Source organism: Akebia trifoliata, chromosome 4, assembly GCF_017979445.1.
Source record: "Akebia trifoliata isolate Shusen 1 chromosome 4, ASM1797944v1, whole genome shotgun sequence".
Lineage (NCBI taxonomy): Eukaryota > Viridiplantae > Streptophyta > Magnoliopsida > Ranunculales > Lardizabalaceae > Akebia > Akebia trifoliata.
Genome location: NC_141378.1, coordinates 11,771,522 through 11,831,902, shown reverse-complemented (window position 1 = coordinate 11,831,902; position 60,381 = coordinate 11,771,522). Strand labels below are relative to the sequence as shown.

General features: G+C 36.7%; 5 protein-coding genes across 5 annotated transcripts; 1 reads left to right on the top strand and 4 right to left on the bottom strand.

Moving 5' to 3' along the window:
• Window positions 1–8,609: 8,609 nt before the first annotated feature.
• On the bottom strand, window positions 8,610–10,374 carry LOC147403804 (uncharacterized protein At4g06744-like). The gene has a single exon (XM_086439533.1). It carries the CDS (start codon window positions 10,210–10,212, stop codon window positions 8,827–8,829), a length of 1,386 nt encoding a protein of 461 aa, XP_086295659.1. The 5' UTR covers window positions 10,213–10,374; the 3' UTR covers window positions 8,610–8,826.
• Window positions 10,375–17,990: 7,616 nt separating this feature from the next.
• On the bottom strand, window positions 17,991–27,370 carry LOC147403803 (FMN-linked oxidoreductases superfamily protein). Its single transcript, XM_086439532.1, has 3 exons — window positions 26,745–27,370; window positions 21,950–22,056; window positions 17,991–18,785 (listed from the first exon to the last, which is right to left on the bottom strand). Exons 1-3 carry the CDS (start codon window positions 27,363–27,365, stop codon window positions 18,053–18,055), a joined length of 1,461 nt encoding a protein of 486 aa, XP_086295658.1. The 5' UTR covers window positions 27,366–27,370; the 3' UTR covers window positions 17,991–18,052.
• Window positions 27,371–32,718: 5,348 nt separating this feature from the next.
• Window positions 32,719–35,032, bottom strand: LOC147403802 (putative WRKY transcription factor 7). Its single transcript, XM_086439531.1, has 3 exons — window positions 34,311–35,032; window positions 34,073–34,198; window positions 32,719–33,118 (listed from the first exon to the last, which is right to left on the bottom strand). Exons 1-3 carry the CDS (start codon window positions 34,955–34,957, stop codon window positions 32,959–32,961), a joined length of 933 nt encoding a protein of 310 aa, XP_086295657.1. The 5' UTR covers window positions 34,958–35,032; the 3' UTR covers window positions 32,719–32,958.
• A 6,341-nt stretch (window positions 35,033–41,373) lies between these two features.
• Window positions 41,374–44,363, top strand: LOC147403801 (subtilisin-like protease SBT3). Its single transcript, XM_086437579.1, has 2 exons — window positions 41,374–42,061; window positions 42,796–44,363. Exons 1-2 carry the CDS (start codon window positions 41,374–41,376, stop codon window positions 44,361–44,363), a joined length of 2,256 nt encoding a protein of 751 aa, XP_086293705.1.
• Window positions 44,364–47,428: 3,065 nt separating this feature from the next.
• On the bottom strand, window positions 47,429–48,100 carry LOC147403800 (uncharacterized). The gene has a single exon (XM_086437578.1). The coding sequence runs from the start codon at window positions 48,098–48,100 to the stop codon at window positions 47,429–47,431; it is 672 nt and encodes a 223-aa protein (XP_086293704.1).
• Between the last annotated feature and the right edge of the window lie 12,281 nt (window positions 48,101–60,381).

The window sequence follows — 60,381 nt, the reverse complement described above, 5'->3', positions numbered from 1 at the left end:
AATACATCCCAACTTCTATAAAAACCCCTCCATTCTCTTCCTACACTACCTAATGAAAATTTGAGAAAAAATCCTAAAAACACTACAACACTCTACTTTACTTTCTTCACTATACTCAACCCTCTCTCATCTCATCTCAACACCTCACTCTCAACTCAACTCAATCTTCTACAACTTCAAGCAAGTCCAAGTCAACTCAAGAGAAGACATTTGAAGATCAACTCAAGGACAAGGTGGGTTTGGACCAAGAACACCCCCCTCAACTTCCCTCCTCTACTCTCCCTTTTCCCACACATTTGCACACACCACCATGGGTTAAATCACAAAAGGGCCCCTTCTATATAAGGGTGCCCTTAATGATTGAATCCAACATTGAAAGTCCCTCATGTTTGAGGGCACACATCGATTTCCTTTCATTTTCATTTTCATTTTCTTTTTATTTCCAAAAAACCGAATCCGAGGTTACCACATTACGTGGATGGAGTAGGGTGCCTAACACCTTCCCTACTCCATAAATGGACTCCCTTACCTTTGAATCAAAGGTTGGACCGAATGTGCTCTATCCATACGTGAGTCATCAAACGTCTAAATGACATGCTTTTCAAAGAAAAAATAATTTCGGGTGACCATTCACACCCCTTTCCGAATTTGAATGGTGGCGACTCCAAAACACCCCAAAGTGGAGGGATGTTTGAAAAATATCGAAAACCCCGTGTCCACAGTGCCCCCACCAAATAAATTATTAAATAGTGTGAAAATGTCTTTTATATTTGAAGCATAAAGTGTATGTTGAGAGGTCATGTTGTGCCCCCACCAAATAAATAAACTAATTAAATGCGTCAATATGTCTTCTAATATTAGTTAATTTGTCTATTTCAAATAGGATTTAAGAAAAAAGTGTATGCAAAGACGTTAAAAGGTCATGGAGAAAGTCCAAGACCTCATGAGATGTATGGAAAAAGACCGCTATACATAAATGGTCCTTCTCCACACATGAGTGCCATATGCATCACATTCTTGCATTTGAACAATATGAAACATTTTTGCCCACAGAAAAATCACTATGGGATTTCACATAATCTGGACTGACCAATCGCACGAAGTCTTACGAAGATAGTTTTGTAAATTGAGGATATCCTCAATGCATGCAAGTTCTTGTAAATGGTCAATACAGGATTCTATGAAATCTCAAATTGATTTTTCTCTAATAATATTGAGAATTTTTTATGCATAGAAATACCATGTGTACGTGGGTTGTTTTACGCCACATTTTTAGTGGTATCTTTTATAAAATCATGCTCTCACCCCTAATTTACACACAAGGGTCCCCATATAGAGGGAACAGATAAGTTAGGTCCAAAAAACTACTTTGTGAAAAAAAATTCTGAGTCAGCTGTGTGAGTATTAAACTAAAGCACTTCTAGAGTGTCGGCCATTATTTGCTTATGAACTTGACAATTATCCACACATTACACCGTCTTTGAAATGAGCACCAATTGTGGTGGTGGTACCAGATATCTTCTTGAAGATTAAAAAGGGGGGAAAGGAAATCTTTGTTTTCTAGTATCCACACAATTTTGGTTATATTTTTGGTGATGCACACATACACATCTCGAGGATCATTCTATGATGACGTACTCATGTAAAAGGCTTTTCTGTATTTGCATATAAAAAGAGTAATTTAGGTGGCGGGAATGCTAAGGTGTTAGCTCTAGGAGGAATTTTGTTTACATTGATAATAATAGTGACATGTGTTACCTCGAGATTTGTGTTGGATATTCTGTGATATACGTTAGAGAAAGAGTCTTAACTTTTTATTTATTTATTTTTATTTTTATTTTTAATTTTAAATAAGCCTATTTTTAATGAGTTTAGCAACTTGGTGCTATTAGGATTTGAAATCAGATCTCTGATATCACCACCTAAAAACTTTACCAACTAAGTTAGCTGACACCTGCTAAATTCGAATCAAATATATATGATCACAAATGTCGGAGACAAATTCAAAAGCATCATCCATTAATCTTGAAATCGAACTTGACATATACCAATACTTAGGTCTTAAAGGAAAAAAATAAAAAATGATTATATATTTTTTGAATTGATTATGAGTTGATTTTGTCATATGCGTAATGCTCATGGAATGTAACTAATTAATACATGAGTGAACATGCAGATACAAATATATATGTAAACTTTATTTAGGATTGACTTAGTAACCACTTTTATCTATATATAGAACAGCGTTCCTAAGACTCATATTGGGACTCACATTGCGACACACCGTTTTGTCTTATATGGGCAAAAATATTTGGAATGGGCTGATTTTTTGTGAGGATGATCTCTGTGGTGAGGAGATCATCCTTGCCAAAAATCAGCTCATTATGAAACTTCTAGACCGTCCAATTTTTGTTGAAAAATTATAGACCGTCCAATTTTTGTAAATCAATTTTGATGGGGTTAGAAGTTTTGGAATGGGATGATTTTTTGCCAGGATGATCCCCTCATCACAGAAATCATCCTCACAAAAAATCAGCCCATTCCAAATATTTTTGCCCATATAAGACAAAACGGTGTGTCGCAATGTGAGTTCCAATATGAGTTTTAGGAACGCTGTTCTATATATATATATATATATATATATAATATAGGTTTTGACAAACATTTTGGCAAAACATTTTTCAAAACATGAGTTAGAGGTTTTGGAATGGGCTGATTTTTGGTGAGGATGATATCTACGGTGAGGAGATCATCCTCACCAAAAATCAGCCCATTCCAAAACTTCTAGCCCCATGTTTACAAGTTGAAAAATCGTGGACCGTCCATTTTTTGTAAATCATTTTTGATGGGGTTAGAACTTTTGGAATGGGCTGATTTTTGGAGATGATGATCTCCTCACCGTAGAGATCATCCTCACCGAAAATCAGCCCATTCCAAAACTTCTAACCCATGTTTTGAAAAATGTTTTGCCAAAATGTTTGTCAAAATGTTTGTTGCTGAACATTTCCCATATATATATATATATATATATATATATGGAAATGTTCAGCACTCTAAGTTTTACCACACATTTTAACAAACGTTTTTCGTCCTACATGGGTTAGAAGTTTTGGAATGAGCTGATTTTTGGTGAGGATGATCTCTATGATTAGAAGATCATCCTCCCCAAAAATCAGCCCATTTCGAAATGTTTAGCCCCATGTTTACACGTTGAAAAATCGTGGACCGTCCATTTTTTGTAAATCAATTTTGATGGGGTTAGAAGTTTTGGAATGAGCTGATTTTTGGTGAGGATGATCTCCTCACCATAGAGATCATCCTCACCAAAAATCAGCTCATTCCGAAACTTCTAACCCATGTAAGACAAAACGCGTTTGTTAAAGTGTGTGGTAAAACTAAGGGTGGCGAACGGGACCCATATATATATGGGAAATGTTCAGCACCCTAAGTTTTACCACACACTTTAACAAACGTTTTTTGTCCTACATGGGTTAGAAGTTTTGGAATGGACTGATTTTTGGTGAGGATGATCTCTATGATTAGAAGATCATCTTCCCCAAAAATCAGCCCATTCCGAAATGTTTAGCCCCATGTTTACACGTTGAAAAATCATGGACCGTCCATTTTTTGTAAATCAATTTTGATGGGGTTAGAAGTTTTGGAATGAGCTGATTTTTGGTGAGGATGATCTCCTCACCATAGAGATCATCCACACCAAAAATCAGCCCATTCCGAAACTTCTAACCCATGTGGGACAAAACGCTTTTGTTAAAGTGTGTGGTAAAACTTAGGGTGCCGAACGGGACCCTATATATATATATATATATATAGGGTCCCGTTCGGCACCCTAAGTTTTACCACACACTTTAACAAAAGCGTTTTGTCCCACATGGGTTAGAAGTTTCGGAATGGGCTGATTTTTGGTGTGGATGATCTCTATGGTGAGGAGATCATCCTCACCAAAAATCAGCTCATTCCAAAACTTCTAACCCCATCAAAATTGATTTACAAAAAATGGACGGTCCACGATTTTTCAACGTGTAAACATGGGGCTAAACATTTCGGAATGGGCTGATTTTTGGGGAGGATGATCTTCTAATCATAGAAATCATCCTCACCAAAAATCAGCTCATTCCAAAACTTCTAACCCATGTAGGACAAAAAACGTTTGTTAAAGTGTGTGGTAAAACTTAGGGTGCTGAACATTTCCCTATATATATATATAGAACAGCGTTCCTAAGACTCATATTGGAACTCACATTGCGACACACCGTTTTGTCTTATATGGGCAAAAATATTTGGAATGGGCTGATTTTTTGTGAGGATGATCTCTGTGATGAGGGGATCATCCTGGCAAAAAATCATCCCATTCCAAAACTTTTAACCCCATCAAAATTGATTTACAAAAATTGGACGGTCTATAATTTTTCAACAAAAATTGGACGGTCTAGAAGTTTCATAATGAGCTGATTTTTGGCAAGGATGATCTCCTCACCACAGAGATCATCCTCACAAAAAATCAGCCCATTCCAAATATTTTTGCCCATATAAGACAAAACGGAGTGTCGCAATGTGAGTCCCAATATGAGTCTTAGGAACGCTGTTCATATATATAATGCAGAGAAGAGTTTGACAACTTTCTATTTAACGAGAGACATCCACGTTAGAGTGTTTTTGTATTCACACACCTAATGCTCGCAGATATTAGAACTAAAAAGAAATCAAGAATCGAGATACAACGATGGATCTCGAACAACATTATGATTTTTTTTACATCCATAATTGTAATCCTTTTAATAATTCAAAATATATTTAATTTTATTTTAAATGAAAAATAAGGATTTTATTACAAAATAAAATTTTTGTAAATGTTATAGACAGTTTCAAATTATTTATTTAAAAAAATGTCATTACACAATGATAAAAAATCCTTATATCACAAAATGAGACTTTTATAAATGTTAGATAGTTTCAAATTATTTTTTTAAAAATGTAACTCCACAATGATAAAAAATTCTTATATTTTTTATGATAATTAGAGCCCATCTGGATACATTTAAAAAATATCTTTTTTTTAATTTTTTTTAATTTTTTTAATTTTATATTTTATTTAGTTTTTAAAAATAAAAAAATTAAAAGGATTGTTTATTTGGATTAATATCAAAATATTATTTTAAAAAGTGAAAAAATCTAAAATTTAAAAATGTAAAAAAAGAAATTATTTTATACTTTCTAAAATGTATTTTATACTTTCTAAAATGTATTTTCTCTGGTATCAAAACAAGACTTTAAAAACATAAAATAATTTCCTTTCTAAAAGTGTTTATGGAAACATATATTTTGGAGGTTGTTAACTTCCTCCAATTGAAGTCTTCAACGATAACATCTCCCTTCAGTTATAATATTTCAGTCTAATGAGGTAATCCTCTTGAGCAAGGGGGCTACCCTTCACAGCCAGATTTATCAATAGCCTTGGATTTAGTTCTCAACTTCTGCTTTCAACTGCACTATTTTCTAAAATCTGTAATGTATTCTTAGCATGATACATGTTTAAATTGCGTGAGAAGGCTTATGATACACAAATATACTTACGCTAGACGTATGGATTCACTCATCCCATTGGTTGATATTCTTTTGATGCAAGGGTTTTCAAGAGAACTGTACCCCTAAAAACTCTCTAGTGATCTCTTGGAAATCTGTGTTTTTTTCTTCGATCTTTTGTGTGTGTGGCTTATTTGTGTATTGATGTATGTGATTCATATTGAGTGGAACACAAATATAAAAAACGCAGGCAGATGCTGGAGTGGAAAAAAGAGAGTTTTGCGTTCCTCGTTTTGCTCAGAATGCATAATGTATCGAACAACAACATATGCTAAAAACATTATGTTTGTCAATGATGAAATTGTAGGTTGGGGGTGCTGGGCAACGCTCCCATGGTATGGTACAGGGGTATTATTGAAATTTTCTAATATCTTATTGTATGACTAGAGTTTATTATAAATTCTTATGATATAACCCTAATTTGATATATAGTGAAAATTCAACTTCTCGCTCTTATGAATGTAGGCACACTGTCGAACCACGTTAAATCTGTGTGTTTTTATTTTCTTTCTTGTTTTTTCTCTTTTCATATTATTCATCATAATTGCCGCACATAGCATAACATTGTGGTATCCCCACCTTTTTGTGGGGTGAGACTAATCTCGCGGTCACACGCACCACTCCTTCGAAAAGTCTTACATACAACTAGTTGAGTTGAGGGTCAACCGAACCTTGGAGGGTGATCCCAAGAAATTCATTGCTTCTTGTAGTTTCGAACACTTGACATACACTTCCGGTTCTTCCATCTCAATATCATGGCTTAAACATTGTTCGAGGTTAGAAAATTCCCTTTATATTTTATTTCTACCCTAACTCACATATAGTTTGAGGTTTCTATCAAACATCCCACATGGATAAGAGGACAAATACAAATTTCCTAGTGATCTATACTAATTTTTGAGCACAAGTTAAGATATATTAAGCACACCTCCAAAATTTATTTAAAAAATTTTCTTTCAAAAATACCCTCAACTGTGTTTTAAATGCATGTTAACCCATTGAGTAACTCAACTCGACAGGTAACTCAAAAACTCAATGACATGATAGGTGCAAGAATTGTAGATTTTTTTCTCTCATGATCCACAACTGCACTCGTTTTATGGTGGAGGTGCAATTGTGTTTCTCATGGGAAAAAAATTTAGGATTCATGCAAAGTAAATGTCAATTGAGTTTTTGAGTCGTCCTGTTAGGTTGAGTTGCAAAATCATTACACTAACCCATTATAAAAGAGCATCTTAACATGTGCCCTTAGTTGTTGGATTTACACATATATTTCACTTATGGTTTTTAATCTAATAAATTTGAATATTGTCTCTTGGGGCACTAGAAACAATTTATGGTAATTATCAATCGATCTCATATTTAGTGGGTAGATCAACTAAATGGTGGGCCCAACATCTACAAATTCATTAATGCCTATTAAATATTTTTCTTCATTAAAAGTTAGCCAGGCATGATGATCTTGACTATTTGCCTCCCATGTAGGAAAACAATAGCCTCAATTTGAGGCCCTCCAAACAAATGATTGAGGTGGGAGAATGCTCCTCGCAAGCAAAAATATGACCTTAGAAAATTATTGATCCCTAGAAAGAAGAGTCGTGCTGGAGTGACACTAGATTTACTGTAATTCTCACAATTCCGACGTAGAGATGCATACATAATCATAGATGATTTTTACTCATATCGCGAGGAAACACATCTATGATTATGTGCACATCCCACGTCAGACTTGTGAGAATCACAATAAATACCCTTTGTCCTAGAAAGAAATATTGATCTCAAGGAAAGTTTGAGGCTTTCTATCAAATAAACAATTGATATGGAAGAATGTTCTTCAATGGGATTCCCACAATGCATAATCATGCAATAGGAATATTGATACCTAGAAAAGATATACTGATCTCTAGAAAATCTGTCCTTTAAAATAAAGATAACATGATTGAAACCCCAAGGATTGTTGAGACATCCAAGACCATGTCTCAGAAAGTGAAGACCTTGAGTTTAAATCCCCCTTAAGAGCCACCTTCAAGATTTATCCCTGCATGTGATCAGAGGATTAATTGAGTACTTTAAGAGGTCGAGATACCTTGATTGAACAAGAGTCAAGATCCCATAAGTTGTCTTGTTTCTATCACAATCTGATTAGGAAATAAATATATTGGACTGTGTGAACATTTTGATTAGGAGCCCGAGGTGATTTAAACACCAACTAGAGCGTATACATAGACACCTATCCTATGTTATAGTAATAAGACACCTTATTGGATCCTTAGTCTTAAAAAATGAAAAACACAAATAAAAGACGAAGATAACACCAACAACAAATAGAAAAGCATTTCATACTTTTACTGAACATTAATTAATAGTCCAAGATCATAGTGAAATCAAAGAGAGCCGACACTCTAATAATTGAGCAACGTTCTACAACCCCACATTTCCATTATGTAATGTGTCACTCTCTCATTGGCCTATTGATGGCACTCTCTTTAGTGCCCCGAAGTACAAAACTAGCTAAATTAGGAAGAAAAAACTTTGAAGCAGGGAGGCTGCTTCAAAATCTTGAAGTAACACCTTTCATCAGATGACACACACGGATATATATCCCAAATGTTAATGAAAATGTAGTGATTTGAAAAAAAAAATGCAAAACATTGCTTGTTATGTTAAAAGGAGGGTTCGTTAAAAAATTTAAAGTAGCGTGCCCACTTCAAAGTCCGACTCCAATTAACCACTTATTGAAGCTCTTATTTTCATCATGACATGAAATCCTTTGAACGTTCCATTTGCGAAACCCCTGGTTGATAAAGGCCAAAATCCTATGTGTAAAATTTGGGGAATCTTAATAATACCCTTGAGAAATGGACAATATTACGTTTATCCTGCAAACTATAATATTATAGTCACCCCTTTTTATTGATGATTTAAGGTTTATTCATATTTTGATGTAATAATTTTAAAATTTTGAAGGTTATTATTTGAAATAAAATCAGAATTTTACTCGTAAGTCATCAATAAAAATGTTCCATGTGGCATAATCTAATTGGTCTATTAATATTACACAATTTAACTCTCTTATAGTGACCCAAATACCAAATACCAAATACCAGCTGGAATATAATACTGTAACAACTTGTTCAAGCTTTTGTTTACACTTACCATAGTAGGACCTAAAAAAAGAAAAACGAAAAAGTATGAAACGTGGCAAAATAAGAAACATATAAGACATCAAGTTCGATGTTTGTCAAGAGCAGCATAACTAGGAGACGGAGCCTTTGCGTTTGAAGGCGGCAACGGCGGTCGAGCCTTAGCAACCTCCGTCTGCCCAACGTGAGGAAGCTTACAAGGAATGATACCATACGACGCGCTGTTCGGACAACACCTAGGATACGAATAGAACATCACACACTCATGATCTGATCTCTGATTGGGAAGATCTTTAATACAATTCTTCTTCACATCAAGAATACCTCTCTTGATCAAATTCCTACAAATGGGTCCCACCTGTGTAAAATAATTGTCGTACAGAGAGAAATTCTTGAGATTCTGATTACCTAAAGCACAAACGACCTCTGGTATCTGACCGTACAACAGGTTACCGGCAAAAACAAGTTGTTCAATCTTCTCTAAGCAACCAAAGGAACAAGGAATCGGACCAGTCAACCGGTTAATACTGGCATCAAACACAGTCGCGTTTTTCAAAAAGCCAATCTCGTACGGTAGACAACCGGATAACTGGTTGTTCAAGAAGAGAACCTCAATTAGAGTAGCTGAAGCTTTACCTATACTTGTTGGAATGGGACCCACAAACTTGTTATTAGCTAAAGTGAGGAAGAAAACAGGTGTGTTTCCAAGATTATCAGGTAGTTTTTGCATGAAATTGTTGTTGTTGATGAAGAGAACCTCTAGGCTTTGAAAGAAAATTTGAGGTGGAACTGATCCAGAGAAGAAATTATAACGTAAGTCCAGGAAAGATATGTTGTTCCGGCTGAGCAGGAAAGTGGGGAATGGTCCATTGAACTTGTTGTTACTTAAGTCAAGTTCATAGAAGAAAGGAAGGTCGATGATTTTGGGAGAAATTGAGCCAGTAAAGTTGTTGGTGTTTGCATGGAAGAGAGCTAGATCAGGGAATTTTTCTAGGAAGCCAATGAGAGATGGAGCTGAGAACTGGTAACCATTGAAATCTATGGAGGCAACTGTGATTGCTGATTTGTTATTTGGAGGGTTGTCACAGTAATAACCTGTGTAGGATTTTTTGTTGCAAATATCTGAGCCAACCCAATTACCTGTGATGTTGAAGGGATCAGCAGTGATGGTTTTTTTGAATCTTTGGATAACTGGGTAGACTTGAGCGAGTTTTTCGTCCGCGAAGATTAATGGTGGTGGTGATGGTGGTGGTAGTGGTGGTGGGCATGTGGGTTTGGGGGGAGGAGGAGCAGGAGGATTACAGTTGGGGGTGTAGCCACCTCCCTTGTGGCCACCACCGCCGATGCCTATTATGATTTCGAGTGATTGTCTAGTGTTTGGTTTAAGTGATGAAATGTTGTCGGCATGAACATGGAGGAAACATGAGATGATGACAAGAGTGAAGAAAGACAAAGAGAAGTAGCCCATCTCTCTCTCTCCTACTCTTAAAATTGCATTGTTTACTAGTTAATAGAAGCAGACAGAGAGAGGAAGTCACATGTACACAGGAGATATATAGAGAAGTAATATAATTGGGGGGTGTGGTGTGGTGTGGTGTGTTGTGGTTGTTATCCTTCCTTCATATGTTTTTCATCGTCTTCCTATTTGTTTTTGGATACCCCAATCTCTACCAGTCGTTTTTTTTTCTAAAATTTTCCCCTTTTTCTTTTTTGGCTGTTTATCTGGACTTGAGTTTGACTTGAGTATATTGATGGATCAAGGGGCTGGGAAAGATAAATCCACCTTCTATGGTTTTTGGTGTTAATGGGTATCCATTTAACTAAAATCAAACCTGAACCGGAAACCCGGTTCACTTTTTATTGGTACCAATTAGAGCCCGATCGAAAATGAAACTCAATAGATAGCAACTGGATCCGCTAGCTAGGTTCTATCCAATCGCTACCCACGAGTTTCATAACCAATTTATTTGGTCATTTCTTTGTATTGCATAGATGACTTAAGATATTATTTTATTTCAAAATTTATGTTTGCTATGTAAAATTCCTCAGTTCTTCATATAAATTATCTATTGGAGTTTTAAATGAGCGCTTTCTCCTACAAATTATTACTTTTAAATAATATAATTTTTTATTTTAAAAGAAATTATTAAAAATATTTGAAATACTTTTTTTCTCATTCCATTGTTGAGAATCGGAATCGATGGTACCTATGTTTTTTTATGATTCTGATTCCGATTCATTTTATCTAGAACCAACAAAAATTGAAATCAAAATAAATATAATGATTATAGTTCTAAATTCTTTAGAAATCGAATTGGAAGCGACCCATTGGCACCTCTAACTTCTTATCTATTTATTAAAATTTTATAATTTCTTTATAGAATAATAGTAATCTGACTATAAAAAAAAAAAAAACCTCAAATACACTCAATTGACATGAATTGTGCATAGAATCGTAGATTTTTTCCCTTATGTATTTCAAGGAAAAATCTATGATTTTGTGCAAATTCCACATCAAGTAAGTGTATCTGTGTGTGTGTGTATTTTTTTTTTTTTGAGTCAGTTTAACATAATTCTTTTTTAGAAATATTTTTCGAAATTGGTTTCTTTCAATATCGTGCTCAACACTTTGATGGCATGTAGTGTGAAGAGAATTATAGATTTTTCCTTGAGATATTAGACAAAAAATCTATGATTCTTTACACACCGCTACATTTGCACAATGTCAAAGGAAGTCCGTTCAACATTTTCCTTTTAGGGTATGTTTGATTGCACATGGAAAATAAGGTGGAAAATCAATTTCCATGGAAAATGACATTTTTCAAGTGTTTGATTGCACATGAAAATGGAATTCATTTTCCACCCCATTCAAAAAGTCCACTAAATCATGGATTTCACTTTCCCACCCATATGGGTGGGAAAATGAAATGCACCCATGTTTTCCATCATCAATTATTTCCTACCACCACCACCATTACACTAACCTTGTCGTCGTCGTCATCGCCGTCGTCACCATCGCCGTCGCCGTCGGCTCCGTCTCCGACCACCTTCTCTCTCTCTCTTCTTATTTTTCTTCTTCTCCATCCCTCACCTCCTCCGCCACCACCACCACCAAATTCTCCCCCCATTTTCCTCACTTACCGCCACCGTCGTCGTCGCCACCGTCGTCGTCGTCGCCGCCGCCACCATCGTCGTCGTAGCAGCCACCGCCACCGTCCTCGTCGTTGCCACATCCTCCTTCTCTTCTTCTTATTTTTTCTCATATTTTTTCCATGATTTTATCCAAGTGAAATCAAACAATGGAATTTGATTTTCCAACCCTACCTATTTTCCACAACTAATTTTCCATGGATTTCAAATTCCATGCAAAGTGACTTTCCATGCAATCAAACATACCCTTAGAAAATTTGTAAAAGTCGTTGTAAACTGACTCAAATGATATTCACAAAGACATTAACGTGGCAGAGTGCACGAAATCATAGATTTTTTCCCCTCGATTAAAGGAAAAAAAATCTATGATTTCATGTTCACTATCACGTTTGTGAGTGTCTTTTTGTGAGCCCTTTCTATGTCAGTTCAACATTTTTTCAATTTTTAACAATCTTATCTATAAAAGTCATTCTAAATGAGTGCGCAGGATACTGGATTAGACATTGAGTTGACGGGGAAGTGTGAACAGTACCTTATATGCTTTTCACTTTTAACTGGATAAAAAAAACATCAATGATTCTATGCACACCTCCACATCAGCTCAGTGCCTAACGCCGTGTCCAGCAAAATCACTTTAGCATCTTCTTTTTCTATAAAAAAAAATCAATGAAGTGTGGTAGAAAGGGAAGGTGCCAGCTTTGGCAACTCGAAGTAACTAGTAATTATTATTCGACTCGCATGATCATTTTCTTGTGGATTCATGTTAGAAATTCTAGGCTCAACCGTGGGTCCAAGCTCTCCATCAAACAGACAGTTAGGATAAATGGATAAACACAAATTTCTTAGAGATCAGATCAACCTGTTAGGGATTAGTGAAGTTTTTCTAAGATACATTTTTTTTGAGAATCCCAAGAATGTCAACCATGGTTGAGGCTATTTGTGTGGGTAGTTGATCATTTCATATTCTTCATCATTGATCTTAGTGGTTTATGTCGGTACTGAATCAAGGTTTTAAAATTCAGTTTCATGTCTCGTCTCGTTCATGCTTGATACCAAGTCGTATCAAACGAGTTTTTCAATACAGTTAAGATGTCTCGTCCAAAATTTTCAAAAATGAACGTGAGGTATTAAATCTTGTTCTAAAAATTGATTTGTGTGTCCGTCTCGTTCATGCCTGACACCAAGACGACTTGGACGAATCATGTGTTGAATAGGTGTCAGCTTGGTTGAGAAGTGCAGAAAAAAGTCTACAATCTCTAAATTCACGCACGGAGATTGAGTATTTGGTTTTGTTTCTTCCTACAATGAGATCATTTGGTTATTCTACTTCATGTAGATGATAGAAGTGCTTTTTAAGATTATCCCTAATCCATTTTTCTCATTTTTAATAATAGAATCAAACATATTCAAGTTGATTTTCACTTCCTTCCTTTGGGAGAAGATGTGATTTCTCTCCCCTATGTGGCATCCCAAAATTACATTGTCAAACTTCATAATGATTGCTTGCCACTTTCATGTAGGGACGAGGGTAATCTTTCAATGGGTTCTTTGATTCTAAGAAGAATATCGAACAATTGGACATCAAAAATCTGTTGACAATTCCTATAGAATATCAAGAAATTGAAAAACAAAAAGAAAATCACTAAGAGAAAAAATTTTATTAACCAAAAGTGCTTTCTAAACTTTTACCTTCGTTAGTTTATATACCCAAAAGTCCCAAATTGACCCTAAATGAAAAACTTTTCAAAAATAGTAAATATTCCTAATTTAAAGAACTTGCTAAAATCAATAGAATAGAAATTTCCTAAAAAGGAAAGTTCTACCGAAAAATACTCAATTTGACCATAAAAGATTGAATTTTGTGACTTCATGTTGGAGACAATGATCTTTAGTTAATTGGCTAACACAGTTCTCGATAATTACGTGTGGTTGTATAATAATAATGATTATGGGCTAATTTTGCAAAGTTGTGGCCTCCGAAAGTTATGGTACACATATAACCTTTCTTTTTGTCTTGTTTTGATCCATACGCTCCACGGCCTCTATGTACCGTTCTGCCATGATCCCTGCATCGATTACACTCCCTCCTTATTTGCAAATTATTGTTGGTTGACCATCCACATCAATTGGGAAGGGAGGGGAGAGGAGGGGAGCGGGTGGTGTTAGATATCGTTCAATTGATGGATGTTTGTAGTTTAGGTGTAGGTTATTTTAGCAAATATTATCCCTTGTAATCGTATACATTCACAAAGGAAAATGTGCCATTAGCTTTAAAAGAAAAATATGATGCAATAGCCTTGATGTAGTGCATCTCATTCACACTATCTGTGTCATTCATAATTTATCTCTATCACCCTCCCACATTTGTTGTTGCCTTTTGTGGGTATCCCCACCCTTTGGGTGTGACTAATCTCATGTTCATACACATCGCCCCCTCGAAATGTCCTCCGTGCAATTCGTTGAGTCAAGGGTCAATCATACCCTGGAGGTGGCCTCAAGGAATTCATTGCTTCGTGGGGGTTTCAAACCCCTGATCTACCTTTCTTGAGGAGGTTATCAAGACTCGACTTGCCACTAGGCCAGGCATAATTCTTTGATACAAATAATATTAACCCTTGATATCACGAAGAAGTTATTCATGGATAGTCACAAATATCTAATCATGTTTAATGATGATCACCGTTTGTTTTTGAAGTTCTTCATTGTTACATCCTGTATGTTCTAGAGTCTATTGGAATTAGTGGCTTTATTAAATCAAGTCCATCATGATCTCTCTTAGAATTATACAAATTAAGATTGTGGTGCAAATTAAATAGAAGAATTCTCGTTGAAGAGATTATAAGTGTGAAGTAGGGAGGTTTGTCAGAAATGTAAAAGATGCGATTTTTACCGAATTAAAAGTAAAATGATATTAAAAAAGTAGAAAGTATTTAGGTTCGACAATGGGAGAGTGATGCACCAAGATCGTTCTCAATAGACAAAGTTAAAAAAAAAAAAAGAACTAATATACCTCCATTGGGAATGAACTTGTGCTCCTTCTCCTTAACACCACCATTCCTTCATAGGAAATAGAAAACTAAATTGATGAATTTATATATAGTAAATTGGGACTCATGGGACCCAAGCTTCTGCCTTTGACAGGGCAGTGTTCTAACTGATTGAACTTCTAGAAATATTGCTTATCATACATGGCAGGAGAAACGTATCATTTGACTAAACAAAGACTATTAAAAGTTATAAAAAAATAAGGTGTTGGTTGAGGTTAGGTAAGATCCACACATTCTAACAATGGAGTTTGTGCGTGTGTAAATGCTACGTAATGTTGGTATCTTTGTGGGCGTATTATGTTTCCATATGACAATCATCGAGTACTAAATGGGCTTACAAGTGCGCCAACACGAAGTGCACAATTGTGATTCAAATTATTATGTATTTGTAGATTTTTAACCAAATGTTGTCTATTATTCTCCATTATTCAAAGTTTCAAACAATACTCTCATCACTTGCATCCCACTTTCATCAAATAACATTAAAAACTCCAAATCACAAATGGGTTTTTAAACTCCCCTTACTGGAGTCCATGGTCATCGTGACGATGAAAAATGCTCTAATCCAACGGCTAGAATTAATAAATCAGGTTACCTTTTCAGGTGTGAGACGATGTCATCATCATCATCATCATCATCAAAGCCTTGTCCCAAAGATTTAGAGTCAGATAAACAAATTATGTTCTTTCTTTCCAATTTTTCAATGGCGACATCTTTTGTTAGTGAAAATGTGCTAACATATTCTTTCGCTATCTCCTTTCACGTTCTTTCTTTCGGTTCTTCATCTCGTTTTTGTAGGACCTTCAACTTGAATATTTCTTTAGATGAGGTTGTAATCAGTCTTTGTTGAACATGTTTAAACAATCTCAGTTGACTTTTTTTTAATTTATCATCATTAGAACTATTCTTACATTTCACGACACCATTTATAAGAGCTACTGATTTTATTACTCTTACTTGTCCATGTACCATGGAACATGTTCCAGAAAATCAAGAATTGAACCACTTTTATGGCCAAAAGTTGTACAAATGAGTTACAAAAATCCCAAACAGGCAAGGCTGCCTCATATGAGAGATACGTGGTCTCATAATAAAAATAACATTTGGTGTCACCATGTAACCCTTGTTATAAGAAAATTTTGGTGTGATAATAGTTCTCAATGTAATGAAAATATTCTTTAAGAATCATACATTTTAATCTTATATTCCTATATAAACAAAAGAAGATAATTTAAGAAAATCACATTATGTTGCTAAATTCTTTATTAAATGCAAATCGTTCCAACCAAATTGAACCAGGGTTTGATTGTGGTCAACCAATTTGACCAATTTTCAGACCAATCACTGGTTTTGTTCTTAAAACAAAATTGTTTTAAACATTGTTTCAATAATTTTAGGCTTTAAACGGGCAAGTAATCCACCATGATAGAGTTATGGCCGCAAAGAGTAATGTAGAGACCATAATTAAATTCAACTAAGGGCGTGTTTGGAAATGGGAGTTGGAGTTACAACTCCCACCTTAGAATTCTAATTGGTTGTTTGGGTCACCAATTTCATGGAATTGCAACTCCAAGAAGGTCCTCCACTCCCACTTATGTGGGTGGGATTTACAACTCTAGGAAAAAAATCTTTAATTCCAAAAATCGAGTTGAGTCACCTGAGTCATCTAGTATATAAATTATGGTTGTCAATGGAACATGTTGGGTCGGGCTTTAAATGGGTCAGGCCTTTTAGACTAAAAAATAGGCCCAAACCCAACCCATCTAAATATCGGCCCGGGCTGGCCTAATAAATAAAACCTTAGTCCAAGCCCAATCTACTAGGGTTGTCAATGGATCGGGTCCGGATCAAATCAAGATTGATTTGGTACCAATCCAATAAGGATTGGTTCGGGCCAAATTCGATTTTATATACAAAATCTAAATTAACTTCATACATCTCAATAAATATATAATATAATTTATAAACTTTCTAACATGTTATCAGATTGGGTTCTTATCGAATCAAGACATCGTTGATCTAGATCCTATCCAATAAGATGTCGGATCGAAACCTTATCGGATCGGATCCTTATTGGAATCCAAAATATTGATTCAGACTTGAAGTTATCAAATTAGAATGGATCGGATTTCAGGTCTGATCCGATCCATTGATAGCCCCTATGGTCCACTTCCACTAACATTCAGGGCCGGGCCAATCCCATTTTCAAAGACACTACGAAGGTAAGGGGATCATTATAAATTTATAATAGGACTATTACATATTGTATTTAATATAATATAACGGAATGGGCCACCCATGGAGCCTACATTTAAAACCCAAATCCGGACCTATTATTAAATAAACTTGGGCTGGCTTGACCAATAACTAAATGGACTTAATAACTAAACCCAAACCTTGTCAATAGCAGCCCGGGCTGGATTGGGCAAAAACCCCACTCATTAATTACTCTAATATAAATCATTCAACTCACTTTACATTATTCATGATTAAGATTCTATTAAAATAATAATTATTTTTTTAATAAAATAAGGTGATTAGAATAGGTTGTAAAATGGTTTTTATCTTAAATTTAAATGATCTGGACCCTTGGAGTAGATCCAAAGGAAAATATGATTTGGATATGGGTTGATGTCTCTTAACCCGAGTTAGATCCGGATCAGATACATATCCATCCTTATATCCGCCTAAAATCCAAATGATATATCTCCTAAATTTAAAAGTAAAATTTAACGGTGGAAAAAAAAAATTTATAAGCTTTTTTTCTTCAAAATTTATAGAATTCCATGTGGCGTTAGATTCGATTACTTTGCAGTTGAAAGCAAAAAAAATCAAGTTACATTTAAAATAAAATAAAAAATGTTAAACCATCTCACAGAATGTCACCACTTACTGTGAGAAAGAATCGAAGCTTCTTCAGATATCCTGAGCCCAAGTAAAGCATATGGCATGAATACATAACAAGACTTACGAGGGACCAAATTTGTAGGTTAATCGTAAGAACTCATCCAGCATCTGAGATTGTCTACCTCCAATCTAACGAGAGATCTTTTCCTTGGTTGACAAAACGAGTTTTCCCCATTAAACAAAAAAAATCATAAATTTTATGATTTAGCTATCCCCATTTGCCAAAAGTGCTGTGCGAGTGCCCTTCACATAAAGTGGAACTCGTGTGCCCAGCTCCCGAAGCCTATTGACTATATCATAGAGAAACTCGAATGTAAGTATCGATTGTTTATTGAGGTCCTCTCTCACATGTGGATGAATCCTAAACCAATCTCCCAACATCTTGTGCACATGAGAACGGATCATCCTCCATGGCACAGGGTATATCTCACAGAGCTTTAAATACTCCACCACTAAATCTGCTTGGTCTAGTTTCTCATCTTCATTAATTTCTTCATCACCTGTCACCCATTCAGCAGACCGAAATCCAGCAAAGAGAGCTGGATTCTCAAGAAGGGTCTCAGCTGAAAGCACACCATCGGCGTTTGTTTCCTCCAAACAGCTGTAGACATCGTCCATGTGGCGTATGTTACCATTGGCCAAAACTGGAATCCGGACTGCTCCTTTTACAGCCTTGATGGCATTCCAATCAGCTCGGAATTTCTTTCCATCTTTTTCATCTTTAGTTCGACCATGAACAGCTAAGAGGGAGCAACCAGCATCCTCTAGCATTCTAGCATATGTGATTGTATCTTGTAGGTTTGGGAAGATTCTTATCTTGCATGAAACGGGGACGTGAAGGTTGAGAGCCAGTTTTTGTACTAGAGATTTGATAAGAGGGAGGTTGTCCATCAAGAATGCTCCATAGTTACCTCGCCTGGCTATACGCTGTGGGCACCTGCACAATAAAGTGATATAAGTAGCGAGCTAAGTTGACCAGATCGAAAATGCAAAACAGAAATGTCACAGCCTTAAAAAATTAAGTAAAGGGCAAGAAAAAATTATTGGTATTTGGTACAAGAAGTTTGGCTGGGGAAGGATACGATTCAGCTAAAATTGCATTGAAATTTCCTACCAAAAATAGTTCATGCTCAATTTCCTGTAGCTCTAATGAATATATGTATGTGCTTTTGCGAAAAAATTAATGGTAAGTTGGTAGGGCTGGCAATGATCTGATTTTTATCTGAAATCCAATCCGATCTGAATAGGATTTGGATAGATAATTTGGACTTCCGGATCAGATTCAAATTAAATTTTAACGATCCAATCAAATTTCGGATTAACCTCAATCCAATTCAATGAAACCCCGATCCAATTATTTCTCTAATAAAAACTCATTAAAAAAAAAAAAAATACTATCCTTAAAACCCATCGTATTCCACCTCAACAGAAACTCACCATCTTCCACCACTCCGCGTCACCCCTCTCTCTCTCTCTCTCTCTCTCTCTCAGAGTGAGCTAACCCAGTCTGCATCTATGTATCCCTTTATATGAGTATGACCATTTGCCTTATATAGTAGGTCACGACTAGGAGAAGCCTTGAAGTACCTAATAATGTGTTACACAACAACCAATGTGAATCTCTAGGACCATGAACTGATTAACACCACTTACAACGAAAGAAACGTCTGGTCTGGTCTGGTCATGGTAAGATAATTCAGCTCCTCAAAAAGCACCTTACAACTGCCTAGGTGATGCAAAAAGTTGCCCTTGATGAGCAACCAACTTATGCTTAGGATCCCTAGGTGTACCCACAGGCTTGGATCCAAGTAAATTAGTCTGGTCTAGAAGCTCCAAAGTGTATTTGCATAGTGAAAAATCAGTGTCCATCAACACAATATCATCAACATATACAACTAGTAAAATAGAAATGAAAGATCGAGTGATCGGTCTGATATCTTGACATGCCAAAGTGTAATTGTTCATAACAATTTGCTTTAAAAAGTTGTGTAGTGTTGAAATACTTCTTAAGTGAAGTCGAAAGACCAATTAGTTAATTTGTTCACTCAGTCATTGGGCCGTAATAGAATTAGATTATATTTGTAACAAATAGTAGTAGGTGTATCAATGTCTTGAAATTTTATTCATAAGCTCCATATCAGTATTGCCTTGGTTAGAATAGGTTGCAGAACAAATTTGTAACCTTCAAAACATTCAAATATTGCAAGTAAAACTCTCCACGTACAGAAATACCAAGAAGTACTCAAAACGACATCAAACCACTGGAATCCTTCTTTGATTCACTAATATGAGAGAACATACTCAACCACAACCACAAATGCACCTCCATATGGAGGATTTAAACAACAACAAACTCTCAAACCTCAATCAGATCAGTAAGGATCTTACTTCAACCTGAAATAAAAAAATAAAAATAAAAAGGTGGAAGAAAAGATGAAGAAAGTAGAATCGCAAGCCCTACACATCACACAATTTTGCTATGATACCATGAAAATTATTTGATTTTGTATTGGAGAATAGGAGAAGAAGAGACAAATGAATGGAGTAGAAGGGAGAAGTCAAAAATCCTCCAACCCAAGCCGTAGACTACTTTATATATGGAGAAATTAATAAAATGTCAAGAGACAGTAATACTCCTAATACCAATTTCTCCATATAACTACATCTAATAGAACTAAACCCACACATCGATTTTCTTAATATCAAATCATATGGCATATCATACTTGTTAGTCGCAAAGGTTATGTCAAACAAACATCACCAAAAAATCCATATTACATTTATTACTAAACATCTTCCAGAACAAGTTGCACATAATTGTTTTGATCTACTTGTGTTGAATAAAAAAATGTTAGATTCTCTCTCTACATATGCTGAAAGTTCAGAAATAATATCCATCCACTTCTTTATACATCTATCTTCACCTTCCTCAATAGTAATTTTTGCAACTCAGTCATATTTAAAATTTCGGTATTGTGAATCTATATGTTCTGCACTCTTAAGGCTTTGGTAAGTTTACATGCTCTAGAATGCATTGTACTCATATATCCAATCGTTGAAGTACCATATACGATCTCAAAAGTTGTGCTTCCTATGCTCTTGGATCTTTAATTTTTTTTTATAAATGTCTTGGAAGTTTATGATTGTGTTTTTCTATAGACTTCTGTACAACTCATATCTCATCACATACTGTGAATTTACTGATTTTATAAACCATACTATGGTTTTCTGGAGACCACATTACACTCTCCTAGCAAATTGATTATAACACTGTGTTGGAATAACATCCCACTACTGGCACAGGCTTTGGACCAGCGATTGAATTTTCAGAAGATAAATTTAGAGAGCTTCTATTGCCACACCAACATTTGCTAAAGCCACCCCAAGATGTGTGCTAATTCTTTGGTGATTTACATATGAATTGGGGTGGTGTTAGCAAAAGTTGGTATGGCAATATAATCTCTCCAAATTTATCCACAAGCAGGAACAAAGAGATTGAAAACTAACATGGGGTCAAGCAGGGCTGGCAATGATCCGAAATATACCCAATGTCTTAACCAGTCCGAATCGATTCGATCCAATCCGAAAAACATGAAAAATAGGATTTTCAGATTGGAATCTTAGATCCAAAATAATTTTGGATTGGATCTACCCCAATACGTTCCGAAAAAATTCTGATCTGAACATATTTTAATAATGTTTTTATTATTCTTAATTTCATATAAATACATACGGATAAAACATTTTAGTCTTTTTGGTTTCCCTCTATATTTGTAGTGGGAAAGTAGATTTTTTTAAAATTTATATGATTTATATTTTTTAAATTTTTTGAACATTGATCATTTGAAAATAAGGCATGTATTCGGATCGGTTTTGGATTAAGGATGAAATGAAACGGATTGGATTCGGTTCACATATTCATTAATCCGTTGGGATCATGTACATGTTTAAAAAAATTCAGATCAGTATCGGAGTGGTACTGATCTGGTACCGAACCAATCCGTTGGCAGCCCTAGGGTCTAGCACTCGCCTTACATGTATACAAATCCATAAAAGTTCATGCAGTTTCAACAGTACGTGGGGAAAACCATAAAAACTTACCCGAGATTGATGTCCACATAATCACAGTGAGGTGCTACCACCTGAGCTGCTTGCAGTAAAATATCAGGATCATTTGCACAAAATTGGACAAATAACGGGCGATCCTCCTGCAATTGTTATCAAATAAAATGTGATCCTAAAATATTAGTTAATTAAAGAGGCAGAGGTCTTATTTATGTTAATCTCCATGTTATCAGCCTAAAAGAAATTCATTCAACATGCTTTAAGGAAATAATATCAAACAATTTAATAGCAGAACTGAGAACAGTAAACCACAAACAGGTGTTGACTCTGGAAAAGATTATATAAAAGCAAAGGGTGAGGAGGGGAATACATAATAGTTCAGTTCATTAAGCTATGCCTAGAAAATAATGGAAAGCATGCCTAAGTGGAGGAGATGGTCCGATGCAAATGATCTACTGTTCCAGTAGAAATACATTCATATCATATTGATTTTTTTTTTATAAGTATAATATATTGAATCAGAATTAAAAAGATACAAGGAGTCCGAGAAAGCCTCGCAAAGAGCAACGAAAAGAAAACTACAACATCAATGATTACAAAAAGAGTTCCATCTAAACACAAAATCATCAAAAGTAATTCCCATGAATTCTATGTTCTGCTTGGACCAAAGATATAAAAGACCTAAGATCTCCAAGAAACTTGCATGAGAGCTAGTAGTCTTATTGTTGAACACCCTGTTATTTCTCTCGTTCCAAATCCCCCAAGCAATAGCCGTTGGAAGCATATCCCACAAGAACCGTTTTTTGGTGTGAAAAACATTACTAGTCCATTCTTCTAACAATAAAGAGAAGGAAGACCCAATTAATACGGAAAAGCCCAAGGAAGGTTGACCAAATATTGTAAGAAAAGGACAATGAATTAAAATATGATCCACCGACTCCCCTTCCCTCGTACAAAGGGGACAACAACATTCATATCATGTTGATGCCATCATAAATATAGCAGACTACAAAAAAAAGAATAGGAGCAGGCGTATAAGTAGTTTCACTGGCACTGAAGTCTTTTAGGAGATTGTTGTAAGTCAGTATTATGAGTTAGTAGAAAAACAAACTGGAAAAATGGTTAAAATCCACATGGTTAGCATTTATCTATTTGTTTTCTAATTTGGTTGGTTTTCATAAAAGGTTCCAGTTAGAGAGGCCAACTAAGTTGATCTCATTGTTGGCGAGGAAGTTTTTTTTTTTATTTTGAAAAGCATGAGATGAAATATATATTAATTGTAAAAAACATCGGTTGTTGAGAAACTATCTGAGTACAAAGAGAAGTAAGATTAGCCCATCAACGTACAAAGCGTCTCCCATCTAGAAAACAAGTCTTCAAAGGAGAAATAGAAGTATCACCACAATATCCTAGAAGAAAATCAAGATACAGGGAAACAAAAAAACAGTTAAATTATAATATGGAAATGCATGTTCCAAATTAAGCTGAACATGATGGTTATTTTGTCACAAGACAACAAAATTGTGCTGGACGTAACTAAAAGGTAAATGATAACTAGAAATGAATCATAAGAGAATTATTCTTCAAAATCTTATACAATAAAACAGATGCTTAATTTACAGGATGAATCTATATGCCAAAAGTTACTGTTTTGTGGCAATAAGAGGGAATTTAACAAATTATCTCCCAATTCAATTGCCACTCGAAAACTATCCCTAGAAAATTGCCACAGCCTACCAATGACTGAAATTTTAGGTGATAGTGGACTCATCACCAAGCCAACAAATCTAAAACAAAACAATTTTGTACACTTATTCTGTATAAGCCAAATAGTAACTCAGACAAGCTCAATCCTTGGTCTGAAATATGAATATATTTTGGGAAGAATATTATATTTTTATCTGAATAGAACAATTCACAGTTTGAAACTTATATCATAAATCCTACAATGTCAGATGATATGAAGTGCCACCATTTTTTATTTTTTTGATAGATAAAGGAAAACCAAACAAAACAAAAAAAAAAAACATGCAGTAGATCGAGATGACCTACGAATCATTAACATTTGATGATCCATAACAAAAATACTGAAAAAGGTTGAATCATTAGAGACATTGCTTTTATGCACATTTGAATTCTAAATCCAACATATATAACTATTATTATGAGAAAATACATGCTTTCTTCATAAATAAAGCAACCTAACTTTATATGAATGCATGTTTTGTTAATATTTGATGGTGTAATGGGGAAACGAAAAGAAACATTAGTTTAATGTAATGTGTTGTGGGAGATTGGTAATTACTTATAATTTTAAGAGTAATGGATTTGGAAGACATTTATTGAAAGCAAAAAAATCAAGGGTGTGATGCAAAGAAGATGATTGAGGACAATAATACATTAAGAAGAGTGTTTCAGTTTTTTTCATTCATTCAAAGTGAAATTTTGATCCATGCTTTATAACATGTTTCTTGGGGATCGAGATTACAAAGGTGCCATAGGAATGAATTAACGGAACATTTTGAAACATTCGGAACTTTTCATAAACACTCGCGAAATATTTCAAAACATTTTGAATATTCGTCAACCAGTATTTTTAATTTTTCATTGTCTTTTTAGTATTTGTTTTTTTTAGAATTCAAATCTTTTTTCCCTTTTCAATATGTCTAAACACATTGGTTTTTCCTCTCTCTCTCTCTTTTTTTTTTTTCTTTCATTTGTGTGTCTTTTTCTTTCAAGAATTTTGGCAAAGATTGCATAAAACTGATTTCCTGGTTTCACCTCAAAATATTTCAAAATGTTCTAATCCAAACTCTCCTCTAGTATGAATGTTCATTTTGAAAAATGATCCAACGTCCATAATATTTGGCTGAAACATTCTGAAACGAAACAAAGTTTGAAACATGGTGTGAAGGACATTTGGAGGTTGAGACCAATTTCCTTGTAAAGCAACACTTTCCTAACAAAGCCTTATTCGCCACCCTAAAACCTCTAATCCCAAGGCCCCCATTCTTCTTAAGCACACAAATCAACTTCCAATTCACTTAATGAATCTTCTTTTCCCCATTTCTATCATTCCACAAGAAGTCCCTCACAATTTTATTCAATTTATCCTCCACACTTCTCGGGATTGAGAACAAAGATAGGTGATAAACTGGGATGCTAGACACTGTGCTTTTAATCAGGGTAAGCTTCCCGCCCTTAGATAAATACTTGCCTTTCTAGGAGCTCAACCTTTTTTCCATCTGCTCAATCACCGGGTCCCAAATTGTCTTATTCCTATACTTCTCTCCCAATGGCAAACCCAAGTATGTTAATGGAAGGGCCTCCTCGTGGCAACCAAAAAGACCAATCCATCTAGACACCCCCTCCACAACTTGCACCCCGAACATTTTGCTTTTCTTGAAATTAATTCTCAACCTGGACACCACTTCAAAACAACACGCACACCCCTCAAGTACTTAACTAGCAAATCTTCTACATCCAAAAAAACCAAAGTATCATCCAGAGTGAAGAAACAACACCCTAGAATCTTCCTCCCCAATTGAAAAACCCAAGATTAACCCAAGACTAGAAGCTCTCCTAAGGAATCTACCCAACACTTCCACCGCCAATACAAACAACAAGGGGGAAAAGGGGTCACCTTGCCTTAAACCTCGAGAACTTCTAAAAAAACCAGTTGGGGAACCATTAACCAAAACTGAGAACAAAGCTGAGGACACACATTTCATCACCCAATCAATCCACTTATCCCCAAAACCCAACGATGCATCAAATATCTCAAGAAGGCCCAATAGACCTGATCATAAGCTTTATGCATGTTGATTTTGCAAGCTTGCCCTTGTTTACCTAAGCACCTCCTAGAATCAATACATTCATTAGCGATGAGGACACCATCTAGGATTTGTCTACCCTCCACGACCCCTTGCTCTGGACCAATCAAACCGCCAATCACCCCCTTCAACCTATTAGCCAACACCTTCATGATTAACTTGTAAGCCGAACCAACCAGGCTGATAAGCCTAAAGTCCATTATATCCTCTACACCTGACTTCTTAGGTATCAAGGCAATGAAAGAGCAATGAGATTCCCCAATATCATGCTAAGAATAGCTAGGATTTCCAGAAGACTGCTTTGTTGAGTAAGTGACGAGACATTTGGAATGGTAATTTGAACAGTGTTTAGAGAAGTGTAATTCAAGAAATATATTCTAGTAATAATCTAAAACTGGAAAGTGGAGAGGTTAAATCATCCTATGAATGAAAAGTGTGGTAGGAATTCAAAACAACTTGTTCCAAATCTGCAATGGGGTCAGACGCAAGGAAGGCAAAGGAAATAGAATGTGCTTTGGGAGAAAAAAAAAAAACCCAAAAAACATAATTTTTCCATGAAAATAACAACTCCCTTAAATTGATTTAAACAATCCACCTTGTATACTAAAAATTTCTAATTAGAATCTAACACCAATCTCAAATTCTCATCGATAAAAATAAATAATAAATAAAACAAATCTCAATTTCTCATTTACTCCAATTGGCTAAAACATGTTAAAATCAAACCAAATTAAACTAAGGAGGAAGCAAATTTGTACCTTGCAAAACAAAAAACTTCTAATTAGAATCTAACACCAATCTCAATTCCTCATCTATCACAATCATGAAAAACATGTTAAAATTAAAATCCAAATTAGGCTAAAAGGAAGCAGAATTTTCCCTTACAAAACTAAGAATTTCAAATTAGAATCTAAAAACAACCTCAATTTCTCATTTACCACAATCATGAGCAACATTTTAAATTCAAAAGATTAGGGTAAAAGGAAGTAAATTTTTACCTTACAAGTGGTGAATTCTTGAGTCCGATACTTCTCATTCTCCGAAAAAATCCGAGAATGAAGCATTGGAGTGTAAGCTGCGTCAGCCCCATATTTTCGACAAAGCATTCGAAAAGGGAGCTCAGAATTATCCACCATTGGAGCAACAATCAGCTTGGGTTCGCCCAATTTCTTCCAATGAGCCCATGCTCGCTCGATTCTCCAATCCTGGTTCAACAAACGACTTGGAGAACCCAAAGAAGATGAATTAGAGGGATCAGGAGAGAGGGATTGTTGCTCGAGGAGAGAGGAAAGATTGAGATTGGAGCAGATGAGATCGTCTTGGTCTTGGTCTTGATCTTGTTCTTCGGAGGAAGAGATGGGAAGTGTTGGGGATTTGGTTACAATTGGAGTCGCCATGAAAGATTTGTTGAAGATTGAGAGAAGGAATAGAGGGAGAGGAGAAGGGTTTCGTAGATAGAAGAGAGAGAGTGAGGAAGAAAGCTTCATGAGCAGACGATGGGAAGAAAAACACCCATCGCCGCCATTGGTCGAGCTCGAAAGTGAAGACTGAAGAGAGATTCCCCCTCTTTGGCCTCTTAGCGTCTCGTCTCGGTTATCGAGTTGACTCGTCCGAGTCATCGCGTCTCAACCACGTCAACCATTTAACTCAGATTACATCATACACATGTACATTGAGAGAGAGCTGCTATTAGCACACCAATTTTTACTTATGCTACACAAATACACTTGTAACGAGGTGACAGCGGATGGTATTTTTCCCAAAACGTGCACGACTTATGTCCAAATTCTGATATTTTGTGCACCGTTCATTTTTATTCTCAAAACATGCTTTTTCAAGTGAATTCATCACTTTTATAATCAATGAATTCACTGATATATCTACAAATTCATAGATATTAAAAGTGACGAATTGAAGAAGTTTTAGGTGTTTTAAGATATAAAATGAACAGTGTATCGAACTCAAAATTTAGTCTTATCCAACACACGAAATGAAGATTCACCGTGATGAAATTCGTAGTCCACAACAAATCAACTTGATTGTTCATTTCCATATAGTTAAATTCTAGTATCTTATTTTTTGTTTTCATAGGCGTCTGGTCCAATTCCAGCATGAATGTTCTCCAAACCAACTACTAGTGAAAGGTTCACCAATGGTTGAGCCATGTAACCCAATCTCATCCACACCGACTATTTTAAATAAAAATATATGTATTTATTTAATTTTGATCCAAATAAAATCTCAGTTTCAATTCTGATTGATTTTGATTTCGAGTATAAGATGCTTGGATGCAGAACTGATCTTAGAAATACATGATACTCATAGGGTACCCACTACGGTAGATAATGTTTTTTTTTCCTAATAAGAAAATAAAATATGAGTATCAATAAAATAAATGATTATTTATAAATGTAATTATTTAACTTGTAATTCCTCAATCAAAATTAAGATCAACAATAAATTCTTCAAGCAAATCAAACTTCTCAGAATAAAATTGTAGAAAATTATAGTATGAACCATTTATTTCTCATTGAAATTGTATTAAAAAAAATATGAAAAATGAATGGAAGTTCATGTAGAGAAAAGGGAAAAAAAAAATTAAAAACTTCACATTTTCTTTATATTTTTTATATTACTTCAACTACATTTAAGTTAAGATATCTCTTTGTAAGCATTTTAATTAGAACACTAATTTAGTATTATGTTGTAAATTTACTAGTTGGGTACCCATCGGAAATGATCGGGTCCATATTGGTAAACCCTAAACTGCCTAATAAGATTTTGGTACATCGGGTAATTGGGTACCCACCCTTACTATATATCGCGGACAGTTCGTCCTATAAAGGTAGGTAGGACTATGGGCTTTGGCCCAACCAATCTGGCTGTGGATCGGGTATAACATTTACTGTCATTTGAGAATCGGGCCAGACCGACCAATGTCAGTTTCTTGGAGGGCCATGATTGGACAGCCCAACCTTGTAACTAAATAATCCAACGGTTGAGATTTTAAGCTCCTGATTGTATTATCTGGATACGTATAGATCCCAACTGTTGGATTCCATGATTATACGATTGAGATCATGGATCTTCTCATGAGTCACCGGATTCCGACACTATTAAAGGGTTGAGATCCGTTGATTCATGAAGAAAGACTCAAGGAAAAAAGACATGTACCCAACCACGTAACCATAAAATCCAACGGTTGAGATTTATCCTCGAGATTTGTGTCTTCCAAATATGAATACATCTCGACCATTGGATTCCATATGTTATACTGTTGAGATCATGTGCTTTCTCATGAGATGGTTGCAAATTGCAACGGTCGTAAAAGAGTTAGATTTGTCCTTAATAAATTTTACCCTTTTATAAACAAACCTTAATCTATCAATTCTTTACTAATTACTATATTTATTATTTACTTTCTCTTCTCTCATTCATTCTTCCCCCATTATCTCAATCAAAGAAAGCAAAAAACTCCAACTAACTTCCTTTACGCCTGTGAGAACATCGACTAACTAATGTAGAAGTTAGTTCTCAATGATTTGGTTTTCTAGATTTGAGATTGAGATCAATTGATTTCTCAAAGAGTACACAAGAGATGTGAATGGATGACCAAAAATATCAAGCTAGTAGTAAAGAATCTATTTAAGAATTCTAGTAAAAGAAATCTCCTACGTAATGAACAAAGATCGAAAAAAAAAAAAAAAATGGAAATCGTGGGAAACAAGACATTTTATATATGGTGAAAAACGGACGAAAATTTTGACAATTAAAATATTTAGAAATTGAAGAAAGGGATGTAATGTGATAAATAAAATCGAAATTATAAAACGATAACCACATGAAAACAATCCACATAGACATGAACAAGAAGAGAACTTATAAAGTACACCACAAACAATAATCCACACTACCACTGCCCTAGTAAACGGGCAATATAATAATAAATGAGACGGAGACTCTTATTTAATATGACAGAAAGGCATGGTAGGTCAAGTGGTGATTAATCTAGAGATGAATATTGATGAGTTTGAAACGTATCTTCGACGACTTTCCATATAATTTTTATTTTTTATTTTTGCTTTGGTATATAATTTCCATTATTTTCCAAATCTTATTCTATCAACTTTTCTTTGTGGCCTTGTTAATCAAACCTGTTCATTGGTGTGGCACCATATCATATTATTGTTATATCTCCATCAAAGAAACAAACAAAACCTAACCTAAATTCTACATCAATCACCCATAATCTGGCCTAACCTGGCCATTAAATAAGTAGGGATTTCCGATCAATTCAAACCTAACCCCTTTAGAAATCGGTCTATTCACACACCTATCTTCCACATCCTTCCAGTTTATGTGAGACTTCGACTACTTTCAAACACTGTGGTCCAATGACATTGTGGTTCAAACTTGGATCCGAAGTCTTGAAGTTGCATTATTGGAATATTTCGACAAACTGAGCTATTGGTTTTCCTAACTACACTTCTAACCACTTAATTATATATATATATATATATATGTTAATTGGTTTTTATCATTTTGATTAGGGTTATCAATGGACAAGCTTGGGCTAAGCTCTACCCAGCCTAAATTAATAACGCCAGTCCGATCCAAACGGGCTTGGGCCAGGTTTGAGCTGTGTTTTGGATTTAAAGATAGAAATAAAACCCCATTATTCTTTGTTTCACAATTACTCAAAATATAATAAAATAATTGACTTATATTTTGATCACCTAAGCTAGCTAGAGATGTACCAGACAATTAATTTTGTTTAATATTACGTTAAGTTACAATATATATATATATATATATATATATATAAAATGTTGAAGTAACATTAAAAATGTTACTTCATGGGGGAACATTTTAGACATGGATGTGGTTCAGAATCATAGATGCTTTCATCGAAATACCCTACGATGTACATTTCAATATTACTCCAACACAACTATATATATTATATATATATATATATATATATATATATATATAATATATATATATATATATATTATATATATATTTTTCAATTTTCTCATTTTTTTCAACATTTCCTCATCGACACAAATTTTCTCGAATCCTAACTTTGTCCCTATGGATCAAACCACCAGTGAAATCCAGTTTTTCTAGACATAAATATTTTTTTTCCTTCTTAAGATTCTCCATTTGGACTGATATGTGGAGAATTAGATATTAGTCACAAACACCTTAGATTTTCCATAAATTATAACCAAATAGTCAACCCATCAAAATGATCCAGAATCACTTTAACGGTCATGATTTATGATAATAGAGTGGGACCCCTCTAATCACCTATGGTTGAAAATAATACCAACTATGATGAATAACTACACTTTTAGAGGTTTGAAATTATTGTCCCAATCTGTCTCTCTTTCCAAGAATCAAATAATACAAAAACCAGCCATTCTCAACCATTGACGATAAGAGAAGCAAAAGAAAAGAAGAGGAGGAGAAAAAGCAAGTTTATAGAAAAGGTAGGACCCACACACATGACACAACAACTATATATCATGACTCTCTACCGCCTATTTTGACTTTCTCATCTTTTCTCCTTCAACTTTTCCAAAAGTCCAAATTCCTCCCTCCATTATCTACAGATACACTCGAATCCAACCATAAATTGGCAGACAAAACGACAAATCTAAACAAAGAATATTTAAAAGACCGAACCAACCAACCCACCCACCCACCCACCCACCAAAAAGTCCAAGTCAAACTTCTCCGCTTTTTTTTTAAATGTCAAGTGGACCCCACCATCCCCACAATATTCACCCACCTCTTTCATCTCTCGCACTCTTCTCTATTGGTAAAATTAGCGGTCACGTTATCTACCTAGTCAACCGTCTCATACACGACACGTTTTATTTTAATTAAAAATAAAGAAAAAGAGTGCAGATCCTGTGCTCCAAGGAGTTAAGTAGTTATCCAACACTCAGATTCCAATTTTTGCATCCTTTCATCTGTGGCTAATTAATTGGAAGCATTGGAGTCGGGGAAATGAGTTTATATAATGAGAATATGTGTTTTGGTTTATAAATTTTCTGTTACATATTTTTTAAAAAATTTTAAAAGATAAAATTATAATTTTATTTTACATTGGTGTATATGGAATAATTTAGATTGGATGGATCTATCTAAATAATTTAGATTGGATTTTAGTCAACAATGATCACTCTTCTCTCATTAAAAAAGAAAAAAAATCGATACCATTATATTTAAATTTGAAATTACATAAACAATTCTCAACCTTTTCCCATTGTAATAATTTGTTCGAATAAAATCTGATTCATGGTTTCAAAATCATGTGTCTTGTCTTCTGTTGAGTTGTCAAAGCATCTTTCTTTTTTTTTTTTCTTTCAAAAAAGGTAAATTATTTAAAAATTCATGTAAATTTATATTAATATTAGATAATAAAAAATTATAATTTTTTTTTTATATTATAAGATGTATTAGTAGATGCTTAAAAACATGATCTAAATTTTATTTAAAATAATAAATATTTAAATTAATAAAAATAATAATTAAATCATATTCATTCAATCTTATAAACACAACCAATTACTATTCTCAAAATATTATAAAAGTCAACTTGGATCTTTATTAAGTCAATATGATAGATTATTCAAATTGACCATTATCTTGCCGTGGAGATGCAAATGAATGTTGTCGATTCAGTTTAAAATACGATTGAATGAAAGAAAATTTGTTGTTAAATTATATAACAACCAACTCCCTAAAGTATGGGATCAAAACTCAAAAGTTATAAACAACTCCACCATTTCCATTGACTAGTAATGTTTTTTTTTTTTTTAATTTTAAATAATAATAAAAGCTCCAAATTTCAAAACTTTGATTGAGAAAAAAGGAAAAGTAAAGTCGTCTCTCACAAGAACCAAAAATAAAGCAAAAAAAAGGAGAACCTTACTTTTCTTTCTAACAAATCCACCGTTCCCACCACTCCACAATCCTTATCTTTCTTTCATTTCTTTAATAAAAATTAATAATTAAAGTTTGGCTTTGAAAGTTGAAACGGAAACCAAAAGTACGGAGATTCCCGTATTTGTACAGAACAATAACAAAGTCCAGTACAGCTGAGTCATACGAGACGAGTCAACTCATTCTTCACGAGTTTTGTTTTTCCTCAGCTTTCTTCTCTTTTAGCTTTTAATTTCTTCTTGTTGGACGGATTTAAGACGATTCAAGAATTAACCCACTTGTCTCCGCGACCGAGTGAGAGTGATTGTGCTCGCCTTCGTACGTGACTATCAGCATCGTTGGATCTTCTGAGTCTCTTTCCACGTGTTTACGTGCAGGGCAACCTCGAAGACTACTGCACTTGTAGTACCCCCTGATGATCAACCCAAAACCCACAAATAAGTACGCAAGAAAAACTTAATACGGTGAACTCAGTGAGTCAACTCATACTTCAGGGTACAACCGGCCTCCAATCATGTTCAGGAATTAGCTACGAATGTTGTTGAGTCAAGACAAGCTTGACTAAATGAGTCAACTCAGATTAAATTCCCTATATTTTCCAGAACCATTGAGAAGAAGCCTTACAGTCACCTGAGTCAAACCGGGTACAATGGAAAAGAGGGTTTTAAAACTGGTCTAAGATCCGATTTGACTTGTTTTGAAAATATGAACTGTGTCAACCGGATTTTGTTCTTTAAATATTAAATTAAGTAATTAAAATTATTTTATTGATTGAAATGTTTGTTAGGTCTATAAAATATAAAGTACATGACGAAGCGCATCTACTAATCTAACCAAGAAAATATTATAATTATTTCAATATTATATGGTATTAAATAAGAAAGGTGCTATTGGCACCCTCACTTCAACTTGTTACACTCTAATTCAAATAAAAATAAATAAATCAATGAGAATAAGTCAATATAATCTCTCTGAATCTCTATTTGTAATCCTATAAACAACCGTTGAAGTTTCAATTGTAATGTTTGAATGGTGTGTTAATCTTTGATTGGAGTGTAATAAGTAAAAGTTGGGGAGCTCTCTTCTAATGAACTCAAACTAGTTAAAACGCACTCGGACGATTCAACTCGGTTACCTGATTTTAATTATTAACTACCATAGTACACACCGTTTATAACTTTGAACATTACCATAAGTCAAGCATGAATTTGTAATTTAACATGAAATATAAGGTCAACGACTCAACTTTCTAAATCTAATCGATGACCTTCGTACTAAACAATAAATACCGAATCGAACTGAGTACAAATCCGAGTCACTGAGTTGTAAGAAAAATGAAGAAGATAAGTAACAGAGGACGAGTTACCTTGGATGTGGAGATCCTTTAATGGGTTTCTGCCCATATTTCCTCCACGAAAAATCATCTGGTGGAACATCAGCCATCTTCGAACTTATCGCAGGAACTCTAACAACTCTCTTCACCCTCGATTTTCTGCAAAAAAAAAAAAAAAAAGAACAAAAAAAAAAAGATCAAAAAATGGCTCAAACAAACAGAACCCATAACCCAAAAATCAGAATCAATATTCCAGAAGAGGAGGTTCTACCTTCGCTTTGAACAATGACACTTTCCAGAACCTCCACCGCACTTATTACCACCCATATCATCAGAAAAGCTACATTTTCTCTTCAACGAAGAAGAAGAGAGAGGAGGCCTCCCAACAGAAGAAACCTGAGAAAGATTCGTAATTTGAAAAGCCGAAGAATTCGAAATCTGTTGTTTTGTATCTGTATCTCCAGTTAACGAAGACATGAAAGAATTTGGAGGGGAAGTCGTGAAATTAATCGTAGTTGAAGAACAAGATTCCTTTCTTTGAGGTAGTGGTGGTGGGAGTCGTTGGATTGGTGTTGGACAGTAAATCTTAACCGTTGGATCAACAACTTGTTGTGTATGTTGTTGAGATGGAGAAGAAACCAAAGGAGATGGACCTCTTCTGAATCGGGCATGACCCGTTCGATTCCGACCCAGTAAAGAAATAACCTTCTTGAACTTAGTTACAGCAACATCTGCTACAGATCTGTAATCCATCTCAACCTCCATGGATGATTGTTGTTGTTGTTTTTGATGAGAGAGTAATCTTAGAAGCTTTTCCACGCTTGCAAGTCCTGCAGAAGCGGCTTCTTCGACTGCATTTTCTTCCATTTTAGATTTTAGATTCTCGCTTCTGTAATCTCTAATGAGTTCCACCGCCATCTCTGCTTCTCCTTCTCAAGCCTTCAAAAACATCAAAGAAAGCAGAACCGAAGAAGAGATCTTAAGAGAGAAGAAATTAGAAAGCAAAAGCTAAAGATAATAAAAGAAATTTTTAGTCAAACTGACCTGTCGCTTCTGCCCATCTGCCGTCAAAGATTGAACAAATAGTTTCTCGACACGTGGATGTATTTTGTTTGGACTTTATTTGTAGTAGTGTTGTATGCTTTAATAATACTGATGGAAAAAGTCAAAGACATTGACCAGCTCTTTTTTAAAAGTAGCCGTTTACGTGTTAAAGACGATATAGGAAAATAAGGGTCAAAGAATTATTATGGATCGTTGGATTTCATGATTGGGTCAAATCGTATGGTTAGCTGTTGACAGAGAGATAGAGTTGACCTTAGAACTGTTTACCGTGATGACCTGTGATGTGGTTTTGTTATGTGAACTGGTGGGGCCCGCGCATCGTTTTTTCTTTTTTTTTTTTACCGGGAACTGAAACTCTGTCGACAACAAGTCACATGGGATTCTTATCTCGATAACTAGTAATCCAATTTATCGCGTATATTAGAAAGAATTAGTAAAAAAGTCTATTTATCGCGATAATTTGAATGTGAAGAATAATGAATCGGATGAGTTAGACATAACTGCCCCTTGACTTATGTGTTTCTTAATAGATTAATAAAATGATCAAAATACCCTCGCATTCAATGAAAATGAACCATAATGTCATACCATACCAGCTAAGTAAAGGAAGATTTCACATCTTACACAAGGGTCATTGGGCCCACATGAATTATAATATTGGAAATCGAACAGCACACAGCCTTCTACACTTCATGAAAAAATTCAGATTAAAAAAAAAAATTAAAAAAAAAATATATATATATATATATATATATATATATATATATAATTTAATCAAAGGCATTGAAAATGATTATCAAGCTTCAAAATTTAAAATTAAAATTCAACAGCAAATATTTTTTTTCTTCTTCAAAGTTCTAGTATTTTGTGACCTATATAACCTATAAGCATCAGCTCATGTTTTCCGATGCTTAAAAGTGACGCGGTAAAGAAACTTTTCTTATTTTTCATTGAAAATCCTTTATCATTGAAAAATCTATGATTTTTCTTTGTAGAGTAAGTCATCTTCAACATCTTGGGTTAATTATGTTTACTGGTCTACTTTTCTCTCGTAGAAAATATGGTAGGAGCACATAAAACAACTTTTTTTTATTTTTTTTATTTTGTCTCTTGAACGTGTATTTAAATAGACATATTTTCTTCTAGAAATAGATTTCAAATGTGTAATTCTATTGAGAGTCAAATATAGATTGTTAATCTGATCTCAAATGGAACTACATTACTGGCTTGAGAGAATCTAACTATCCACAAGTTAGGTAAAGGAGAGAGTTGAACCGTCAAATCTTCTTCTCTTTTTTTCTAAGAGGATGACTTCATCATCTATGTTTCAACAAATTGGGATTGACTATCATTCTCATCTAAATCCATCTATTGAGAGGGATTATACCCACTTATCAGTAGGTCAAACATTTACATTTCATTTTTAATCTTACGAAGAAGATAAGATTTTTGGAGAAGTAAAAAATGATGAAATTTTCAGTAAAAATATGATTAGTGGATTCATGGTAGTAACACTTGCCCTCACAAGAATTTTTGAGATTTATAAGAATTTATGTCTGATAACACAGATGGAAAAAAAAATGTTGCCATTGCCTCCACAAGAATTTTTAAAATTTATAAAGATCTTAATTGCCCCCCATGTTGTAGACAAAATCCTAACTACTTCCCTGAGAAGAATCAATGGTTTTCTACAAGGTATCATAGAGAGAATGGAATTATAGGATTAAATAGATTAAAAATAATTTATAATAAGAAGAGCTGAAGTTCTGAAAAAAAAAAAAAATGGAAAATCAAGGACTTTTGGGTGGTAATTGAAGATGAGGGCATTTAGTTTTATAAATATAATCAGTTTAAAAACATAAGATGTCTGAGTTTGTGTAGATCACCATAATGCACCACAGGTGAATCAAGATCTATTTGCCTCTTGCTTATATACTGTGCATTCCATGATGTTCCTGCAGTTGAAGATAGACCAAGTTGGACCAGCTTACATGATTGAAAGATCACAAATTCTAGACCATCCGATTTTTTCTACAATCATTTATAGGATTTTCACTTTTGAAATACAATAGAGTTGAAAAAAATTATTTAACCTTTGACTTTGATCATGTGATTGCATCCCATCAAGGGGCATAGGACTGTACCAAAATAACCAAATTCTTACCCAACCGAGTATGATTATTTTGTGCCCATTTGTATAAACTCCCAAATCCTGCTTTCAACTTTGCATGTCAGGGACTGCACATGCTCTGAGGATTGGTCGGGTGCTCTAAGTGGCCTGGAGCTCTCGATTACCAAAAAAAAAAAAAAGAATTAAAAATTAAAAAAATTAAAATCCTAAAAGTGTATAGCTTATATTAGGGTACGGATCAAGAGACATATGAAAAAACATATGTAAAAACAATGTAACAATAGTAAATTTTCAAAATATGGGTAAAAAATTTGGGATTGAGTTGATTTTTTGTGAGGATGATCTCAATGATGAGAAGATTATCCGGAAAAAAAAAAAAATCAGTCAAATCTGAAACTTCTAACCCCATTAAAAGTGATTTAGAATGTGGACCGTCCATTTTTTGCCAATAATTTTTAAATTACTTTTGATAGATTAGAAGTTTCAAATTGAGTTGATTTTTTGTGAGGATGTTCTTCTCATCATAGCGACCATCCTCACAAAAAATCAGTTCAATCCAAAACCTCTAACCCATATTTTGAAAAACCATTGTTTTTACGTTTATGTTATATTATGTGAGATTCTTTGAAATCCACTTATCTCAAAATCTATGCAATAAGTGCTCGTCTCCCAATATCTTCTTCTCCATTTTCTCGAACTCCTCGTTGATAGAATACTCACCAAAATTGTATGTGTTTTTAAAAATAAAAAATAAAATATTGGTAAGCCTATTTTTAATTAGTTCAGTAACTTGGTACTGACAGGAATTGAATGTAGGTCTATGATATCATTAGTCAAAGACTTTACAGCTAAGTTAGCTGGCACCTAACAAAAATATGTCGATGATTCAAGTTAGAGACAATCTCATAATATTATACCAACAATAAAATTGACATTTATCCATCATATTAATTCTCTCATTTCACGAGTTTTAATTGGTAAAGTCTTTGGGTGATGATACTAGAGACTTGGGTTTGAATCGTACTAGTACTGAGTTACTGAACTCGTTAAAAACAGGTTTACTGATAAGAAGAAAAAAAAATTATAGAAAAAATGGTTCTCTAGATCACAATTCATTGAAAAAAGTAGGACCCACAGCCCAGTTGAATTGCACCTAATTGTAGGTTTCAATGAGTTGGCCTTGGTGAGGCCCAGATAAGCCCACAATGAGCATGCTGGGCCTTGGGCTGGGTAACGAACGATTATTAAGAAGCCTGGATTGGGGCCTGGGCAATGCAGTCGGGCATTTACTATTTTTACGGTGGCTGATACATGATATCATTGTCATGCATGTGCATGTTGGCATATAACATTGATAGCACACCATTATGACTTATATATACACCACGTTTACCATGTTTACATAATCAAATATTGCATGTTTTAAACAATTGACCTGTAATTCATTTAATGAGTAGAGACCAACATTATTTGGATGGAACGGACCATATCTAACACCTTCAAGATTTTCTTAGATATAGAGTCAAATCTAACTCCTTAATCGAAATTCAGAGTCAAACTCGATTCTTAGATCGTAAAATTAGATTGTGACTCTCTTCAAAATGACAAACCCAAAAATAGATTAAAATCTAATACAATCTGAATACTACACAACATAAAGATCCGAGATTCCCTTAGAGACACTCATCGATAATTAATTGACCTTAATGATAGCCGATTTACATACTAAGATTCTTCGAATTGTCCAATCCATCTAGATAGTACTAGGTCAAGCGTTATTATCATACGAGTTATAATTAAATAACAACGATTTTATTCATTTAAAAGGAACACATGCATGGGTGTCTCCTTCAAAATGTGTTTTTTGTGTTTCGTCGCAGTGCATTGGAAGTGTCCAACATTTTGGTATTAAATAGCTTGTCCTTATGTGTGGTTGACAACTGATATGAGGTAATTGCAAGTAGAAAAGAAAATTATTCATTAAATACACTTTCAGAACTGATTTTACTACCTAAAATGCACCTCGATCATTTTTTTCCTACCCAAAACACCCTCAACTACTTATTTAATTATTTATTAATTTTTTAACCTCAAAACCATTCCAAGAGATTGCAGCAAAAAATACAGATTCCTAAAAATCTAATTTTTTTTATAATCCCAAGGAATCCCTGCGTTTGCTGATTAATGTTAAAAACTAGGGTTTAACATTTCACTCAAGAGGTTGGAGATAATTTTATTTTATGAAGAGAAATGAAAAGGGTTTTTGGTTTCAGTTTGAAGAAAAGGGCAAGGAGTTCATTTTTCATTAGTCTATTATTGGAGAAGAAATCGAGATCAAAGGGGCATTTATGTTTTTTGGTGAATATTTGAGATAATTTAAGTTTTTAATCTCATCGCATTGCCCATGGACTTGGTCTTCTCTTTCAGAGTAATGAGAAATGACCTAAATGTCATTTTCTTCAACCTCTAACTAAAATCGTTGAGTGTTCCCTCCAAAACCTGTCATCTTTAGACTTTTCGACCTTACCATTAATTATAGTTTGCCTCCCCCCTAAAAGAAAATTATGATTCCACCTTGTCCCTACCCTTCACTAAAATATCTAATAAATATCATATTTTAAGCTAAATTTGGATGTTATTAAGTTATACACTTAAACAAAAATATATCATAAAGCTCGGGCTCATCTTGGAAGGAAACATTTCGTCAGAACTATTCAATTTGGTAGTCACCAATTTTTAAGGATATGATATCGCACCGTATTTCTCCCTATGGCCCGTCATGACCTCTAGATAAACACTACACCCAAGATTAATTTGGAAGATGAAGGGTGGAGACACATGTGGTAAAAGTGTATGTATGAGAGAGAGAGAGAGAGAGAGTGCATCCATTTACATGGTGGTTAATATCTGTGTCACATGCGTGCGAACGCATTAAGTTTTTCTAGTTGGGTGCATCAAAACTCAATGAATTTCATTGTAATTTCATGGTGTCATGGCCCCCATGTGCGTGTGAGATCCAGTATAATCCTCTACCACAACCAAGCAAGGAGAGTGGGAGACTTTATAAGTTCAACACCACTTTAAAAAAAAATTTCTTCTCCTAATGTGGGACTAAAGACATAAATGTCGTCTATGCAAGTTTGAAAGCAAAGTTAAATTGAATCTTTTGACATTTCCAACAATAAAAGAGAAAAGGTATTTTGAAGTTCAAGTTTCCTAAAAAAGTAGACCTACAATTATGATTCTTAAGTGTTTTCTACAAAACCTATCCTTAAGAAATATATAAGTACCTTATGTTTTTCCTCCCATGTCACCATACTATACCTCTGATGTTTTCCTAAAGTCCTAACAAAATTAACATTCAAGGACATTTGAGGCTGCCCATTAAACAAAGAGTCCAGGGGCAGATTTAGAGTGGGGGCTGTGGGGGCACTGGGGGCACTCGTATCTCAATGAAACATCATATATGATTTAGTACACACCTCCACATCATTAAAGTGTGAATTGAGGTCACTACAACATTATTCTTAAACAAACCCTTGAGTTAGGAGAGTAGTATTCTAAAGAAAAATGTATCTCTAAAAAATTTAAACTACAATCCCATAAGGGTTGGGATTTTTTTCTAAAATTTTCTAATTATATATTGCATTGGGAATTCCTAGGAGACTTGTCTCATTAAAATAAGTTGTTTGATAGAGAGTTCCAAAGAAAAAAATGAACAATACGAGTGACACAAGATTTACTGTGATTCTCACAACTCTGACGTGGACATGCGTACATAACAGTAGATGGTTTTTACTAGTATCGCGAGGAAACACATCTATGGTTATGTGCACATCCCACGTCAGACTTGTGAGAATCGCAGTAAATGCCCTGTGTCACTCCAGCATTTTCCATACGAGAAACATTCATAGATACAAGCATGCAGAAGAAAACATGCAAGCAAAACATATATAATAGACTTACATGCATTTGGAGGAAAACTCAACAATGCAGGCCACTAGTAGTCTACAAAAACAATGTATTTTAAATACATAAGGCCGGCCAACAAAATTTAAGGACTCATTCCCATAGGTATATAAGCACGTCCAATGTTACATATTAATGAAGAAAACTCTCTACAACTTGAGAGGGAATAATGGTTATTAGTAAACCAACATCCTCCTTGTTCTTCCTATCATGGCTTATCTTAGTTCTCCAACTTGGATCCACATTGGCTGAGAGATCCACATATGTTGTACACATGGACAAGTCTCTCATGCCCAAGGCTTTTGCTAGCCATCACCATTGGTACTCGGCCACCCTCCACTCATTGCAATCTAGAAGTGAAGTTCGATCAGTACATCGGCTTCTCTACTCTTACGATAGTGCCATCCATGGTTTTAGTGTTCTTCTATCTAAAGATGAACTCGAGACGTTGAAGAAGTCCCCAGGCTTTATATCCGCTTACTCTGATAAGACTGCCACGGTCGATACAACCCACTCATTAGAGTTCCTCTCACTCAATCCTGTAAGTGGTCTTTGGCCGGCATCGAATTATGGTAAAGATGTTATAGTTGGTATGATTGATAGTGGTGTTTGGCCAGAGAGTGAGAGCTTCAAAGATGATGGAATGACAGAGATTCCAGCAAGGTGGAAGGGAATGTGCGAGATGGGTGTTGAGTTCAATTCTTCGATGTGCAATAAGAAGCTTATCGGAGCCCGATACTTCAACAAGGGTGTGATGGCAGGCAATCCCAATGTCAGCATCACCATGAACTCTGCTAGGGACACGGAAGGACATGGGACACACACCTCATCCACTGTTGCTGGAAACTATGTCGAAGGTATTGTAGAGTAGTGAAGTTCTATTAATTGCTTGATGATTTACATTAACCCTAAGCGTAGTTTACATAGAGGAAAACAACCAATTAATCGTAATGAACAAAGGTTTATCTACATGTAAAGCCTAATCACAATATGAAAAAAGGCTCATATTTGATGGCCCAAGGCTGTGGAATTTCAAAAAATTTGACAGACCATTGCGTCAAAATTTTCATTGTCAAATTTTTTCTTCCAATGGTTGAAACCGTCAAATTAATGGAGGATGAGAGAAATGCAACGGCTTTAGGCCTTCGAATTTTGATTTCTAAAATTCATGGGCCTTGACCTGTCAAATTTTCCTATAGAATTTTTCAGTTTTCACATAGTGAATATCATTTTGAAATATCCTAATTTTAATGGCACGAGTTAACAAACAAAAATTGCAAATCGAAATTAAGAGAGTACGACATAATTTACGTGGTTTGACAAGATTGCCTAGAGGTGATGATGTGAAAACAAGAGTTACAATATCAATTTCACTTTCCATTCGTAGAAACCGAATTCTCCATTAAGAATCCCTAAAACAAGTTGGCTATGAGTTTATAGTATGTAAAAAAGAAGAAGAAATAATTGATGAACCTAGGAAAATAGTTACAATTGAAGAGAAAAAGGTTACCCCAAACATAACACATAGGTCATCTTATGTACACTTTAATATAACATGCAATGCATAACAATTTCATGTATTCTCTATCAGATGCATCATTCTTCGGCTATGCCAAGGGCACTGCAAGAGGAGTTGCACCCCGGGCTAGGATTGCCATGTACAAGGTTCTTTGGGATGAAGGACGTTACTCTTCGGATGTTCTTGCTGGTATGGATCAAGCAATTGCTGATGGTGTTGACGTGATTTCAATTTCAATGGGTTTCGATGGGGTCCCTCTGTATGAGGATCCAATAGCCATAGCATCCTTCGCAGCCATGGAGAAGGGTGTACTAGTCTCCTCTTCAGCGGGAAACGAAGGGCCATCTCTAGGGACTCTTCACAATGGAATTCCGTGGGTATTAACTGTTGGAGCTGGCACCATTGATCGTCAATTAGCAGGAACTTTGACTTTGGGAAATGGGTTGACTATCATCGGCTGGTCCTTATTCCCTGCCAAGGCATTGCTTGTGAACGTGCCACTAGTCTACAATGAAACCCTTATGGCATGCAATTCGTCCGCGTTGTTATTGGAGGCTAAAGATGCAGTCCTTATATGCCAGGACAATGGGAATATTTTCACCCAAATGTATCATATTGCCCGATCAACCCTCTCCGGAGCTATATTTGTCACAAATGATACATTCTTCCGCGATGTCGGTGATTTCTCTATTCCCGGAGTCCTGATTAACCCTAGTGATGGGGCAAGAGTGATCAATTATGCAAAAGCTAGTTCTAAGCCGAACGTGACGTTACAATTCCAACAAACATTTGTAGGAGTAAAGCCCGCACCGGCCGTTGCCGTGTACACTTCAAGAGGGCCATCTCCAAGCTACCCTGGCATCTTGAAGCCTGACTTGATGGCGCCGGGATCACGAGTGTTGGCAGCATGGGCACCGAATTCAGCAATGGCCCAAATAGGCCCTAACTTGCACTTGTCGAGCGATTACGTCATGGTCTCCGGGACGTCCATGGCATGCCCCCATGCATCAGGTGTGGCTGCACTCTTGAAGGGTGCACACCCAGAGTGGAGTCCTGCCGCTATTCGGTCTGCCATGATGACTACGGCGAAACCATTAGATAACACACTTAATCCAATTCGAGATGATGGGGACAATTTCGAATTTGCGACTCCGTTTGCTATGGGAGCTGGTCAAGTTGACCCTAATAAGGCCCTCGATCCTGGACTAATTTACGATGTGGGTGTCCAAGACTATGTGAATCTTCTCTGCTCCATGAACTACACTAAGAAACAAATCTTAACTATCACTAGATCATATAGTTACAATTGCTTGAACCCATCTTCGGATCTCAATTACCCATCCTTCATTGCTATATTCAATAACACGTCGTTGATTGTTCAAGAATTTGGAAGGATAGTCACAAATGTAGGGGATGGCGCATCGACATACAAGGCTAAGTTGACACCACCGAAGGGATACACAATTAGCGTTAATCCGGATACATTGGTGTTTCGAGAGAAATCTGAGAAGTTGAGCTTTATTTTAACTGTCAAGGACAACTTAGAGATTAAGCAGAAAGGGAAAATTTATCATGGTTCTCTTGTTTGGGTTGATGAAGAGAAGAAACACACAGTGAGGAGCCCCATTGTAGTATTATAATTTTATAATTTGACTGCATTGGCATGATGAGAGCCATTTTCTTCTGAACTTTTTTTTTTTTACTTTTTCTTCCCCCGTCTTCTTTAGGATACTATCTGCAAATTAAAGAAATAAGGCCATGGTTGAGCTTTCCTCTCTTTTAATCATCTTAATTTCTTTCAGAGCTCTTTCATTACTTTTTGTTCTCGTTAATTGCAAAACTTCTAATTATTATCAAATTTTTTAAAAAATTACCAAAAACAAATTAAGTCACTAGACAGTCCAGCATTTTTGTAACTCGCGAGACTATCCAATGTTTTAAATGAGACTAAATTGCAAACTATCAAAACGATTTGGACAATCCAATGTTTTAAGCACTTGGAGGGCATTTTTGGTAAAATAATGTATTTTAACACATTAAAACACTAAACTGTCCAACGACTTAATTTGTTTTCGGTAATATTTTAAAAAATAGATAATTTTTTTTTTGTAAATATTTAAAATTTTAGCCCTTTTTTAGTAGTTTTCCCTATTATTATTGTTATTATTATTATTATTATTATTATTTTTTCACTAAGAAAGTGAAGGATTCCGCCGATCCCGTAAACATTTGATTTCTACAATATGAACTTCTAACTCTTCCTTTAATGATCAAAATATTGTGGAGGTAATTTTCTTGCTGTTGATCTAGATTTCAGTCTAATTAGAGGAACCATCACCCATGTGAGATCAAAAACTTCTCTTTCTCGATCTTCCCAGTGGCCTCACTAGAGAATTCCTCGACAAAAGATTGGGCTTCTACAGATTCCACAAACAAATGGGCTTGGGCCACTTAATTATCTAGAACTTGTACTCTAGAATAGATTCCATTTCCTCTTTGTATGTTTGACAAATTGCCCTCTTTTATTTTAAGAATTTTAATAAATGAAAAAGTGGAGAACATATGAATTTTATGAAAAATTGACTCATAGGCCCTGTTTGGTATGCTTAAATTCCTTTGCAAATTGCAAATAACATTTTAAAATCAATTTTATTGGTGCTTCGTAACAGAATGCAAATGATTTGCATTGCAAAAAAATTGCGTGGACCACCTAAATTCTTAAGAAATTTTAACAAATCATTTACTGAAAAAAAAAAAAAAAAAAAGTACCACAAATCATTTGCAAAAATATTTTACTCCAACCTCTATATATATATATATATATATATCAAAATTATTAAAATAACCCTTATTAAGAAAATTTTTAATCAAATTATAAAAGTACCCTCGGTACTTGGTACAACAGTATGCCTATAAAATTATAAAATTACCCCTCCTCTAAGATACATTAAATTGCATATTAAAATTATAAACATACTCCTCCTCAAAGAAAATTTTAAATTATGTAAATAACCCTTGGTACTTATGGCGATACCCTGCATATGAATTCACACATCTCAACATAATATTTACTTGTGTAAAAATTACAGAAACACCCCTCATCAATTTTATTACAAAACTATCCTCATCATGGAGGTATTTATGCAAATTCATATGCATTTTAATAGAGATATTTTTGTAAATTTATATGTATGTTAATGTAGCGAGTGGGGAGGAAGAAGTTGAATAAGTTAAAATTGTTTCCAAGCATATTGCAAATATCACTCAACCACAAAAGGAAAGAAAAAAAAAAAGGATTCGCAAGAGATTTCCGAGTAGTTACAAATACCAAGTAATAGTTACCATTCATCGCAAATCATTAGCATTATAAAACATTTGCAGTGCGAATTGCAAATGATTTGTAGTGCACCAAGCAGGGCCAAAATAACTAAGGTAGTTGAATTACTTGCTTAGCCAACAAACACGTCTAAGCAACAAACATTAAAAATATTATAAAAGGGTAAAAAAAAACCTCTCTTGAGTTTGAACTAAACAATTTGAGAAGATACTACTAGAAAAAAGACTTTAGACATCACTTTTGTTAAAATAAACATAAAATTAAAATCTAAAGTGCATTTTTCGCGAGTAGAGGGATCGTGCAAAAAAGTGTATAACTTTATACATCGATTTATATTTGATTTTTAAACATCGTTTTTGAAAAAATCGGTGTTTAAAACCACCTTTTACACACACTTTTTCATTCGAAGAATAGACATCATTAAAAAGTGACGTCTAAAGTCTTTTTTCTAATAAGATCAAGTAAAAATAAAAATCAATGACTCAAAATGAGAGATGTCCAATAAATGCTTGAGGCTTGAAAGGGTTGTCCAGTCTACCTTTCAACTAAAATAGTATTTCATGAAGAATGACTCATGGAAAAACACATGATCTTTGTTTAAACATAAAATCTAATGATGGTTGACATTTATTCTCAATAAACATCCTCGAGATATGTGTTATTAGAATACATATAAATCTCAATCATTGGATTTTATGTTTACACAATCAGATCATGTGTTTCCTCGAGTCATTCTATTTAATTTTGTACCGTAGGATCCTAATATAAGAAAAATGAGTTGCTTATGATTTAATGTCCCTTGACCCGACATTATCTGACCTGATCTGACTTACCTAAATCTAGGGTTTGTTTCGATAGTAAAATGCAGTTCAACACAACCCGACTGATTGATTCAACGGGTTTGGATATGGTCATAGTTAGAATGACCCGAGTTGGATCCGGATATGGTCTTAATTAGTATAATTCGAGTCCTTCTGGATCCCTTTTTTTTTTTTTCCCTCAATCTCAAAATGGACATTCTTAGATTCAAGCCTGATCAACCAAGTGTCCTTACCCTTGACCATGGTCTTCTGTGAGAGACTGCCAAAAAAAGGACTGAAATACCCTTATTCACACAACCTCTCAAACTAACCCCTGATTTTGTTTTTTTCCCGCCAACTTAAAAGAACCCTTTTTCGGAGAGAAGAATTATTAAAGAAGAAAGAATTGTGAGATCAAAAGTTGTGATCACAGACAAGCGTATACTTCCATTCAAATTCATCTTAAATAGAAACAAACAAAAAAAATTGACCCTATTAAAGAAAGCTATAAAATCCCCCAATGGCAATCAAGAACCTCGTGCAAGCTTTTTAAACCTCCAGTACTTGATTAACGAAATTCACTTCGAAACCTTTGTAACCCATCTAGAGATCTCCTTTCAGGATCCCATATCTCCAATTTGATTCCAATCTGATAACATACATTAGCATGAATGGTAGCATACATAATGTGTTCATGGCTTAGCAAACATTCATCCCATCTGCTGTAAATTAAGTTCAACAAACGGTTATTCCAAATCCACCTGTAACCAAGAAATACTTGAGCCAATGTCTCCATTGAAGCGTTAATCATCTGCTGATTATTGGTAGCCATTGCGACGTATATTGCAAGATCATGAAGAACAGGTACCCTTATCTGATGTATTGACCTCATCAGCTTCTCCCTGTCCCAACGGTTCCAGATTCCAACAATTGTGATATTCGGATCTTCAAGAAATCTTCTAAGTCTAGAAGGGATAGATTCGGCGAATCTTAGTTGAAAAATTAAGCAACGATGGTCGACGCAAAGATGGAGAGTTTGTGCTGGGGTTTGAGGTACAGCGAGTCCAACAACAAGTGGGTGTGGGTAGGATCGGTGGATGTCTATTGTGCTTCGAAGCCAATCCTCCACAACGTAGGGACAATGGGTGACGATGGTGGTGATTCGAGTGTTGAAGAAATTGAGAGTGAGTCTTCTGTAGGAAGGGTGGTGTTCTTGCAGACGAACGCTCCAAAGATCCATCTTTCAAGAGAGAGAGAGAGAGAGAGATCGATCTTGGTTTAAAGTTTGAACTTTATATCCCGGTCTAATAAGAGACTGAGTTGTATTGGATGAGTCATCTGGTCTCGGACAAGACCAATCATTTAACTCAGTTTAAAATTAGGGAAAAATACTTAATTGGTCCCTGGCGGAAGGTTTACTTTCTAATCAGGCCTTGACTTTTAGGGGTTAGTTAATAGTTCATTTAGTAAATTATGTTTTCTAATCAGTCCCTAAATCTCACTCTAGCCATTTCGCACGATTGAAATGTTGAAACTGCCCTAACCATTCAAACTCATCATTTTCATCCTAAATATTAGATTTCCGACATCCCAATCGAGTTTTAGAGACTTCATTCTGGAGTTAAAAATTTAAGAAGGAAGAAGAAGTCATTTTCAAGGTATTTTTTTAAGCATTTTAAAAATGTATGTAAAAATCTACGATTTTTCAATTATTATTATTAGTATTTTTTATGAAAATCGATCAATGATGACTCTTTTGGTTTGAAATCATCTACACTTGTCGATATATCAAGTTTTAAGTTAATTTTTCAATGAATTTTAGTTGGAAAAACTAGAAAAAAATAAAATAAAAACAAGTGGATTTTACAACGTTGAGTTCAATATTTTTGTTGTTGATGTATATCATTTTCATTCTTCATTCACAAAAAATAAAAATAAAAATCATCGAAAATAATTGGAATCGCCATTGAAAAATGCAAGTATATGAAAAAGATGAAAAATGGGTAATTCAATATTTCAAAAATATTATAACTTGAGATGAGGTTGAGGGACCATTAAGAAAAGAAAGTTTTACCAAATGGATTATTAAGAGAAGTCCTAAAACTTAGGGGTTGATTAGAAAGAAAACCTTCTTCCAGAGACCAATAAGTAATTTTCCATTAAAATTATTTTATAATTTATATTTAAATTAAAGTGATTATATTTTCTTTATAAAAATAATATTAGAAGATACTTAAACTTAAAAAATCATATTTTTATTTAGATTAAATAATGGTTGACACTAGGGGCAGAGCTATGATTTTTAGCTAATGGGGACTAAGTGCTAACGATGGATAACCGATAATCTCGATTTTCTTCTATATATGCTATGTTGGATTTGTGGACACGGGGTTTTGAATATTCTTCAAATCTCCCTCCACTTTGGGGTGTTTTGGAGTCGCCACCATTCAAGTATGGAATTGGGTGTGAATGGTCACCCGATGTCTCGTTTTTTGAAAATTAAGTCATTTTTGATGTGATGACTCTCGTAGGATAATGCACGTGGTCCAACCTTTGATTCAAGGTAAGGGGGTCCATTTATGGAGTAGGGAAGGTGTTAGGCATCCTACTCCACCCACCATAGGTGGTAACCTCGGATCCGGTCATTTTTAAAATAAAGAAAATAAAATCGAAATTGGTTTGAGGTGTGCCCTCAAGTGTGAGGGGCTTTGATATAGATTTAGTCCATTGAGGGCACCCTTATTGAAAAAGGGGCCCTCGAAGGACTCAAATCATTGTGGTGTGTGCAAAGTGTGGGAAAAGGGGAAGTAGAAGAGGGGATGTAGAGGGGGTGTTCCTTTTGTTGAACCCACCTTGACCCTTCCTTGACTTCCTTTGACCTTCCTTTGAGTTGGCTTGGACTTGCTTGAAGTTGTAGGAGAGTGAGTTGAGTTGAGGGTGAGGTGTCGAGAGTAGAGTAGAGTAGAGAGTTGTAGTTTTTGAGGATTTTTTTTTATCAAAATTTCATTAGGTGTGGTGAGGGGAGAATGGAGGGGTTTTTATAGAGGTTGGAGAGGTATTTTGAGGGTATAATGGGGTGAATGAAGAGAATAGTGGTAATGGCATGGGTTTGAGAGGAAAAGAGTATGAAATTTGAGATGAAAATGAGGGTGTTTTTGTAATGATGGAAATGGGTTGTGTTTTAACCCAAATGGTTTGGATCTTATCCAAATCCATTTGGGTAGAGTGTTTGGTGGGGTGAGATGAGTGATGGTTGATGGGTGTAAGAGAGTTGTTTGGAGAATGAGTGTAGAGATGGTTGAAGAGGTAAGGTGTTAGATTTGAGATGATGTGTGGTGTAAGAGGTTGATTGGTTGGATTTTGGGAGAGGTGAAGGGATGAAGACATGTGGCAAATGGGGAGATGATGAGATTGGTTGATTGGTGATGGTGGTTAGATGATTATAGAGAAGCGTATGGGAGGTATGGGTTGAGGTATGGGTTGAGGTGTGGGTGGTTGCTAGTGTTCGAGAATGGGGCCTAGGTTAGGTTAGGGTAGGGTTATGGGTTATGATGTTGGTGGTTGATGATGACGGATGGGGAATAGGTTAGGTTAGAGTAGGGCTCGGCAACTCAAGTTGAGCCACGAGATCAATTACTCTACACTTCGAGTACCTCTTTTTTTTTTTCGAATATCCGACCTGGACTCCCCTCTCGCGTCTTCCAACGACTAATAAGATTTGAGGTCCGAATCAAGCTGCCAGATCATTGGTGCTGCCACCGTCATTATGATACTTTAGAACATTCCCTGATCTGAAAGGACTTTTGGTGGGACGAAATGTTGGCTAAGGCTAAGTGTGATGGAAAGGTACAAAAGAGGTTAAGGTCTGAGTTTATCTAAAGTGGGCTAGACATGGGGTTCGTCTATTTTTGTTTCGAAAAGGTGATCTATGTCTCCTCCCAGCGTCTCTCGAACTTGTTTAGGCTGGAGATTTGGGTCGAGCTCAGATCAAATGTCCGAGTTTTTGAATTTTTTTTTGATTTTTTTGTATTTTAGCCGTTCACAGTTTATCCTCATGCGGGCCAGGAGTAGCTGATGCTTTGACTTTCTGATTTTCTTTTCTTTTGTTTTCCCCTTTTTTTTTTTTTTTTTTTTGTCTTGCCCCAGTCTTAGGTTAAGAAATGAACGTGATGGCTCAAAAGGGTTGACTAGGGTTAGATAGTTGTTTTCAGGATAGCAAAGATGGCCTTTCGTCATCTCAGGGTCAGATCTCAGGCGTAGTATTTCTTAACGGTGTCAGCATTGATCGGCTGAGGGAAGACTTGACCGTCCATTTCTGTAAGGATCAAAGCTCCTCCCGTCATCACCTTCTGCACAATGAATGGTCCTTCGTAATTTGGTCTGAATTTTCCCCTAGCATCTTCTTGTATCGGTAAGATCTTTTTCAAGACAAGGTCTCCTGGTGAGAAATTCCGAGGTTTGACTTTCTTGTTGTAAGCCCGTGCAATTCGCCGTTGGTAAATTTGACCATGACAGATAGCTGCGAGACGCTTCTCTTCAATCAGATTTAGTTGATCAAATCGAGCTTGAACCCATTCTGTTTCATCCAACTCTACTTCTCTTAAGATCCGGAGGGAGGGAATCTCGACCTCGACAGGTAAGACTGCTTCCATCCCATATACCAATGAGTACGGAGTTGCCCCAGTTGAAGTTCGAAACGAAGTCCGATAAGCATGAAGAGCGAAAGGCAACATGTCATGCCAATCTTTGTAAGTGACTGCCATCTTTTCGATGATTCTTTTGATATTCTTGTTGGCGGCCTCAACTGCTCCGTTCATTTTGGGTCTATACGGTACAGAATTGTGATGAGTGATTTGAAAGTCTTCGCACATCTTGATCATGTCCTTGTTTTTGAAGTTCTTGGCGTTGTCTGTCACTAAACCACTAGGAAGCCCATATCTGCAGATAATATTGTTCTTGACAAACTTCAGAACACTGCTCTTTGTGACATTGGCATAAGAAGCGGCCTCTACCCATTTCGTAAAGTAATCGATAGCGACTAGGATGAAGCGGTGCCCATTTGAAGCTTTTGGCGAAATCTGTCCAATAACGTCCATGCCCCAGAGTGAGAAGGGCCAGGGAGTAGTCATGCTGTGCAACTCTGATGGTGGCGCGTTGATCTTATTGGCATAAATCTGACAGAGATGGCATTTACGGACATGTTGATAGCAATCACTTTCCATGTTGTCCAGTAATATCCCATTCTCATGATCTTCTTAGCAAGCATGTGACCATTCATGTGAGGTCCGCAGACTCCACCATGTACGGTTTCGATCAGTCGTTTTGCTTCTAGTTCTGCCACACATCGGAGTAAGACTTCATGATGTGATTTCTTGTACAGAATGCCATTGCTTAGGAAGAATTGGCCTGCTAGCTTCTGGATAGTCCTTCGATCATTAGACGTTGCGTGTGATGGGAGAGTTCGGTCTTCGAGATAGGCTTTGATGTCTGAGTACCAAGGCTTTTCTTCAGATTCTTCAACTTCGACGGGTAGGCAGTAAGCGGGCTCATCTTGAAGTCCAATCTCAATAGGGTCAATGATTAAATCCTCTGAGATACTGATCATGGAAGCGAGCGTTGCTAGTGCATCAGCAAATTGATTCTTAGCTCTCGGCATATAAGTGAAGGAGATTCTATCGAAGCATGAGCTTAGTTTTCTAGATACTCGTGGTAAGGGATCAATCTCTGCTCTCGAGTCTTCCATTCTCCAGTCGTCTGATAGACTACTAGGCTTGAATCTCCGAAAACATCGATCTCATCTACCTCGAGATCCAGTGCTGCTTTCAGCCCTGCTATGCACGCTTCGTATTCAGCCTCGTTGTTGGAACATTGGAACTTTAGTCTGATTGCAATTGGCACGTGAGACCCGTCTGGTTTGATCAAGACTGCCCCTATTCCGTTTCCTTTTTGATTTGCTGCTCCGTCGAAATACATTTTCCAACCTGGTTCTTCATCATCGTCCTCAATCTCAGTGAGCAATATGGCTTCGTCAGGAAAGTTTGTCTTCAATGGTTCGTAATCAGGTAATGGATGCTCGGCTAAATGGTCGGCAATGGCTTGCCCCTTGATGGCCTTTTGAGTGACATAGGTGATGTCGAACTCAGATAATAGTAATTGCCACTTTGCAGTACGACCTGTTAGTGCTGGTTTTTCAAAGAGATACTTGAGCGGATCCATTCGAGCAATGAGCATAGTCGAGTAGCTGAGGAGGTAGTGGCGTAGTCGTTGAGATGCCCAGACCAATGCACAACAAGTCTTCTCGAGTGCCGAATACTTTGCCTCATAATCAGTGAACTTTTTGCTGAGATAGTAAATGGCTTGCTCTTTTCTACCTGACTCATCGTGTTGCCCCAGTACACAGCCCATAGACGTTTCTTGCACCGAGATGTACATCAGTAAGGGTCGTCCTGGCGTAGGAGGAACCAAGACTGGTGGATTGAGCAAATATTTCTTTATCTTGTCGAAGGCTTCTTGACAGTCTTCGTTCCATGCTTTCGGCATGTCTTTTCTGAGCAGCTTAAATACTGGTTCGCAAATAGGCGTGAGTTGCGCAATGAATCTGCTGATATACTGTATTCTACCCAGAAATGCTCGGACGTCCCTTTCTGATACCGGTGCTTTCATTTCGAGAATGTACTTGGTCTTTGCTGGATCTATCTCAATGCCTCTTCTACTGACGATGAAGCCTAGCAGTTTGCCTGATGTTGCCCCGAATACACACTTTGCTGGATTGAGCCTTAAGCTGTATTTCCTTAGTCTGTCGAACAATTTTTTGAGATTTACTAGATGATCTTCTTCTATGCCTGATTTAGCGATCATATCATCTACGTAGACTTCCATTTCCTTGTGGATCATGTCGTGGAATAAAGCCGTCATTGCCCGTTGATAGGTTGCCCCTGCGTTTTTAAGCCCAAACGGCATGACTTTGTAATGAAAAGTGCCCCAGGGTGTAATGAATGCTGTCTTTTCTTGGTCTTCCTCTGCCATTTTTATCTGATTGTACCCGGAGAACCCGTCCATGAATGAGAACATACCATGCCCTGCTGTACTATCGACTAGAGTGTCGATGTGAGGTAGTGGAAAATCATCCTTAGGACTGGCTCTGTTCAGATCCCGATAGTCGACACACATTCTTACTTTCCCATCCTTCTTTGGTACCGGAACGACATTGGCTAGCCATTCGGGATACGTGGAGACGGCGAGAAATCCTGCTTGAAACTGTTTCATCACTTCATCTTTGACTTTGAGTGTCCATTCTGGCTTAAGTCTTCTTAATTTTTGCTTGATCGGCTTGCTCCCAGGAGCGATCGGTAGCTTATGAACAACAAGATCCGTGTCCAAACCGGGCATATCTTTGTAGGACCAGGCGAAGATGTCTTGATAATTACGCAATAGCTCAATCATTTCTTCTTTTTGCTGAGGGGTTAACAAGGCTCCGATTTTCACAACACGTGGGTCATCTTCAGTGCCAAGGTTAACTGAGTCTGTATCCTCAATGTTTGGCTGAACACCTTTTTCATGTCGTTCTAACAGGTCCTTGATTTCTTTAGGAGGGTATTCCACTTCGTCCTCAGACTCTTCCTCAATTCCCATGAGATCGAAGTCGAGTTCGAGATCGAAGTCATACTCGTCCTTTTCATATTCTGTTCTGTCCAAAGGTCCATTCGATTGAGACAAACCCTTAAATTCTGAGAAAACTCTTTTTTGGTTTTTGGAATATATCGTTTTTTTGAGATTTTGAAAACTTTTTGATTTTTTTGTTTTTTGAAGACTTTTCGATTTTTTTGATTTTTGAAGAATTTTTGATTTTTTTGATTTTTGAATGCTATTTTCCGGACATCTGAAATAAGAAGAACAATCATGCATTAGTAAAGATAGGGAGCCCTCAAAACAGTCTTTACCCGAGGACGAGGGCTCGTTATGATCCTCGGGCAAACTGATGTTGCCTAACGGCATTTTTTTTTGGAGGCTATGGTAGCCTCAAGGGTTAGAGGGAATTCTTCCCAATTGTGTAGTGTCTCCCCTTCTCTGAGGGGGCGGATGAGATGTGAAGGTGATTTGTTGGGTGATTTGGTTGGTGGTTCGGAGATAACCATGATCTCCGATTGATTGTTGTTGTTGTCAGGTTGGGGCACAGTCCCTCCCAAACTCGGTGGGATGACGACTGATGCCCAGTCAATGCCCTTTGGAAGGGTGATTTGTTCCCTTGGTCAGTAGTGATTTTGACTTTGATGGATGTTGGCACGGTCTCTAATGGACTTTTCTCGGAATCCCCATTGAACAAAACGTCAATGCCTTCTACGAAGGATGGTTGGGACTCGACGATTGGGTCTTTGCGAATGTGCACGGGCTTGAGATTTACCGTTTTTGACCTTTTAGCCGTTGGTGGTTCTGATAAGCCTCAGGTCTGATATGGGACTTTGAGAAGCTGACACTAATGTGAGGGACTCGACCCGGGTTCCAGACATTCGATTCCCGATTTTGCTTTCTTGCTAGTCGAAGTTCTTTCTTCTTTTCTTTCATTTCTGCTATATCCTTCTTTGTGGGCCTGAACCCTAGACCAAAATAAGGAGTATATTTGCTCGCTTCGACTGGTGTAGCTCTTCCTTTTCCCCCTGGTCCTAACCCTTGCTTGGGCCGGTAACCTCCCCTTTTCATGACCCGACCAACCATAATGTTCGCTCTCGATAGCTTTGCCTTTACATTCTCCTTTCCTTTCTCGATGTGGTTGACAGCCGCAAATTGATACGAATGGTAGAGTGCCTTGTCCTTCGTCATCTCTATATCAATGAAAGGCACGTCTGGGGCTCTCCCAGCTGGAATAAGGTTCTCTGCCAATACTGATACCATCCTTTGCCCCATGATAAATTTGACTCTTTGGTGCAACGAGGAAGGCACAGCCCCGGCAGTATGGATCCAAGGCCTACCCAGTAACAAGTTGAAGGTCGTTGGTATTTCCATGACTTCAAACGTCACTTCAAAGGTGCAGGGTCCTATTGTGATTGGTAGGTTCACCTCGCCCAACGAGTCCCTTTTCGAACTATCGAACCCTCGAACAACCTTATTGTTGGGTTTCACATACGACCAATCGGCGTTCAGCTTTCGGAAGGTCTCAAGTGGACAAACATTAAGCGCTGAGCCATTGTCAATCAGCACCCTGGCAACCATCATGCCCTTGCATATGACCATAATGTTCAGTGGCTCGACATGCCCTGTCCCCTCAGGCGTAAACTCACTTTCAGTGAAAATAATAGGATTGTGGGCCATGATTGGCCAACTGTTTGCTCTAACTGCGCTGGTGTCGTGGTCGAAGGTACATGTGATCCTCTTAGGACTTTTAACAATGCATTTTGGTGTTCTTCCGATTTTTGCATTAGTCCTAGGATGCTGACTTGGTCTGGCTGCTTGTTTAATCTGTCTATTATATTATGCTCTCTCTTGAGGATGAGCTTAATAAAGTCAGTGGCTTCTTTGTCTGTCACTTTTGCTTCAGCTTCTTTATCTGCCGCTTTCACCTCCTCTTTCTTCTGGTCATTCTCGTTCATCTTGCCCTTTCCTTTTTCCTTCCTTTTTTCCTCATCTGTTGTCCCTCGTGTCGTTTCTTCGGCCTTTTCCTTGATGCTTACCCCCTTTGTTGGTATTTTTTTGCATCTCCCTGCTTTTGTCATATTACCGATATCGGCCACCATTGCTTTCTTCATTGTTTCGACCCCGGCGGTTGTGGTGATGGTAGTCTCATAACTCCAAGGAACTGCCTGGAGAGAGCTATAGGGGAATGGCTTAGGTGAATGTATGGTCATGGGGGGTGGATCGGGTTTCATATTGAGAATGAGAGGGGGTGGTGATGATTTGGGTGTAGTGATGGTAGGGGAAGTTATGTGAGGAGTCGATGGAGTATATGGAATGACGAGTGGTGGACGTGGAGATGAAGTATATGGTATATGGAGGGGGGGTCGAATTGATCCTCGGGAATATGATGGTGCGTGGGGTATAACAAGGGGAGGCCTGGTTGAATTTTGATGATGGGGTGATCCGTAAGGTATGACTAAAGGAGGTTGGGTAGTAGCATTTTGATGAGTGGGATGGATGGTGAGGTCGGCTAATCTGAGTGGTAGTGAATTTTGGGGTGAGTTGGTTGTGTAATGGTTGACTGTGCTGACTGTTGGTGCTTCTGATCCTTGAGTTAGATGGACCCTGATTTTGGACCCGATAGTGCTATCAGATCCGAAGGATTAAAGTAGAGTTCTCCACAGATGACATTTACCCTGTGCCCACTCCCCTCTCCATTGTGGGTAGGTAGGGGGTTTTGGTTGATATTCTGTTGTTGGGGTGGGTTGGGAGGCCCATCCAGGATAAGAGCCTTCTTGTCAATCAAGTTCTGTACCTGATGTTTGAGCTGCCAGCATTGGTCTGTCGAGTGCCCCGGTGCACCCATATGAAATTCACAAATCAAATTGGGGTTGTACCCTGGCCCTTTGCAGCTTCAGGATTTGGTGGACGTTTGACAAGATACTCACCCTTGAGCAAGATTGGCAGTAACTCAGATAATGTCATGGGTAGCTGGTGAACACTCTATTAACCCTGTTCGGTCTCGCTTGTTGATTCTGCCCATATAGTGGTGCCTGTTGGTTCTGTCCATATTGTGGTGCCTGCTGCTGCATTTGTGGAGGAACTGTCCGGAAGGGATTCTGCGGTGCTGGAGCCCAGGCAGCTCGAGGTACTGGCGCCCAATGTGCTTGGGGTGCCTGTGGCCGCTGAGCTGGTGCTTGAATGATGAGAGGTTGGCTGGGTTGTACATTATTGACTTGGGTATCCTCTTTCTTCTTGACAAAAGGCACTGATTTCTTTTGTGCCGAGGTCCCCGCTGCTGCACTCAAGGCGGAAGTAAAGTCAAATATTAGACCGGTTCGGATCCCGTCCTCGACCCGGTCTGCCACTTGAACTAAATTCGAGAATGTGCCTGTAGTGTGTCCAACCAAATGAGTGTAAAAGGCATGCCCCAGTGTTGAGATAAACGTAGTGTTCATCTCCTGTTCGGTCATTGCGGGCCGTACTTGTGAAGCGGACTCCCGCCATCTCTGGGCATATTCTTTCACTGTTTCTTTATGTTTCCTCGTCATCTTAGCCATATCATTCCGATCCAGACCCACATCTGTATTGAATCGATAATTGTGCCAGAACATTTCTGCTAAATCCTGCCAACTCTTGATGAGCGTATGGTCCAATCCTGAGAACCATTTAAGGGCCGGTCCTGTTAAGCTTCTTTGGAAAAGTTGCACCAATAGTCTATCATCCTCGCCATACTGGCACATTGATCCACAATATAATTTGAGGTGTGACAGAGGACACCCAACACCATTATATTTCTCAAATTCCGGGCATTTAAACTTGGCCGGCAGCTGTGCGTTGGGATAGAAGCATAGGTCCCTGAATCTTGTCCCTCCCAGAGTATTTGTGCCCTTCATCCGTCGCATTTCCTCCTGGAGAGATTCAATCTGTCGGGCCATTTTGTCGTCAGTAGCACTCTTAGCTTCAGGAGCCCTAAAGTCACACTCGTCATCTGGGATCATCACCGGAGGCGGTGGGTTCTGTGGTATATAAAGCGGAGGACCCTGATATATTGGCACAGTAGGAGGTGGGGTGGTTTGTTGGTCTGGTCGTATTTGCTCGGGGGGTTCGGGGTTTGACCCGGATGCTTGATGCTGAGTTGCCTGTGCTTGCAGAAAATTGGTGCTACTCAAGACAGCCGCTAAGATTTGTTCCTGCCTTTTCGTTGTTTCTAACAGCTTTGCTATCATTGCATTAGCTTCGGCCAGTTCATTTGTAGCAGGTTGTGGTTCATCTGAGTTACTCATAGTTGATGAAGATGATCGGAGAAAGTATGGAGGCTTCTCAGGAAGTTTGTACTTTTTTCGTTTGGCCACCTGTGGGTACAGAAGACCAAGTGTTACTATCTTATTTACAAAAAGGAAAATGCATGATGTTTTATTAGGTCCGGTAATTATTATGGGATGGTACTCAAAAATGAAATTTAGTTAGGTGAGCTTGAAAACATGGTTCGTCAGCGCGGAGCTGGATTGTTTTTGAGAGAAAATAATTACATCAGCGCGAAGCTGGCATCGACACGGAGTCGGTTTAAAACGGTTTGAAAAGAAATTACATCAGCACGGAGCTGGCGTCACACGGAGTCGGTAAAACGATTGAAAGGAAATTACATCAGCACGGAGCTGGCATCGACACGGAGTCGGTAAAACGGTTTGAAAAGAAATTACATCAGCACGGAGCTGGCATCGACACGGAGTCGGTAAAACGGTTTGAGAAGAAGAATTACATCAGCACGGAGCTGGCATCGACACGGAGTCGGTAAAACATTTTGAAAAGCAGTTACATCAGCACGGAGCTGGCATCGACACGGAGTCGGTAAAACATTTTGAAAAGAAGTTACATCAGCATGGAGCTGGCATCGACACGGAGTCGGTAAGATATTTTGAAAAGAAGTTACATCAGCATGGAGCTGGCATCGACACGGAGTCGGTAAACGTTTTTGAAAAAGGTAATTTCATCAGCACGGGACTGGCATCGACACGGAGTCGGGAAACATTTTGGGAAAAGGTAATTCATCAGCACGGGACTGGCATCGACACGGAGTCGGGAAACATTTTGAAAAGAAATTTCTGAGATAAACTGAGTTAGAATAACCCGTATTTTTGGCAGCCCCCAATTCAGTTCTCTGAAATCATCGTCGGCCAGGCGGATCTCCAAGGAAGAGGCGGCGCACAATGGCACTCTTAAATCACCTTGTTCCCTGAATAGACGTAGTCTATCCCCCTCGTATCAACAGGGTAAGATCTTTCTAGGCACCGACTTTGATCAAGGACTGCAATTGGTGCTTTGTTAACATCCTTTTTTTTGTTTTTTTTTTGTTTTTTTTTTTTTTTTTTTGTTTTTTTCTTGAAAAAGTTGATTGAATGTTTGAGTCGATTGATTGGTTGTTGTCTTTATTAGATCGTAGATGGATCATGAACTTGATTCGCTATGGGTCGTGGACTTGATTTGTTGTGGATCTAGGTTGTGGACCCAGTTGAAGTGGATCTGGGTCGTAGACCCAGTTTGATTGGATCTGGGTCGTGGACCCAGTTGATATGTATCTGGGTTGTGGAGCTAAAATGGGTTTGGGTCGTGGACCCAGTTGGAGTGGATCTGGGTCGTAAACCCAGTTTGACATGGATCTGGGTCGGGAACCAGTTTGAAATGGGTCTGGGTCGTGGACCCAGTTTGAAATGGAGCTGGGTCGTGGACCCAGTTGGACATGGATCTGGGTCGGGAACCCAGTTGATTGGATCTGGGTCGTGGACCTAGTTGATATGGATCTAGGTCGTAGACCCAGTTGAAATGGATCTGGGTCGTGGACCCAGTTGGATTGGATCTGGGTCGTGGACCCAGTTGAAGTGGATCTGGGTCATGCCCAGCTGAAATGGATCT

Coding starts and splice junctions, on each gene's coding strand:
- LOC147403804 (XM_086439533.1), bottom strand. CDS start 10,212: ATGGGCTACTTCTCTTTGTCTTTCTTCACTCTTGTCATCATCTCATGT.
- LOC147403800 (XM_086437578.1), bottom strand. CDS start 48,100: ATGGATCTTTGGAGCGTTCGTCTGCAAGAACACCACCCTTCCTACAGA.
- LOC147403803 (XM_086439532.1), bottom strand. CDS start 27,365: ATGACTCGGACGAGTCAACTCGATAACCGAGACGAGACGCTAAGAGGC. Junction 22,057..26,744: donor AAGAATTCACCACTTGTAAG/GTAAAAATTTAC, acceptor TAACAATTGCAG/GAGGATCGCCCGTTATTTGT. Junction 18,786..21,949: donor TATGTGGACATCAATCTCGG/GTAAGTTTTTAT, acceptor TTTATTGTGCAG/GTGCCCACAGCGTATAGCCA.
- LOC147403802 (XM_086439531.1), bottom strand. CDS start 34,957: ATGGCGGTGGAACTCATTAGAGATTACAGAAGCGAGAATCTAAAATCT. Junction 34,199..34,310: donor TGTCATTGTTCAAAGCGAAG/GTAGAACCTCCT, acceptor TTTTTTTTGCAG/AAAATCGAGGGTGAAGAGAG. Junction 33,119..34,072: donor AAAGGATCTCCACATCCAAG/GTAACTCGTCCT, acceptor GTTGATCATCAG/GGGGTACTACAAGTGCAGTA.
- LOC147403801 (XM_086437579.1), top strand. CDS start 41,374: ATGGTTATTAGTAAACCAACATCCTCCTTGTTCTTCCTATCATGGCTT. Junction 42,062..42,795: donor TGCTGGAAACTATGTCGAAG/GTATTGTAGAGT, acceptor ATTCTCTATCAG/ATGCATCATTCTTCGGCTAT.